This window comes from Vicia villosa, unplaced genomic scaffold, assembly GCF_029867415.1.
Source record: "Vicia villosa cultivar HV-30 ecotype Madison, WI unplaced genomic scaffold, Vvil1.0 ctg.002580F_1_1, whole genome shotgun sequence".
Taxonomy (NCBI): Eukaryota; Viridiplantae; Streptophyta; class Magnoliopsida; order Fabales; family Fabaceae; genus Vicia; species Vicia villosa.
In genome coordinates, this window is record NW_026705975.1 from 158,311 (window position 1) to 230,399 (window position 72,089).

Here is a 72,089-nt window from a genome sequence, read left to right on the forward strand (position 1 = left end):
TTCATTAGTCTCAATATCTTTTGTTTAAAGGAAACATTTCTCTAACCTAATGCAGAGTTGATAACTAAATTGTTAATGCAATGACAAAGTCATTGAAGATTAAATTTTTAAGGAAAAGAGGAAGATGCTCAATATATTTAACTTGGAGGCTTTCAGTCATGGAGAGAACAATAATTGTTTAATTATAATTTTAATCTCTCTATTTTAACTTTTTTTGAATTTTGGTTTTCCATTTTAAATTCAGAGTTTTTATGTCACTTCGTTTCAGTTTTTTTAATATTTTAGTTTTCTTTTCAATTTTAGGTCAAATTTTGGTGACATGGCAATTCTGCAATGTGTCGCTGCCACATTTGCAATAATTATTTCCACATCATTTTTTATTATTTTTACGTGATAATTTATAATTAATTTTATTTTAATAATAATATAAATTATTATATTTATAAAAAATTTAATTATATTTTTCAGAATATATAATTTGAAGAATTGTTGAATTATAATCTAAAAACCAATTTTTTTGCAACACACATGCCATCAGAACTATTGAGACTTTTATTACAAATTTGATGACCTTAATAGTTTTCAATGGTTGAGCAAAATTAATACTAAAGTTTCACTATGTATAATTCATCACCATTACAATTTGTTTGTTAAAGCCTTAAATATTGGGTGGTTATTAATTTAGGCAGCATGTCAGTTATTATGCAAAAAGTGTATCATCAATCTCACAATTAGATTATAAAAGAGTGAAGATCTATATTGGTCCCTCGTAAATATTACACAAGTTAAATTAGTCCCTCACAAAAAAATTGACCCAACTTAATCTCTTACAAAATTTAACCGGATTATATTAGTCCTTCTACTAATATTTTTCTCAAATCGGTTTTTTTCTACTTCTAAACCGGTACTTTTCATACTTTTAAACCGTGACTGGATTGACACGTTGGATTTTTTTTATTTTTTATTTTTAAATATTAAATTTTATTTTATTTTTAATTTAATTTTTAAACAGTTATCAATGAATAATATCAAAAAAGCCAAAATTGTTTCTTATAAAGTAATTTTTAAACAAGTAATTTTCATGATTTCTACTAATATTATTAATTCTATACATAAATTTTTAGCTGTGAGGTCTCAAATCCAAGTCCGTTCAGGTTAAATGATTTTCACTTTACAACTAAACAAATCAATTTCTATCGTTAATAAAGTGACTATCGTTTACAACTAGAAAAATCAATTTCTATTGTTAGTAAAGTGATTATTATTTACAACCAGACAAATCAATTTCTATTTTTAATAAAGTGACTATTATTTACAACTAGACAAATCAATTTCTATCGTTAGTAAAGTGACTATCATTTACAACTAGATAAATCAATTTCTATTATTAATAAAGTGATTATCATTTACAACTAAACAAATTAATTTCTACGATTAGTAAAATGACTATCAATAACAACTAGACAAATCAATTTCTATTGTTAGTAAAATGACTATCATTTACAAATAGATAAATCAATTTCTATTGTATTAAATTGAGTGTCATTTAATATGAAGGGACTTAGGTTTGAGACCATATTGATACAATTTTTGTATTTTTTTAATTTAAATTTAGAATTGTTTAAGATTAACCACATGGGCCTGAGTTCAACTCATTATAAAAAACAATTTGGTTTTTTTATATTATTAATTTAAAATTGTTTAAAAATGAAGTTAAAAATAAAAATCAATTTAGTATTTAAAAAATGAAAAATAAATAAAATTCAACGTGGCAGTCCAGTCACGATTTAAAATTAGGAAAAAACCGGTTTAAAAAAATATGAATAGAATGACTAATATGACCCGGTTAAATTTTATAAGGGATTAAATTGGGTCTATTTTTTTTGTCAAAAAAAAAAAAAAAATTGGGTCTATTTTATTGTGAAGGACTAATTTGACTCGTGTAATATTTGTGAGGGACCAAAATGGATCTTCACTCTTATAAAAATAAGAGAAATGCTAACTAGTGCCCTTAGAACAATGGTTAAATATTTTAAAATGGTAAATTTATTTCGATAATTTAATATTAAGTTTTTTATAAAATATTTTCTTTTTTTGAAATATTTAACCATTACCCTGAGGACACTGGTTAGCAAGACCCTAAAAATAATTAAGCTAAAGTTTGAAAAAAAAATTGATTGAGTCGCAGGTTATATATTTCGATTGCTAGAAATTTCCAAATAACCTTTAGTGGCTCTGATGGTTTGTAATTCACCCCATAATGCCAAGGGTATATATAATTAAAATATATATTAAAAAATTATTGTAATTTAATTTTATGTATTCTAAAAAAAAAATTTAAAATTTATTGTAATTTACTTTTTATAAATATAATAATTTATATCATTATTATAATAAAATTAATTATAAATTATCAAGTAAAAATGTCATGCAAATAATTATTGCATGTCAAGTCATGTCATTAAAATTGAAAGGGACTAAAATTGAAAAAAAAAAATCTAAATAGACAGATTTATAGCCTGAATTTTAAATTGAGACAACTAAAACTCAAAAAAATAAAAAAAATAGAAGGATGAAAATTGCAAATAAGCCAATTAATTTATTGTTACACTAAAGAGTTTGCAAACATGAGTATTGATGGAGGAACAAGCTATTATCAAGATTGTAATTTACAAGTAAAACAATTTTCATCTAACCAACATTGTTTTCCTTGTCAATTACCACTTGACAATACCTTCTTCCTACATCAATGTCATTCTCCTCAAGTTTCCAGAGTTATATAAAATTACTTCCTAGAAGACTCCTACAATTTTTTTTATACTAGCTTATTTCTCATCATAAATTGACAAGTTAACCTGAATGGTGGCAAGGTTCCTTAAATAATGTCAGTATAATTAGGATCACTTAGTGCTAGTGGTGTTGAGTCTATCATGGGTGTGTCATGGTGGTGGGTGAAAAAGAGGTTATGATACTACATGTAGTGTAGTTTGAGTTGCGTTGTGCAATGAAGGATAGATTACTATACCTTAACTTCTTAGAAGGTGCCTGCCTACTTTTGAGTTGTGCAATGAAGAGATTATGAGACTACATGTAGTGTAGTATGATGGAGTGAAAGTCTTGATATCTACAAAAGATGAAAAACATATCATTACACAAACTCCTAAAGAAACAAGAGAAAGTAGAATACAAGAAATGAAAGAAAGCAAATATAAAAAACATGTTCACAATTCAATTGGAATGTCTTAACATCAAAGCAAAGAAATGAGGTTGAGAGAAAGAACCAGTGAGAATGTGAGGGAGGTTGTGCATGGTGGTACCATTTTCTCTCTGATTTTACACTCCCCTCTTCTTTTTTCTACTTCTTCATTACTTTGCTTCTTGCTTTGATTTTATTATTGATAGTTATATTAAAAAATTAGGTTAAGGTATAAAATTGCAGAGGACAGTGTTTGCACTGCAGCATGTGATATGATAGGGTTTGAAGCCAAGAATGGAAAAATGAAAAAGTAAAGAAAAAAGAAAATTTGGAATATTACTCAAAATAATAAATAGTCGTTGGGGTTAGTGGGGTATGGGAAGAGGCAATAGGAAGAATTGGGATTCTCTAACGTTCACGTGGGAATGTTAGAGTGACTTTCACTCACTTTCAATCTTGCAATAAGTTACACCGTCCCAATGCTGTCACGTAGTCATTTTTTTCAACCAAAAAATAACTAGCAACACAAGCACAGAAACGTCCGCATCTTGCCATCTCCAGTCAGTTTCTGCCATCAAATTAAAGACATTTCATGTTTGTTAACTCAAAAGAAAGAACCATAGAAGAAAAAGAAATGGAAATAGGGAAAAAAATGTTTGGTTAATTTGCTGCTCTTATGCATGTGGTAATTACTGGATTGTTGTTGCTTGTTCTTCTTTAAAATTCAGTTGATTTTGTTTTCAATTGTGTTTCATTCAAAACTGAGATATTCTTATTTGGTATTCAATTGTAAATTAAGTCTTGCTTCCATTCTTATTTGCTATTTATTTGTAAATTAGATTTTGCTTGCGTTTTGTCAAGTTGATGTCTAACGGCGATCAAGAGTGGTTGCACAGCGACGGAGATTGACAATGACCGGCGAGGGAACAAAGAAGGAAGATGATTATAGAAACAAGCTACCATGGTTTTTTCGACAGAAAATTTCTATGGGTTTTCTTCGTCAATTTTCCAATATTTTGAATTTTGGTTGATAAAAACAACCACCTGGTAGCATTTAGACAGTATGATTTATCCCACAGTTGAAAATAGTTGAAAGTTACTTTAACGTTCCCGCGTGAACTTTAGAGAATCCCAATCCTACTAAGTGGTTTTGTACTAGTAGCAGATGTAGTGGTTTTGTTTTTAGCATTATTTTTGTCGTGTTGTTTAAGTGAAGCTATTGTTGTTGCTTTATGTGCTAAAGGTAGGGGTGGCAAAAAGGTCCCGACCCGTGGGAAAAGTCCGTTTTACCCGCATTTTTTCGCGGGGCGGGGGGAGGTTTTAGGCCCGCTCCCTTTAGTGTGCCCGCCCCGCCCCGTGTTTTTGCGGGCATGAGCTTTTTCATACAATTTTACTATTTTTAAGCCTAAAAGGTTCGATGCCCGCGGGCTTTCTCCGCCCCGCCCTCACTTATTTGCGGGGCGGGGCAAGATTTTAGACCCGCACTCTCTAATATGCCCGCTCCACCCCGCACCGTTTTTTCGCGGGCTTTTGCGGAGCGGGCCTAAACGGGACGGGCATGCCCGTTTGCCACCCCTAGCTAAAGGTGGCCTCTCTTATACTTTAATTTTCCTATGTCATGAGGGTGTAATATTTGGATTAAATCCTAAGATCTTCGGTAATGTTGCTTATGTTTCATTTAGTGTATAGTTTGTAATTTTATACTATTTTGTTATATGTGATTCTTATGTTTAAGATTTGATTTTAAATTATGAATTTGTGAATTTATTAATTAGGTGCTAGTTATATTTTATAGAGAGTGAATCATTCGATATGACAAGTTTTATACCTATATAATTTTGTTATAACAATTGATCTATTCAACCGAGTTATCCGATTTAATTCGATTTAGTCACGCGGTTCGACCAATGACACAGTGATTCGACCAATAACGCAGTGATTAGACCAATCAATCAGTGACTTCGTATCTTCACTGATTTGATGCACAGTTCGATATTTAAAAAATACTTGATATTTTAATGTATTTTTATGGAATTTTTAAAAAAAAAAAAATTCGTATGTTCTCTGAAAAATAAAATATTCTATTTCTCAGTAATTAATTAACTAATATTTGAAAATTTGATTTTGTATTTGTTTAAATATATTTTTTATCCTTTTAAATAGACCACCTTTTATTTTTAATTCATAGATAAAATCAATTAATTTTTAATTTAAGATTTCCTTTAAATTGCAATGTATATATTTTTTGTTTTAATTTATTTAAAATTTCTTTTAAATTTTAGTTCTTTTTAATTGTTCAATACTAATTTTCGTTAAATTTTAATTGTTTAATTTATATTATTTTATTTGTAATTTTAAAAAGAATATTAAATTGATGAATTAAATATTAAATATTTAAATTAATTGATTGTGAATAATCTAAATTGATTAATTTTAATTAATTGATTATGAATAATCTAATTTAGTTATGTTATTTTTAATTTAAATATTTAAAATTTAATTAAGATATTTAATATTCATTTTAAAATTACAAAGAAATTTAAATTAATTAATATAAATTACATAATTAAATTTTCAAAATAGAATTAAAATTAGCATTGAAAAATTTGTATGAACTAAGATTTAAATGAAGTTTTTAAATGAGTTAAAAAAAACTATATAGACTGCAATTTAAATGAAATGTTAAATTAAAAATAAAAGTTAATGTATATAAAACGGTAAAAAAATATATTTAAACAAAAATATAAAATTGAATTATCAAATACTGTGAAAAATTTATTTGATTTCATAATAATTAATTAATATTTTTATCAATTATTTAAATATTTAATATATTTATTGAAATAATCTATTTGATGAATTCAATGCGATTAATTGGCCGCACAAATGGCTAGTACATTTTACGTTGTCGAGGATCCAAATTGCTATCAGAATAGTAGCTATAAGCAATCATAATTGGTTTGCAAAAATAAAAGAAAATTAAATTACAACATAAAGAAGTTAGTTTAAAAGGTTGTTGAAACAACCACTGGCTGAGTTATCAATGAGTTAGTTACACTTCCTGCAACTCAGACTTCCTATAAATTGCAACTAAACATTGTAACCAACTTTTTTATTTTCTGATTTGTTTCAAATAATAAATTTTCACTTAATCTAAAACAAAGACTCTAGTCCTATTCAGCAAAAGGTTATTACCAAAACTCTTTTACCAAACTTCTCTCTATGGCAAATGAAATGACTTAGTTATTTCTATTCATAAGAAGTTTGAAATGTACTTAGTGTAACTAACTTAGTGAAAGTTCAGCAGAAAGTTGTTACAAAAGTATTAGATTAAGCTATTTTGACCATAATAATTCTAGTTTTGTGACTGGAGTTTTGGTAGTTGTCTTTTATGTGAGCGTTTATAATTTTTTGAGTTAAAAAATTGTAATTGAATGTTTGCAATTTTTCAGTGTAAAAGTTTTTGTCAAGAGGGAATTTGCAATTTTTCATCCAAATATTATAATTTAGGATTTGAAATTTTTAAAGCAAATAAGAGATTGATGTCACATCCAAAAGTTGGTTAGATATAAGTCACTTTCCCCATATTGAGTTGTTTAGTATTTAGTCCTAGCTACCGACTATTATGTATGTAAAGAGAGCCATTAAACTTAAACTAGGATGTTGCCCTAAGAAGTAATAGATATAAAAAATATGAAACATCTAAGATTAATTGTAAGATCGAAAAGAAAGTGGATTTGGAAAAATTCTCCTATCCCAAGAGTAGAATAAAAATTATTGTGGCAAAGTAGAACAAAATTTTGTAAATATATTTCAGGATTAAATATATTTTTGGTTCTTATAAAATATTAAATTTTGTTTTTAGTTTCTATAAAAACAAATGACATCTTTTGATCAAACAAATTTATTATGCACGTAGTTTTAATCTTTACTGTTAAATCAATGTTTATTTTTGAATTATCATTTTACAGATATGTTTAGAACATTTTAAAAAGTTTTTTGTAGAAAAAAATTCAAAACTTAAAAATTCATATTTAATGCTTCTATTTTAAAAAATTGTTAAGTTTAGTAAATAATTATTTTATAGTGTTCTAAACATGTATAAAAAAGATTGTTTAAAAATTTAAAAATTAAAGATAATTAAACAGTTTTCAAAATTTTAAAAAATAATATAAACTAAAATTGCATGCATAAAAACTTTAGAAAGACAAATTATTAAAGAAAAATTTATAAGAACTAAAAATACAGAGTCGTATATTTATAGGGTCGCATTTTTACCAAGTTTCAACGTCAATTATTACCGGAATAACTAAATATTTTATACAAACTTACTCTATACCTAAGTAAAATGTAATTTTGTGTTGTTTGTAAAACCCTGAATATAGTACCATTCCACTCAAAATAACTCAATTTATCTTACAACAAAACAGTATTAATATTTTAGGTTCACATATTAGGCATTTTGACCCAAGGAAGAAAAAAAATTAGATTATGAGACTACATGTACTTATGCAATGAAGGGTAGGTTACTATACTCTCCTCTTAGAAGATCCTGATAAAAAATAAAAAAACAACAACACTAGCTAACCCTTAAATAAAGAAACAAGACAAAGTGGAATATGAGAAATGAAAGAAAACAAATATAAAAAAACATGTTCACAATTCAAATGGAATCTCTTAGCATCAAATCAAAGAAATGAGGTTGAGGAACAATATAAATTTATTATTTTTCTATCATTCATGAATATTTGACAAGTTCTTTGAGAACTATATAATAAACTGTTATTTAGCTATCCTTCGGAGATGCTTAGTAATTTTTTCAAGAATTATATAATAAACTATTATTTTGCTATCTTCAAGGATGCTTCATAAGTTAATAATATATAATATCATATCAAAATTCAAAATGAATAAGGTAAATAAAGCATAAAAGAAAAGATCAATATTATCCCTAATAGTTAGAACTTCAATATTTTTTCTTTTTAAGTTTGGTAGAGTTTCGTGCTAATAATGTGTTATGAAATTAATAAGAAATAATATAATAGAAAACTTGAGTTGAAGGAGAGAGAGAAGAGAGAGATAATATTGTATTATTCTCATTATCAGTATAGATTTCAAATAATAATATGAGTCATATTTATAGGACATATGTAATAAAGAGAAAATCAATATGAAATCTCCTAATTGATGGACATTCATAAACATGTCATTTATAACAACTATTATTGAGAATTTTGGTGTGTAGAAGGTCATTGGTTCCAATTCATTTGCAAGATACTTATACCTTTAATTATTTTTGAAGGTCGTGTTTTATAATCTTGGGCCACCGTATGTGTACGGCTGACCCCTGAGAAGAAATATAAATAATCCATCTACAAAAAAATTAGCATAAAAGAAATTGAACCAAATATGCACAAATCACATGTGATACTCATCAAACACGCGTACAAACGCAAAATCTTATAATAAAAAGTATTGTGCGGGTCTTTGCAATCTAAAGTAACGACGAATAAATCGGTCGTCAATTCGGACCCATAGGGGATCTTGTGTGCCATTGGTGGGATCGGTTAGAGTTAACCTCTCATTTGTTTGTAACTTGTAGTTTGACTTCCTGTGTCAGATATGTGATTTTTAGGTGGTTAGGGGTGTATTTGGATCTTCCTATGGATCTTAGACTGCTTTTTCAGTTTTTCATTTTCTTAGATTCTAAGACTAAGTTTAGGGGTAGGTTTACTAAGATTTGGCATTCAGTGGTGTGGATTATTTTGTCTATTTGTAATGATAAGCTTTTCTTCGGTTCGCCAATAAATGTGAAATAAGTGGAAGATATAATTATTTTTTCGCTTGGAGTTGCTTTTTTAACAGATCCTCTATAAGCTCTATCTTTTTCACTGATTTACTTCAGAATCCTACCATGTGTATGAATCAATTGCAGATCAAGACTCATGATCTCAGTACTATAAATAATACATTCTATGACAAATTTTATACCTCAACAAATGAATAATCGATGTGTAAATCATAAGAGCACCATTTTATTTTATTCTTAAAAAATACTACATATTCCTTCGGTTGAGCTAGCAACCGAAGGGAAAAGTATTCAGGAGACACGCCTTCGAATTTCAGTAACTGCATTTTAGCAACAAAAATAAATATTTTTTTTATGACCTATTACCTCGGTTAAGCTGGCAACCAAGGGGAAAAGTATTTAGGGGACACGCTTTTGAACTACATTTTAGCATATTTTATTTTGTTTTTATTTTGTTTATGGTTTATTATCTCAATTGAGCTAGCAACTGAGGAGAAAAGTATTCAGGGACACGCTTTCGAATCCCAACAATTGCTAATTCTTTTATATATTTTTTTATGATCTATTACCTCGATACTCTAGTTTTATTAAGCATTTGCTAGATATCGATGTAATAGGAACCTTATTTTCAAGATTGACTTTTTTTTAGAATTCTTTTGAGAATTCTTCCTAACACCCTTTAGTTTATACCCTTCATAAACTTTCATATTAACAAATATACTCTTTACATTATTTTATCATAAAAAATTTAACTTTTAATTAAAAAATTCTCTCTATAAAAACCTGGAAGAGTCAACATATCTGGTAGTTCATTAAAAAAACAGGTACAAAAAATTCTTTAGAACATTTTTTATGTGTTTTTACTGGACTTTTAAAATTCTGGTACATTGTTTAACTGAAGTTTCTCGAAATTTCCATAAACTACTTAGTTTTTATTAAAATAACCTGTATTTCCTTGCAGTTTTTCTAGATTTTTTCAAAAAAAAAGGGGAAAAATCCTATGCACTTTTACCGAATTTATTGAAACATGCAGAAAATCACTTGAAAATTCATCAGAGTTTTTTTAAAAGTCCAGAACATTTTGAAGCTTTACCGGTTTTTTATTTTAAAAAAATCTGGAAATACCTTTGTCTTAAAGCGTAATATTATCGGAGATTTTGAAATATCCGAAATATTATTTAATATCGGTTATTTTTAAAAATCCAGTATACGAAAAGTTTAGATATACCTAAAAATCTAGTAGTTCAAAATGCTCCAATTGTGCGATCATGTTTCTGATGGTTCCAATGTTGACTTTACTCCATTTTTTACCACTAATGCGGTATGTATTACATAAATATTTACTTTGTACATAATTGTACATTTCTTATTTATGATATCTCATACATTGATAATTTTTTTGGTATGTTATATATGTCAAATATTCCCCTCTCGGGCTAACATTTTGGTATTGGCTCAATCTGTTGGTAAGCAACATAGTATTATTGTTGTTCCTTTTCATTCTGATACTGCGAATGGAATCGGCTGGAAGGTCATAGTCAGGTATGGGTTTCACAATCATATGCTAGGTAAGGACTTAAATGGAAATGATGTACTAGGTTGTTTAAAAGATCATGAAAGAAAGTTTGTGAATGACATGATCAAATACAACTTGGCTCCCAGATACATATTTGTTGCTTTGAAAATTATAGATCCAGAAAACCTAACGAGCATTACCCAGGTCTAGAAGGCTAGGTCTACATGAAATGCAAGCAAGAGAGGTTTATTGACTAAAATGCAACAACTGGTGAGTTTTGAAATTTCTGGTACAGGCATAACACATGCTAACACAATTGTCTCACATGATGTTAAGACTGATGTTATGACATCTAGAAACATACCAGATTCATCAAACAGACATAATTAAAATTGTAGCATGATAAATAACACATATAAATGTTAACCTAGTTCTGACCAACAACACCTAATCTGGGGGCTACCAAGCTAGGACGGAAATCCACTATCAACAATATTAGTTAAAAGCTAAACAGTCCCAGTTTACAACTTCACACCTAATCTCTACCTAGTGCAACTTCTGCCTAGAAGTCGACATCTAGACCTAGGAAATCGCCATCTCACAACATAAATCACCTCAATGATATCTAACAACCCCATTCCCAGGGACTGTATCAAGAACAATCCAATTTAAAATATCACACTTCCAATACAAAAAACTCAAATCTTTTTCATAAAAGCTTTAAGAGTGAAAACAAAACTCAACTCATTATCTAAAGGCTTTTGAATGAGAACACACAGCTTGACAAACAGTCAAGCAACATACATTCTACCATACAGTATTAAAAGATATGTGGGAGACTTGAAACACAAGAGACTCTCGAAACCTAAGCTTCCTAACCTTCCCCTAATTTTACAATTGTGAAAGACTTGGTTACATTATGCCTAGGGATCTCTTTATTATAGTCTTCAATAGTCCATGGGTTTCGAAACATTTTACTTGATCCACAAGCTGAGAGTTGCAACAAATCTGCAGAGAAATCTTTTTTGATCTTGAAAACAAATATTGTTTCAATCTTCTAATTTTAGAAACTTTAATTCTGGTGGATATTTGATTCCTTTGTTCCGAATTAAATCTTCTTCACCTGGGTAAATCGCTGAGATATATCCAAAGGAAATATCACAGAATAAATTTAAAACAAATCAAATTTATTAAGATTACAAACAACCAATGTTGATCTTCTGATACAGAATGTCACGACATCACTCAGGACATCTGGTTTTTCCTATAAGCTCATACTCGGTTGTAATAAGAGATTAAGATGTTATGACATCTTTCTTAACATCTTTCAAGCATCATGTTTTAGCAAAATTCTGCCAACCCCAAAATCAATGAGCTAACAATCTCTCCATTTGGAAAATTTTAGCTAAAACAACCAAATACCAAACTGCACAAATATATGACAATTCAAACGTAGTTATACATACACAAGCTACGTGCTAAACATGTAAAATTTGTACATGAGAAAGAAGATAAGAGATACTCCCCCTAACACAATGTACATGAGGAAGAAGGTGAGATATACTCCCCCTCAGACACAGTTCCAATTTACCATCTTGAACTCTTTATGTGAAGGATCGCATAACTCAGAGCACAAGATACAACCACACTCATAACTCAGACCACAATACACAAACAGGATGGTAGAACATCCTGCACAACATTGTGCAGACACAACCAACCAAAATGCATAAGAATTGATTCAAGAAAAACAACAAAAGAACTAACTCAATAACTAGGTGCTTGACCCAACTGACTCAAACAAAAATAAACAAAAGGCTCACCCAAACAGGACTGACAAAAACAGAAAATGAGAAAAGAAGAAAGATGGAAACAGAAAAATAGACTTGACCCAAAGAGACAAAAACTAACGAGGAAAATAAAAGAATCTAAAACAAACAAACTCCCTTTTTTTTGTATTTTTTTTCTTTTTTTTATAGATAGCATATACCAGCTATTCAAGTCTCCCTCCTAAGTCAATGAAATTAACCCAGTCTTCATCATAATTTGAGTCTGAATCATGTAGATGAACATGATTCTTCTTTAGGGATTTCATCTCTGTCACAAATGCTTTCCCTGTCTTGGATGCTCTAGTAGATGTTCCAACATTTGTTGCATTGTTGAAACCAGTCTTCTTTGAATCACTGCCCTTGGTTGCGACTCTGTTGTATTAAGAGGAAATAAATATCACGCTAACACTCATTCGCAAAACTAATTAAATGGGTTTCATTGAGTACAACATATGTGAAGGGTACTGATACCTTCCCCTTGCATAACCGACTCCCAAACCCGCTCTTGGTTGCGATAACCATATTTTTATTCTTTAAGGGTTTTATTGATATTTTCCCTTTCCTTTTGGAATAAATAAAGTTCAGTGCGACTCTATTGTATTTCAAGCGTGCGATACGCTTGGGTTTTTTCTGCGTCACGACAATATGGATTTCTTGAAGAAAAATTATACATGGGGAGGTTTTTCAACTTCTTAAAGGGAAAAGGGTCCTCGATTGTAAGCGGGTGTTCAAGAATAAACCAACCATTACAAAAAAAGAAGTGGAAGAGTTCAAGGGTCTTCTTGAAGCAAAGGGGTACTCACCGTAGAATGGTATTTACTATGATGATATTTTCTCCCTGGCCGTCAGACATACCTCTACCAGGGTCGTGTTAGCCTTGGTAGCCAGACGAGACATGCATTTAGTGCAGATGGATGTGAAGACAACATTTCTTCTCAGTAATCTAAATGAGCAAATTTACATGGAGAAATTAGGGGGGTTCAATGACACTAAACATGACATATTAGTTTGTAAATTGAAGATGTCTTTGTAAAATTTAAAGAAGTCTCTAAGACAATGGTACAAGCACTTTGATTCATACACGCTTCAGATTGGCTAAAAAGGTGTGAGTATGACTCTTGTGTTTATATTATGAGTCATGATGATTACTCTTTTATTTTCTAGTTATTATATGTTGATTCCTGCTAATCATTTTCATGACGTAAATTAATTGAAAATCATATTAGAAAAGGAGTTTGACATGAAAGACTTAGGTACTAGTAAGAATATTCTTTGTATGGAAATTCTTATGGATATGAGTGCTAAAAATTATGTTGAAAGGGAGTTACACAAGATTTAAATTAGTAATTTAAATGTTGTGAAAACTCTATTGGCAAATCACTTTAAGCTCTCATTGAATCAATGTCCAAAGATACAGACAGAAGCTGAGTATATGCCAAAGGTTCCTTATGTCAATGTTGTTGGTTGTTTAATGTATTCTATGGTATGTACTAGAACATATTTTAACAAGTTGTAAGTCAAATTTATAAATGTATGTCCAAACTAGACAAGCCTCATTGTGAAGCGGTCAAGTGGATTTTCAGGTACTTGAAAGGTACAACGAGTTATGGTATCAAGTTAGCAGTGAACAGATGATCCTTATTTTGTTGGATATGCTGATTTAGACTATGTTGGTAATATGAATGATAGAAAGTCTGCAATATGGTGTGTTTTTAAGTTAGCAGAAGGACCTATTTGTTGAAAATCATCGGTTTAATCCATGGTGGCCATGTCAAGAACTGAAATTGTCAAATAAGCCTTATAGCTTACAAGATTGATGAGAGAATTTGGTGTTGAGTAAGGTGGAGTTTAGTTGCATTATGATAGTCAGAGTGTCATTTATTTAGCAAATAATTAGGTGTATCATGCTAGGACCAAACATATTGATGTGAGATTTCACAATATTTCAAAGTAACTTGCATTTGGAAAGAGATTACTTGAAAAGGTTCATACTTCAGAAAATAAGGTTAATATGTTGAGAAGTCAGCCATTAGTGACAAGTTCAAGCGTTGCTTAGATTTGTTACATGTTTCTCATTGTTAAGCATGTGGTGTACCTCTCAATTTCCAGATGTGATCGTCATAAAAAAAGTCTTCATAGGGGTTTGATATTTGTCAAGTTGGAGATTGTTTAGTATGGCTTATATTAAGACAAAGAGGGACACAATATGTAAAACTCCAAATGTTTCTTAGGCCAAAATGTTTATTATAGGTAGGCGAATGAGGTGTAGGGGCTACCTCCTTTCGCGGTATAGTTCAGGGGTATTACTATAAATTAAGTATTATTATTATTATTATTATTATTATTATTATTATTATTATTATTATTATATATTATTGTAGCATTGTAACTCTAATGAATCACAAAAATATTAAAAATATATATATAATTGCTCTAAAGTCGCAGAAGTAGACATCATTTGTCGAACTATATTAGTAAAGATCAATCATATTCATTACTTTTCATTTTCGTTTCTCTTTAATCCTATATACTCATTATTATTATTATTTGAAATCTTGGTGTACACCCTAAAATTCTTAAAGATGATTTGCAAGTCGGATGGGGAACATATGTTGAAGGTGGGATCACATGTGTAACACCCTGATTTTTAACAACAAGAGTGAATTAAAAAAATGGACTATTTCCACAACTAAATCAGTTAATGGTTTTCCTTATGAGAAATAGTGTCCCTTTTTTTATTAAGCATTATAGTGAATTTTATATTTAGATTGGTTTTAAGAATTCAAACTATATTTTATAAAGGGAAATTAGTTAAACTAGATTAAAACTTAATAAACATACTAAGCATATACTCGACATAGCGTCATAAGATATAAGTACGAATAGTGGTTAGGAAATATAAACCATAAAGCGATAGAATAAAAGTCCCCGGCAGACACTCACGCAGGAGAACTGCCCCAGGGAGAAAATTTCGGACCACTCATATAGAAACCCGCCATCTAGTACTAAATGATACTACCGTCTAGTCCCTAACTACGCTGATCTGAATCTAACGACATCCATAATACCCTCCTGCCCCAACTCCACATAATCCCCCACAGGCGCTCGACAAGGTATGATCAGAGCCATCCTCGTCATATCCACTAACGTAGTCATGCTTTGAGGGATCATAATCGTCATCATCCTCTGCTCCATCTATATCATCCTCAAATGATGGCGCGTGTGTCGAATCAAGATGAGGTAACTCTCCTACGGGAAAAATGTCACGAGGAATCATCGAGGGTAGCCCTAACGAAATCTCTAAGTATAAGGGAGGCATAGGTATATCGTGAAAGAATGGCCCCTCCCATGACTGGGGTATATGAGGGTCCAAGTGGGGATGAAGGGGGAATCAACCATCCGAAGCGGTCAATCACTCCAGAGAGGAAGCTAGTAATGACCAAGGAAGCTGGAATCTGGAAGCTCATGGTCCTGCGGGAGTAGGTGGTCTTCGGATCCTGACCTACGATGGTAGTAGTCTCTAACACGTTCTCGAAGAACATGAGTCGTCCTGAGGCCGGGTCAAATCCCCAGGACGTGTCTGTCCATGCTTCAGGGAAAGTAAGTTCTGTCGTCCTCGACGGCGGCATCTCGTCGTATCCTGGGAGTGACATGATCTATTGGCATATTGCCCACACAAACCACTGAAAGAGTGATCAATCCGAAAATAACAAATATACAAGAGCGGAGCAACAAGCATAAACAGAGGATACATTATACATGGCTAGATATCTCGTTCTAACACATGTATATACACATTTATAACAATAATACATATAGCATAATTAAGACCCATTCCTAATGCAATGTCTATATGTCGATGCATATGATTCTGGAATATCAATCCCTTCGCAAAGGGTCGTGGTATCGCTTTAAGATTTCGCACCACTAAGGTGATAGGTATCTACCCATCAATCAAACTCAATGATCCACATCGGGATAAGGTGGTTCCTTCTCGGACACACACCACGTGCCACCTCTTTGGTGTGCACCTCATGACTCCTCTCCGGTAGCCACGTAACCATGAAATGTATGTGCATAAAATTCCCCATCTATTCAACATATGGGTAACATCCCCATATGTAATAACTTACCTCATGCATCAAAATTTCGTACAAATATATTTATATAACATTTATCCACCTTCACAAGTATTCACCTTCAAAATAAACACGTAAGCATATATATATATATATATATATATATATATATATATATATATATATATATATATATATATATATATATATACACAAAATATATTTTTATTTTTGAGAGAAATATATAAAATAGAGAGATGCCCTTACAGTCACAGTAGTTGTGAGAGTTGATCTTTTGTTGTTCGGTTGATTGTGCACCTTTATCCAAAACGAAATAAATTAGAATGAACTCGTTCATTATAAACTCCGTAGTCTATCAGTTTATTATTTTATCTAATTGTTTATTTAATTATTATTATAATTATGGTCTAATTTATAACATGTAATATTTATCCATTAGATTTTAGACTATAAATACTAAAAAAATTTAAGTGAATACTGTTAGTAGTGTTATATGTAGAACTAGAATTACTTTTTTTTTTTACGAGTGTCTTTTCCCAAAAATTTATATTAAACAAGCACTAGCTATAAAAGCTTACTTACTTAGGTGAGACTATGTGATGTTCTGGTATAAAAACTATATTTCATCTCTTGTCATAATTTAACTTTTATAAATCAACTTTAAGATAATTAAGAACTAACATCTATTTTGGGCATTCATAATTATTTTTTTTAAAAGTCATACCGAAAGTTCTAAGAATATTACATAAATTTGCAATGAAACTTTAAATAGCATGGTTCTTAAGTGTTTTTTTTTTAACAGAAATGATATTATATCATAACATATAAATATATCTATTTTTTTTCTAGACAAGGTAAATAAATTTTCTCTAAAGATTTATTCTTACAAAAAATAAATCCGCAATTTAATATATCTCTAAGTTTAAAAGCTTTTTAATTAAAACTATTTTTAACATGTAGAGAAATCCTAAAATATTAAAATGTATGGCTTCAACACTAACCAACAATTTCTAGCTGCTCAAGAATTTCCCTAACCATATAAAAATATAATTTTATGATCCCAAAATATATTTATGGAGTGCATTGAATAATAGGTTAGAGTTTATTTGAGTTTATTTAAGAACATATAAACACTATATGTTTGGAAAATTTAACAATGAAAAAATCTATTAAGTACCAAGTATAACAAGTATGTGTTTTCTAGATAGTGTTGGACTTGAATAATAAAAAATATTTGAGAAAACCAGGATATAGTTATTTTGAGAGAGAGATAGTTTACCTTGTCAATTTGAGTGTGGTTGTGTGCTCCGTAAATATGCGGTATGTCTTGTGTTCCATGTGATTCTTTATATAATAATTTACTACACTAGTATAGTATAGGTTCTACAGTATAGATATACATGCTAATATTTTCCAGTACTGCACTTAACACTTGCCGACCTAATTTCATAATTACTAGTCACTTCTCAATTAATACCATCGTCATGAATATTCACACAAATCTTCTTCGGTAATATTTTGTCTTATCAGTGTAGTTTCTGGTGTTATGTGATGCTGATAAAAATGCCCGAATTAATTTTTGCTGATAATAAAACCTTCTTTCCGGTTATTCTATACTGCGATATATATAAAAAAAATCGGTCGAAAACCAAAATTTTAATTAATTTTGTGTTTCCTTTGATAAAATTTTTGTTATGAACGGAGATTGTTTTAAAATTCTAAGCGGGTAAAACTACCGTTTATTGGAGAGACTGGAAATTAGTTCAAAGGGAGTAAATATATATATGTTTTTTTTTAATTTTATAATTCTATTGTAAATAATTTTGTTATTCTCTTATTAAAATTTCGTAACCAAAAGAAGTTGTTTCAAAAATTAAGGCGGCTAATTTTATCGAACGCTAAAGAGACTGAAATTGAGATTTTTAGAAAATTTTATCGTGAATCACTAATGAAATAAAGTCCTAAAATATTTTTAGCATAACTTGAATTTATTTATATCTGATCATATATATAAGAGGTGTGAATATGCTAAAATCTTATAATATCTATTTATTTTAAAATTACGGGTCTTACAACATGCAAGGGGATGGCATGTAGGATTGGGACTAGGATGTGTGGTCGGATACAGGGAAGAATGAACCTACTCGGAGCCAGGACGTGAAGTCGGGCGAAGGAAAGAATACCCTAGGCTCTGGGCCGATGAGCAAAGTCGAAGGGAACAAGACATGTGTCTAATCGGAGGGCCGAAGTGCCAAGTCGGCACGACGGTTACGGTAGTCCAAAAGATGCATGGAGGTTACAAAAATTAAATATGGAAGCGTTATACCCCCATGATTGCGACGATGGACGTTAGGAAAGCTCTTTTAATACTGTATCTAAAGGATTGTTGCCCAATGAATACAGGAGGGGAGGGTTGAGTAAAAAGGCGAATCTCCCATAGAGGAAAGGACGAACATTACATAGAGCATACAAACACACACAATAGCTTCGAAAGCATATAACAGCTGCAGCCTAACCTCGTTTGTTTCAAGAAGGCTATCAAAAGGAGTTTGACAGAAACACTTGGTATCCGACTTTGCGACCGACTAATCCAAGAGGATCAATCACACCATCCACTAAAGAGATACCGTTTAAAGCCAGAGCAAAGCTCTATATGCACTTAGCATAATTCAAACTTAAGATCTTGAGAGGAGTACACTTTCAATACACAAGCCTCCACCACTTGTCCAATCCTTAAGAGTTTTATATACTCATTATTATTATTATTATTATTATTATTATTATTATTATTATTATTATTATTATTATTATTATTATTATTATTATTATTATTATTAAAATACTTGAAAACTAAACATATTATTTTCACAATAACACTTAATGTGCACAATGTATAAAATGAAAAATAAATTTGATCTATGAGTAAAAGATCCAGGCCGTTATTATATATAAAGTTGATTAAATATGTTTCAATTTGAACATTTCTACTCAAATATGAAGAAAAGATATTAATTACACAATTCCAATAATAATATTTCATACATTAGATTCTCTAACCATATTTTAAGCTATAAGTTAACTTTTTCTTTATATTAAAGCCATGTGATAGTATAAGATAATTTTAGAATAATTTACAAAAGGACAAAAGCCACATGATAAAAAAAGTTCCTTCATGAAGGGAGAAGATATTTTGCTTTTCCCATCACCATACATTACACAATCATACAAATATAGTAATATCTATTGCACACACACTCTATCCAAAAAGAAAAGACAAGCAGAAACACAGACAGCAGTCTATTTAATCAAATGACTATGCAATAAACCAACCAACCACCACTGACACCCAATCTTCAAACTCAACCCATCCCTGAAACTCTTCAACCTTTTTCTCTATCACTCACTCTTATGAACTGAACTAGAAAAAGAAGAAAAAAAATGGTTAATAACTTTGCAACACTACTTCACAATATCAAATCCAAAAAGTCAAACAAATTGTTGACCAATCTTTATTTTATCACCTTTGCATCTTTTCTATGCACCTTCTTTTACCTCTTTGGTCTATGGCATCATTATCCTTCCACCACCGTTATCTCCGCCACAGGTTACTCCACCACCACCGCCACCTCCGCCACCGGAGCTTCAACATGCTTCCAGCACGACAACAGTAACACCACCGAAGCCAAATCATCATTATCACCATCACCGCCACCATCATCATTCATCAAGCTAGACTTCACTGCCAGTCACAACCTCCCTGATCCACCACCAACGACAGCGCGTGTATCTCACCTCCCTCCCTGTGATACCTCTCTCTACGAATACACTCCCTGCGAGGATCAGAAACGGTCCTTGAGTTTTCCTAGAAAAAAGCTTATCTACCGGGAGAGACACTGTCCCTTACCGGAGGAGATTCTCCGGTGTAGGATACCAGCGCCGTTTGGTTACCGGTTACCGTTGCGGTGGCCGGAGAGCCGTGACTCGGCTTGGTATGCTAACGTGCCGCATAAGGAGTTGACTGTGGAGAAAAAGAAACAGAATTGGGTCCGGTTCGAAGGGAACCGGTTCAAGTTCCCGGGTGGCGGAACCATGTTTCCACGTGGCGCGAGCGCGTACATTGATGATGTGGGGAAGCTTATCAATCTCAAAGATGGGTCTATCAGAACCGCTATTGATACCGGTTGTGGGGTACGTATCTTAACTCTTGAACTGTGTTCTGGTTTTCTGTTTCTTGTTTTTCTGAACCGGTTTTTTATACGAATTGGTTTTGTTGAACCGTGTGGTACAAAATGTTTTGGGTTAACTTCGAAGTTGATCTAATTGACTCAGATTTCTCAGTTTCTGTTTTTGTTTTACCTTTTTAACTCTAATAGAAATTGTTGTAGATACCTAGTTAATTTTATTTTTTATTTTAAGATAAATTTTTTAAATGTAGGTTTCTTAACCTATACCACACCTTAACATTACTATTATAATAATATATTATAATAATTTGTGTGGTCTAACAGTGAAATACTTGGGTCCTGAGAGTGTGTTTCTCTTAAGGTTTGGGGTTCGAAACCCGCTAATTTAAAGAAAATACTAAATAGTATGAACGAAATTCGACGACAATGTGACAATAAATAAATTATACCATACACGAATCTAAGTGTATTCCACCAAAACGAAATTCTATAATTTCCAAAAATTAAGCTAAATCAGCTTTAGCTTTCATGTTTTTTCTTTTGTTTTGTTATTAAAAGTTATCTTGCTACATCACTCATCTCTTTTAAATTAGAGATACGTTACTCTTCCGGTCCCATTTATAAAAAAAAATTATCTTTTTAAATATATTAAATAAATAATATATGTAACAACGACAAAAACACAAAAGTTGTTTTGAGATATTATAGCGGCTTGATTCGGTGAAATACAAGTCAAGTTGGTTTATGGTACAACTTATTAAAGGTTAAAAGTTATTGCCACATGTGTCGTCATATTTTGTATTGTACTATTTAGCATTTCTCAATTTAAAATTGGACTTATTGTTTTGCATATTTCTCTTTGGAATGTCAAATATTTCTATGAATCTATGTGCTCTTTATTGGATCCATTAACATCTTGTATAAAAAATTGTTCTCACATCTATTAACATCACGGGAACGACACAAGGGCACGAGAATTTGTACATACCACGTGCTTCATCCAATCCAACGAAAAATATTACACAAACATTAATGCTTTTTAATTGAGGCTCATTATTTTGAATGACAAGTTGCAATTTATTGCTATATCAGGTTGCAAGTTGGGGAGCGTATCTTCTGTCACGTGACATATTGACAGTGTCATTTGCACCAAGAGATACTCATGAAGGGCAGGTTCAGTTTGCTCTTGAAAGAGGTGTTCCTGCATTGATTGGAATTCTTGCTTCAAACAGACTTCCTTATCCTTCAAGAGCCTTTGATATGGCTCATTGCTCAAGGTGCCTCATTCCTTGGGGCCAGCATGGTACATTACTTCCGTAACTTTAATATAATACGAAACAAGAAACCATGTTCGCGTTTTTAAGCATCTAGTTTTTGTTTTGGCGATGTTGATTGGCAGATGGAATATACTTGACCGAGGTTGATAGAGTACTGCGTCCGGGTGGATATTGGATTCTGTCGGGGCCGCCGATAAACTGGGAGAGACACTGGAAAGGATGGGAAAGGACTAAGGAGAGTCTCAACGATGAACAAGATTCAATTGAGAATGTGGCAAAAAGTTTGTGCTGGAAAAAACTGGTACAAAAGGGCGACCTTGCTATATGGCAGAAGCCGACAAATCATATGCATTGCAAAATTAAAAGGAAAATCTTCAAGACTAGACCTTTCTGTGATGAGGCACAGAATCCAGACATGGCTTGGTAATAAGACTTTTCTTTTCTTAGTTTTGTTATTCATGTAGTAAAATCATTGGTAGGACAATTAGTTAAATTAACATGTTTGGCTGATAGTTACGAGATTCTGTAACTTTCTGAACAAGGCATCGAGAAAAAGTTGAGTTATATACTCACTCTTACTTCCAAAAAGAGTCCAGTAGCGTTAGAATAACAATCCTAATTCAAAAGAAACCCGATACAAAAAGTACCGACTACATATCTAATATAACTTGAAAATGTGTTTATCGCAGGTACACAAAACTAGATACCTGTTTGACCCCACTGCCAGAGGTAGAAAACATAAAAGAAGTTGCTGGTGGTGAATTATCAAAGTGGCCAAAGAGACTAACTTCAATTCCGCCACGGATTAGCAGTGAAAGTTTGAAAGGAATAACATCAGAGATATTCGAAGAAAACACCGAGTTATGGAAAAAGAGAGTGTCACACTACAAGACACTGGACCCTCAGCTAGCAGAACATGGAAGATATAGAAATATTCTTGATATGAATTCTCACATGGGAGGCTTTGCAGCTGCACTAGTTGATGATCCTGTGTGGGTCATGAACATTGTTCCTGTTGAGTCTGAAATCAACACCCTTGGTGTCATATATGAACGTGGACTCATTGGAACCTATCAAAATTGGTATGTATATTCATAACTTTTTATATAGTCATGGACCTAACACTAACAATAGCTGCTTTATGGAGAGAAAAAGTAGTTCAATTATTGTAGCATTATCTGTTACACAAAAAGTTTCTATCATTATTTTTGTCTACTACTGTTTCACAGATTCTATTGTCTAATATAGTATTCAAAGCACGTGGTAGTTAAAAGTGATTACTTACTACTTTTGTCTTCTGGTAGGTGTGAAGCCATGTCCACTTATCCTCGAACTTATGACTTCATACATGGTGATTCAGTTTTTAGCCTCTATCAGAACAGGTAATGATAGGAATCAATTAGATGAACTTATCTTATAAAATAAGCATTTGCATAAGTATTTTGGAAAGCTTATGAAAAAAGCATACTACATATTTATCAAATTAATGTATCACAGATGTAGTATGGAGAACATTCTTCTGGAGATGGACCGGATTTTGCGGCCACAAGGTGGTGTCATTTTGCGCGATGATGTAGATGTGTTGACGAAGGTGAAGAGCATTGCAGATGAAATGCAGTGGGATGCAAGAATTACAGATCATGAAGACGGACCTTATGAAAGAGAAAAGATACTAGTAGCAGTCAAGCAATACTGGACAGCTCCACAAGCAGAGCAATAACTAGTATGCTCATATTCATGTCAAAATTTTCAATAGGAATTCAATTCTTTCATAGCTCGAATTTTGCTAACGGTGCTTATAAGTGATATTTGTTCATTAAATTATGGCTCCTTAACATTCTGAGGCTTATCGGTCATTTTTAAAAGTTCCCATAAGCTAAAAGCTACTGGAAACTGGGTTCTAATCACTCCAAATTGTGATCAATCGTGCACAAAGAAATAAATTACAAATAAAGCTCAATTAAACGGTAAAGTATGTTTGACAAACAGGCAATTCTTTCAAACTCTAATAATTGACAAGTAGCAAGATCTGTACAGACAAGGACGACAACAGCCATGTTGTGTTCAACAAATATCATCTGTCTCAAAGATGTTGTTTGTCCCTCAAAAAGCCAAGTGCACACCCTGATAATTTTCTGGGTTCTAATTAAGGACCATCGGATACGTAATAGAAAATATGAACACTAAATCAACTCCAGAAATAAAGCCTCATTCTTGTTGTTAAGGCCTACTTCATTCAAAGTAGCTGAACTATCATTAATACTATATGCACGCCGCGGGTATGACTTTACCTGTTCAAATAGACAAACGGCGATTTTTGATCAAATATGCATTTCAGTCAAATAGAGATCATGGGCTAGTCAAATATAATCAATGACCAAGATGATAGTCTCCAAGATACCAAAACCATATACAATTGTATGAAAAACAAAGACTTGACAACAGATTATGCCACTGATGGACAACAACAACTTTTGCAACGCCATGACATAGTAAAATAACATAAAGGTTTAATCCATAAATCAATTGGATAGGACAAGAAACACTCACAACTCTATAGGTTCCAGGCTTCACTGCTCCATAAATGTCTATGAAATCGAAAAGAAGCTACAAGATAGCAAAATAACAAATTGTTAGCAATAATGGCTACTTAACTTTATAGGCATGCCATCATAAATTAATGGACATACAGAAAAAAATTGTTTTGATTTCCCTTCCTGTTTCAGCCTCATATCTCACAGCTGAAGAAAGCATTAGTTGGTCAAGATAATGAAGAACCAACTGAGAAATCATCTTAAAGTCTTTACCTGAAGCTTGTCAGTTTTGAAGAAACGTCGTTCACAACGACCACCGTCCGGCATTCGCACAACAATAGTAATTGCTTTTTCATCACCTAATGGAGGTTCATTTGCAAGCATAATACTTTTTGTATCAAGTATTTTCTCCATTTCCTGCAAAGAAGGTGAACGTGAACACAATTCAGTAATATTCTAAAACCAATTGGAAAGAAATTTTCAGTCAAAGCAATATAAGAAAAAGCCATAAGAATCGTATCTCATAGAAAGAACACGGGCTGGAGGCAAATTTTGTCGTACCGAAACTTTTATAAACTCAAATTTAAATTTTTATTGTTACGTTCTCTTATAACACAAGTGTTTGTAACACGATTACCAAGTGAAACGTGCATGTTCAGAATACAGTGACCATTTTTTGAGAGTAGCTAATCTTAACCATTCATCTTGTATAGCTCAACTAACAGCGGGGAAAGTTAAGTTATAAACTCAGCAAATGTATTACCGTTCTTTCCGGCATCTTTTTGTGTGATTCTTCTTCCTTTGAAGAATGTGTTTCAGCTTTTTTGAGTGAATTCAATTCTTTTTGTCTATCAACTAGTAGTGACGCTAAATAGTCATCATCCTGCATAAAAATGTTGACACGTTATGCTATGCTTTCATGGACATTGATCATACAGTTACTGCAGGCTAGAATCTAAACCTGTTGTTTTCTTAGCAACTGAGTCTCGGATAATAATTGAGCTGTTGAACTGGATGAACACAGCCTCTTGGGATCTGTGTGTTTTTCTGAATTATGTTGCAGATCAGGTAAAGATGAAAATTTTTGAGAACTATGATCGAGAACTTCACTAAAAAATGCAGTTTCTATCAGCAATGCTTCCTTGAGCTCGTCAGAAGAAATATCACCCCACTACATTGGAAAATAAGGACAGAAGTGATTAACACACATGGGTCTTGAGTGTGTATATGAAAAATTGTATCAAGTTTATGAAATACCCACCTCTGGTCTGATTCTACTGGTGTTGGTTTTCTCTCCCTCGGCTGAAAGTTGTTTCACGCGAAGCTCGCGCATTGCTTCCTCTTGCTCTGCAGTCTAAATTTGACGCACTTGGAAGAATCAGAAAGAAACATGAGGACAGTACAATAAATTGAGTTATAGGATAAGAATAATAAGAAAATTATAAAACCTGCAAGGACAAGGAAATGACATTAGCCAAATCATCATCTTCTGGTTGAAAATTACTTCGAGGAAGCCCGTTGTCGGGCAAATCCTGAAATAATATTTTTTTTCCAAAGAGGTGAAAACCTTAGAAAACAAAATAAAAGTAAAATAAAAATATATATAGTTAAGTTTTATGCTATGTTACATTAGGAGCATTCCGCAAAGAGCGCTCTATGCTCTCCTTCTTCGAGGCTTCTATTGCAGCTTGAATCATTGCCTCCTCCGCATCTTGATCACGAACATTTGAAGCAGTTGACTGCGCTAAAGGGTAGTCATGCTGATAATCATTTGTTCGATAATACCCCTGACCATGAGATGATGAATTTCCACTCCTGTATGCACCTTCATAGCTCAATCCTTGTTGATAAGGCGACACAGGTGAACTATTGATCCCTGAGGGAATTCCCATCACCTCTCCTTGAGGAGAACCACGTGGTGATGCACTGCTCGAAAGCGTAGTAGAACCCAACCCATTACATACATCTCTGAGTTCTCTCCTATAGTTTGAGTCAAACAGTAGTGAAGGTCTAAATCTTCTTGCAGCGTTCAACAGAGGCGTAATTCCACTTGACCCGGCACGGTTTTGGTTGTTTTGATTATTTGCTTCAGAGTAATTATAGTGTGGGGTTGCAGTAGCAGCAGGATTTTGCTCTTGACTAGATAATAAAAAGGAAAAAAACTCATCTTATGTCTAGTAAGATTCCAACTAACAAAGACATTAACAATGAAAGGATATGAAAGGAAATAAAAGAAATTCTTTGTATGAACCACATTGCCATACATGAGCCTGTTTCCTTCGATAAAATGTGAATTCACAGCTTCATTTAGATTGCCTCCATATTCCTGCAGACAAAAATTTGAAAAGAAAAAAAAAAACTCCATAAGTTCCCTTCTTTCAATCTTCTTCAAACTCAATAAACACTACACCAACAACCAAATATTGTACATGTAATGCAATATTCGATAAATATTTCATAGTTATTTGGCCCCCTCAAGACCATGTTTCGCCACCACACATCATCCTCGTCTCTAACATGTCCACCATGCTTATTTTATTTTCGTATTGGTTCTTTACTGTTCAACACTCCATTTCATACAACATTGTCAATATTGTAGTTGTATGGTCAAATTTTCTCTTTAACTTGAGCGGTATTTTTGTATCATATAAAATATTTGAAACCTTCCTCCATTTAAGCCACTCATCTTGATTACGATGGTTTACTTCTCCTTCTATTTCACTGTCGTTTTGTACTTTACAACAACAATTAAGTTTATCTCATTAAGAGGGTCGGTTACATGGGTTACATGGGCCAACTTCCGTCATAATATTCTATAAATGAACATGCTTCTATCCAAATTGTTAATCTCAAGGTCTTTTTTATAACTTCTCTTATAGTTTTTCAAGGTCTTCCTCCTCTTCTAGTTTTGTGACTCCTCTCCATCTGCTACTCTCCTTACCGCATAATCTATTGGTTTTTTCTCTACATTCCTAAACCACGTAAGTCGATTTTATACGTTAAACCCAAAATATTTAAACCATGGAAAAGAAAAGAGTTGTGTTAAGTCTACAGGAATAAACAAATGCAACAATTATAATGTTATGGATCGGTCAAAGGCCCAAATAAAGAAAGTTCATCAGCTACTCTGAAACAAGGCCCAATAACTATTCTACCCAACTGTATACCTATATGCAAGTTACACTCACACTTTCTATACTTCACTCTATTCATTTTTAGATTCACTCAATAACTTTGACATTGAAGTGCTAACCTTGCATATATAAATTTGTGTTCAACCGCAACGGAAATTTGCAACACCGAACCATAAATCCATCAATTCAATTCACCCATAATTCTTATTCCTATCCGGAACATATAGTAAGGACTAAATTAGTAAATTCTTATTCTTAATAGTTTATTTTATTGCCTGTAAAATTTATTTAAAAGATTAAAATAAAAACAATCAAATGGAAAAATGCAAGGACTAAATATAAAATTAAAGAGACTACAAATAAAATTATAAATATTTGTGATGAATAAAAATAATAAGTTACTCTTTTTTCCTAAATTATAAATCTCTTTCAAATGCTACATTCATATTTAAATAAAAGACTTGAATTTTTTTTGTTTCTTTTCATAAAATCTCTCTTAATTTTTAATTGTAATAATTATTTTTATTATTTTTAATTATACTATATCTATTTTTGTAAATTGTTATCAATATTCTAATATAAAAAATTGAAAAATTAATACAAATTGTAAGCAAATTTAATTGCATGACTACTTTTTTTCAATTTATGTGATTTATTCAATGAAATATTATATTTATAGCAAAAATTGTCTATAAATTTAGTAGTAACACAATTCCAAATTACTAGTTACTCCCTCCCTAAATTAAGTGTTTCAGCTAAGATACTTATTTTTCTCGTATTATTTGTCTCTTTAAATATAAAATTAGTAAGAGCATTTTAACAATACAGCTAATAATTTCTTACAAACTACTCCTAGTCAAATGCAACACTCAATTTTTCAAACAATTTCAATGTGAAAAAATAAATTGTAATGATAAATGAAACTAGAAAAAGTAAGGTAGCAACGGTTTTAGTCTAAGATCAGATCAGAAAATTGGAGAGCATGAATGTGAATTGGAAGGTAAGAAGATGAGATATGAGATTACCTCTAATTTCTGAACGGCGACGAACTCAGATGCGCCGGTGATTCTCATGAAGGTTGCGACTGCTTCCGGTGTTGGCGTCGTCATTGCGCTGAAAATGTGGAATTCTTGGAAGCTTATTTGTGTGGAGGAAAGGAGAAAGGATGGTATGTGTGTCACAAGCACGCGTAGGAGAGTGAAAGTGTATAGTATTATCGATGTGCGCGCCACCTTTATTCAATTTATATTTAATTTTTCATAGGTACGGTTCATTTTTGTCGGACTCGTGTTGACAAAAAAGGCATCCCACCGTATAATGGGTGAACTTGGTTCTTGTATTACATTTTATCTAATAAAACTAGTAACTAACCCGTGCGTGTGTACGGGTTCTGGTATGTGACGCGCATTTGTTTCAGATATATATTTTTTAATAGAAAAATGTCTGATACCCGTTAAAAAATAATAATTGAATGTATAGAAATATGTCTGGTACCCGTGAAAAAATAATAATTGAATGTATAGAAAAGTGTCTGGTACCCGTAAAAAAATAATAATTGAATGTATAGAAAAATGTCTGGTACCCGTAAAAAAAAGTAATTGAATGTAAAGAAAAATGTCTGGTACCCGTAAAAAAAAATAATTGAATGTGTAGAAAAATGTCTGGTACCCGTGAAAAAATAATAATTAAATGTAAAGAAAAATGTCTGGTACCCGTGAAAAAATAATAATTAAATGTATAGAAAATTTTCTGGTACCCGTGAAAAATAATAATTGAATGTATAGAAAAATATTTGGTACGCGTGAAAAAAAATTTTAATCAATAACTTTATGTTCCCATTAATGTTCAATATTTTGATCAATAGTTTGAGAGTCTCATTAATATTCAATATTTTCAACAGTCGCTTCACGTTCCCATTATAATTATTTTAATTTGGTTTTATAAAAAATAAAAATTATCATCTTAGTAAAATATCATTTTTCAACATCGAAATTTTAAATTTAATAAAACAATGATCTAATATTTGTATGTGAGAGTCATTTAATTATTCGACTGTGCAGAAAACACATTGCTGATAACATTACATGCCTATAATTTAAGAAACGCGTGAGATGTTATGTATGAATTTGTTTGAAAATGCTAACCCGGTATATATATATATATATATATATATATATATATATATATATATATATATATATATATATATATATATATATATATATATATATTGGTTTGTATGTTTCAATATAATGTATTAGATGAAGACCCATAGAATTATCTTATCTTTAAAATAGTGAAAACACACATATGTAATAAATAAAATGTTTTTGTGATATCTTTTAAGTTGGAAATGCGACTATAAATATAATGTTTGCATTAATAAATATATATTTATAAAAAGGAATTTAATATAATTACAAATATATTATTTGAAAATATGAATAAAAATTGGAAATGCATGCCAGAGTTGTGTTATTAAATGACAGTGATTGCAATTAGTCAGCACGTCAACAACTTGACTTGCAACTAAGAATCTAAGATATAATTAAATACATAAAAGTTTGAAAATTGTGAATAAAGTAAAAGTTATATTAAAATAGAGAAAATAAGAATTTAGAACTATTAAAGTTTGTGAAAAGTGATTTCAATTATTTTTCAATAAACTTACAAAAAACACAGGATTCAATACTGATATATCAATACTGATATATGAATACAGGATTCAATTATTTTTCAATAAACTTATCAAAAAATACAGGATTCAATACTGATATATGAATACAGGATTCAATTATTTTTCAATAAACTTACCAAAAATAAACTTTATATCAGTATTGTTATATCAGGATTCGATTAATATAATTTTACGGCATTGTTATCACAACTTTGCAAGTTTATATTTTCTGGAGTACTTGAATCATGGTGTAACAGACTGTTATATCAGCAGAATTTATAAAATTAGATTAATAACAAAAACATACTATGTCAAATATTTTTCAAAGTCGAATGGCGTAAAAATGAAAGGAAAACCTCAAATATACAAACAACAACAGATAAATTGAATCCAAATTGAAAACAATATCAGAGCAACATCATATAAACGGAGTGAGTCGAATAGAAACGAATTGAAAGTTACGGACACCGCATTATCGACATTGTTGCTGAAGCTTTGTCCTTACTTGCTGAGTAATGGACAGTTAGAGGTGTTTAGGGGCCAACTTGCTCAACTTTACGACCACTTCTAGCATAACTCCATTAACCTTGAGTACCTTCGAATCAAGAAAGAAAGGAAAAAAAAGACCCTCTACTGCAGAAGTGCTGCCTTCAAAAGGAATTGGATTTAACTGATCTGACATTAGATATGGTTTTCTAAGTGAGACAGTAGATTAACTGTAAAGACCATAAAATTATAAGGCACTTCCGATATGCCATACCAATAGGATCAGAAGAATCCACTATAACTGCATCATAAGATCCTTCTGCAGCTGACTTCAAAAATGCAACTCCTAGAACATTGAGAGACAAAGCATCATTAGAAATGTTATCCCATACCAGAAAAGTGTTTAAGAAACATCTAGGAATGTGGAGGGTAATTGATCATACCATCACCGATATTAAGTGTCACATGTGGATCCGCAAAACCTACTGCTATATCAGGGAAAAATTCTTTGGAGACATCAACAACCATCTTGTCAATTTCGCAAATGTCCATCTTTTCGACTGAAGAGTGGCGTACAACTTCCCGCAGGACTCCCCCGTCTCCTCCACCAATAACCAAAACCTAACAAAAAATTAGTAAGAAAACCATAACATAGTTATGACGTTAGTTATCACACTTTACCGATCGAACTAATTGCGTATTTTCATTTGAGCATAAACCATAACATAGTTATGACGTTGACTGCAACATAGCCAATGTAACCTCATAAGATAATGAGACCCGTGACCCCATCAGAACAAAGTTGAACAAATAGAACAATTGAATAGGCCAAGATATATGTATGTGAATTTCCCTTCGACGCTGCAACATTGAATAAGCCACTTCTCAGTCTCCATCGACGTTGCAACATATCTTTGAATTGAGTCCAATCTAACAACTGTTGAATATGTGCAGTTACCTACAGGAGATGATATAACAGAAAATTTGCAACTTATCTATCATTATAAATCTAAAAAATAGAAATAAAGATCTATAACAATTACCAAGATTGATATCGATGAGCAATGTGATGCATGCCGATGGACACGTTGCCGCAAACATAGAACGCAAGAGTAAAAGGAGGAGCACGATACCTCGTCAATCTCCGGAGAAAATCACATCTACAACGGTAATTAATAACAATAATAATAACCTTGATGCATAAAAAAACAGAGTAAGTATCGAAAGGACGTTAAGCACATTATGCGGCTAACACAGAAAGAATATGTCAATGATGTATTATTGATTGTGAAATAATGGATACCGTTCCAATCAGTCATACCTGAACTGATATCCTGCGTCTGTTCCAGAATCAGATTACATGACAGAACATTCTCCCACTCTAACAAATAGGTTTAGCAGAGTTGTAGCATTTGAGTAGTGCCAAATCATGACCCTGCAGTTCTTCGGCCAACGCGAGCTACAAAACCAGCTTTGATTGGAGTAACTGATCTTCCCGATCCACACTGCAAGCAATACACCAGTTATTAACAACATAGAATTCAGTTATTAACGACCAATCAGCCCGTATATCCAAAACAATAGTCCAAACCAAACTTCTTAGATAAGTGCATCAGACGAACCTTCCTAAAAAATTATTTAGCAAAATTCGTTACAAAGAAAAACAATCAAACATAAAGCAAACTATAAGAAAATAGAAGGATTCAAACTTCAAACCTAATAGAAATGGCACCACAGAGCCTATCCCAGAAACCTATTAAATCAGAGTCCGAGAGAAGCATCGAGCTGCCTATCCCGTCCAATAATGAGGATTTAGAAAGTATAACACAGATTTCCTCACACCCATAGCATTTGCGATTATATTATCAAAGTACAGGGCCAGACAAACCACAAAAAGAATGTGGCCAGAAGTGACTCTACTCAAATCATCACCTGCATATAACAAAAAGGTGTCTCCAAAACATATAAAAATCAAAACTTTATCAACGAAATACATCGAATACCATAGTTTGAGAAAAAATCAAATAAATTTCAACAAAAATCACAAAATCAAACCACAAAATCACAAACAAAAAATATGCCGACCCTGCATTCATAAAAAAAAACCTAAACAATTTATTCATCATTTTCCTTAAAATCAAAACCCTTCAGAATCGTGAGAGAGGAAGAGAGATCAAGAATAAAAATCAGAAATACCTCACCCGAGATTCAGATTTGCAGCTTTCGTCATCATCTTCATAGATCTTCAACCAACTCAACTCATTCATCCAAATTCGTTCAACACCGTTCATCACGAACCCAACAACATCGATCAACATCACCATCATCGTGTTCATCATTGTCCAACCTTCACCTACAAAACACCATTTTTTTTGTTCTTTAAAAATCAAATTCTTACTATCAAATAACTATCACATGAGATCCGTAAACTCACATCTTTGGTTTTGTATACCCTTTTCCAACTCCGCCAAAGCCACAGACAAACAATGTTCAGATCTAAAATATAAAAAGTGAAGCTTTTCTTACCAAACTGCCGCAAATCTCCCCCTTTTTTTGCTTGAGCCAACACCATTAAACCTGAAATAACAAAAAAAAAACTAAATCTAAATCTAAATCACTAAATCACCAAATCTAAGAAGAAGATCTGTTATGTAAAATCAAATATTTGTGAGTAATAACAAAGGTTGACGACGAAGAGCAAATACCGTCGAAATCCGCTTTGTCTGAAAGTAGAAACCACCACATCAAAATTGTCGAAAACAGTTTGAAGAAGAAGCATAATGATAGGATGGATGAGGAGAGAAAAATGAGGCAAATTTTGTGATTAAGGGAATTAGGGTTTGTTGTAGAAAGAGAGATGAAGAAAGAGAAGAGAGAGATAACAAAGATGTAGAGAGAGATAGAAAAGAGAAATGAGATGGTGGAAGAAAGATGGGTTAGTGGAAGAAAGCATAGAAAGAGTAGAAAGAGCAAGGAAATGCAAAGACTGCATCCACGTGGCGCAACAGATTTGCAAAGGGGCATTCTGGTACTTTCTAGAATATCAAACTTTCTTATATTGTAGATATGTGTTTTTTAACCATATTATTATTATTATTATTATTATTATTATTATTATTATTATTATTATTATTTTGGATAATCTAAAATGAACCAAATATATTGGAGAAATGAATAGAAAAAAACGAAGCGGAATGATGAAATGAAGTGAAATCAAAGATTTCATATTATCAATATATTATTATTATTATATGCATTGTTTTGAATTACCAAATCCATATATGATAACTTTATAATCTATAGAAAATACATTATAGGTGTTATAAAATAACTTTCTAATCTATTGCTTATATCCCATAATATTTTTTTCAATAATTAAAAGGTATTTTTTATTTATTTAACAATTATTATTATTCTTATATACATTGTTTTTAATGACCAAATTCATACACGTTAAACTTATAATTTTAAATAATATATTTGTATATATATTTTATTGTTGTATCTTATTTAACTTACTACATGTTTAAATTTATTACAGATATTCATCCAATTAATATGTGTATTGTTTAAATATATACGAAATAACTTCATAAGACATATTTTATCCACTTAATATTAAACTCAAACGGCCCCGTGCGATAGCACGGGTATCCCGCTAGTTATCTTTTGAAAATTTTATGACACAATAAAACAAATTATTTAATTCGCTCAAATCAAATGTGAAGAAATATAGTGGTAAGTAAAGAAACAGAATAGAGTGCATAGCAATTAATTTTATTATATTTTAAATGATTTGAACAATGAAATATCATTCCATTTCATTTTATAACACTCCATCCAATTTCATTTATACAAGCTTTGTTTAAGATTTTGAAAAATAGGAAGAATCAAGTGAAAATAATAGAAAAGTTTTGACTAGAAGTGTTATAGAGAGTTTTTTTTTCATGACACCAAAAAATTTCTAATAAAGGAAAACTTACGATTTGTATTAGAGGGATATTTTGGAACGCTTAAACAAATTGTCCAAATAAAATTTTTGGTGTTATAGTATTTCAAAAATAAAAAATACATTAATGATAAACACTATTTTATTATTCTAAACAAAAAAATTCAAAAAATGTTTAAAAATTGTCTACATTTAAAATAAATAAAAAAATCTTTTTTCGAAGTCCTCATTTTCACTCCTCTCTAAACTCCCAAACAAAAGCTAAGTGTTAATCTTCGCACACTTACAAGTTTTAATAACTTTTATAGATGATGAATTAAATTAATTTGACTATTAGATTGCAAGATATAATTAAGCTTGACACATAGTATCAATGGGGGATCGTTGAGATATATATATAGTATCGGGCCTACCAAACTGTCATTAAAACCAACTCAATGTGAAGGCTCGATCCAAAACTACACTCATTCAAGCCAACTAACAGGTGTATGCTCACTAGGTTGCACTCTCTTATTTCAACTTTTGAATTCCATCCAATGGCCCACACACGGGGCGTTGTGTTCACTGGGGGCAATTACAATCGTCGTTCTAATATCGTGACCTTGCACTGTATTAATGTATAACTCATTACACATTTGCAAATTTATCCTCACTGACTTCACTAACTTGGACATTAGAATGATAACATTACAAGTAAACCCCTCACTTCGTCCATTGGAGATCTATACTAATATGTCGAAGACCTTCCATTTTGGACTTCACCAATCTACTATTGATTTTTTGTTCCACTTCAAAATAGTGGCGCCATTTGTGGGAACTGTCTCTTGATTCTCACGAAATTCCACATCAAACTTATATATTTTTCTTCGTAATATCATAGCAACTATTTATGTTAACCGATTAGGCCATCGTTAACTTCTACAACCGTGAACAATTTTATCTCCCAAGGAGACTCGATTAACCGTTCATCGCAATGGCGTCCATACGTCTGACATCGTCACGCTGGTCCTCGCCCTTGAGTTTGAAGAGCCACACCATCCCCCGAGATAGGTGGCTCGTTCATGTTCACTTCTCTAATTGTTGCTTCTCTCTATATCTCGACCACTCAACTGGTTGGACATGGAATTATTCCAATTGTTTCATCATCAACATTAAGGAAAATCATCGAAGCAACCTCTGCCCCAATGTAATTGTCATAAGCAGAAATGTCTCAAAATTTACAACGCCTCCAAACCACACTCGGGATGCAAGACGCAAACGAACTTATAATAATCATCTATTATTGAACATATGACTTCATATACAAGAGAGGATGAATTATGGAGGTTTGAAAATCAATGATTTAAAATAAAATCATTTAAAAAATAAAAGTTTAAAAACATTTTATCAAAACATTTGAATAAGTATGCAATGGAAATTCAAAGTAAGGAAAATTATAGAAAATAAGGGAGATAAGGTAAGAGAAATAACATTGAAAAATTATATTGGTTCGGCCAAAAAGGTCTAAGCATGTCCCTAATAATTGATCTTGAGAGTATCCATTATGCGTATTAGCTTTTAGAAGGTTATGCCCAGAACTCCCTTATACAAGGAAATGAAGTTTCAGGTTAACTTCTAACTAATCAACGAAGAAGGGATGAAGTTGTAGTCTTCAAACCAAACAAAGATTTTGCACAGGCTGATCTCGAACCAAGACGGAGTTTTGAGTTGGCTATCCTTCAAACTGAAGAAGAGTTTTATATTGGCTAACCATAAACCGATCTGAGATTTATACTTGGATGGACTCGAACCTACTAAGTTTTTTATATCTGGCTGAACTAAGAAACAAAGTGAGATTATAAACTAGGCTAATCTCGAATTTATAAAGTTTTTAACCGGGCTGAGGTCAAGAACCGTTGTAGAGATTTTTACTGGTTAATCTTCAGGAATAAACAAGAGTTTTTTCTTCAACAGCGAAGCTCACTAACCAAACAGTGATTACTCAAGAGAAAAATATACTTTTGATAAATTTATAATTTTACCCTTACCTTGAACAATATTTACCCAAGAACACTCTCAAAGTACTATGGATAAAATATGTGAGAAAAGTATGAAAGATTTAGAAAGTTTATGAGAGAAATGAAAAGTGATATTTTTTTTACATTTTTGGAATGTGAAAAGGTGATAGAGAAGCTCTATATTTATAGGTCAATACATTGTGTAAATATGGGTATAATCTATTGGCTAAATTAATTACCTAATAAATTATACTAATTAATTAGGAAATGCAGATAATCGATTGTTTTAACTGAAAATGGAATGTTTATATAAAGGATTGTTGCCAATCACTAAGAAACTCATAATCGATTATAGACTCAATTATCCATCATCTAAGCGATTAGGCCATAGATCCCGTCAGGTGAAAAGGTAGAGCATCTAGAAAAAGTTACTAAGAAAAGTGATGCAAGTAGAATTCTCTAGTGTGAAATGAACCAAAAAGCCAAAATAATAAGTAAGCTAGTCAATTCCCCCTACTAAAACTAAAAATTAAATCATGGACCATATAATAAAGTAATAAAAATAGAATTTAAGCTAATTATCTTGAATGAAGACTTCTAGCATGACAGACAGCATCATGAGTTACACAGACACACAACACACACGCACACACACATGCGCACACACACACACACACACACACACACACACACACACACACACACACACTAACATGACTAAATTATAACAAGAACTAGCTTGTGCCAATTTTTGGATGTGTTCCTTTGAGAAAAATCTCGAGTCACATGAAATGTGCTGCTAAAGTAATAAATGAAGGGACACATTATTTTTCTGATATATGTTTCATCACTTGAGAACATGTAATGATTCAAGTATGGGAGTGTGATAACTCACTATTTTTGAGATATTCAAGCCCTTAACACTTGAATTTATTTTGCTACTAAGCAAGTTTGTTAGGTTAAGTTAAATCTATTTTGCTATTTTAAGTAATTTTGTGAAGAGAATAATAAGTGTTCTCTTTTGTGGACTTTTTGTTGTTATTACTTGTGTATGTCTGCTTTGTGATAAGTTCTGACACGATAGAACAACGAAATCACTTTAACCTCAATTTTCAACAAAGTATTAAATGCAAAGAAGGTTACAATGATCAAAGATTCATGGCAATAGAGAAAATGTGGCAACAAAGTGAGGACTAGAGTGAAAATGAGTTAGAAACTTGACTGGATAAGATCAAGCACTGCAAGACAAAGTTATGCAAAAGATGTACTGCACATAATGACACCCTTTATGTCTGGTAGCACAATAGACCTGTCATAGGTTGTGTTATCCCTTAATGCTTAAAATTGTACTAGCTAGAGCTGATTCAAATGAAATGAGAAAGAATATGTTGTGATTAGGGGGCCAAAACCAAGAAATATCCACAAGACCCATGATCCAATGACAAGACAAAACCCTAAAAGCTAGGGGGTATAAAAGGAACCTCTTGTACAAAATGGAGAGAGGTTTAGAAGTTGGAAACTTGAGAAATTACTCTGAAAAATTATTTTACTGAAGAACAAAAAGACCGAACAGTAGTGAATAGTTCCTTACTCTCTCCCTCCATTGAAGAAGCGTTGAGGTTCTAGGTGTGACACAACTCGCCTTCTGTTGATTGAAAGATTGCAAAGAGTAAAGTGACATACTTAGGTTTACATTTTTTCATTTGTGTTTAGAAATGTTGAATGTAAGAACTTGTGTTGTTGTATTTCTTTTGCTCATCACGAGCTAAAACTCTCTGTGTTGAGCAATGTGAAGTTTAATGAAAATTTGTATTTTGTGTTAATATGGAGTGGTTTGTAGTGATGCATTTTATTATGTGAAATAATGTTATACATTTTTTTATTTGATTATTCACCTTATAAATAGGCAATAGTTGGTTAAGGGTTGAAAGATTCATTAACTAAGAGACTTCATAAGTAAGTTTAGTTGAAAATAGTAGAATAGACATATTCACTATATTAGTCACATTAAAGATAAAGGACTATAACCATATGGGAAATTAGAAGATGCAGAAAGACATGCTTTAATATTATTGTGAGACTTCAAGAGTTGTTCCCTTGACTTATTGCAGATATCGTGATGTTGTAGACATACACCACTAGATCACCTTCTGCCTCATTTGTCACGACATATCTCATTAGACAAACTCAAAATATGAACTTCATTATATGTACCATTACCCAACATACCTCTTACTATTTATTTAACTTCTTTATATTCACTTATATTTTGTTGTATTTCAACTTGAATCAGTAACAATTTAATAGTATTACTATCATTTTGCTCATGGCTACAAGATTTTAATGAAAGAATAAACTTAAATCATCACAATCTCTATGGGATCGATATGCTTACTTTTACATCATTTATTACTATTTAACTATGTATACGTCCACATAACACAAGTTCACACAACAATAAGATGCGACTGAGGGTTGGCCCTTAGATCATTTCTAAAAGATCATGCATGAATATTTCGTAAAAAGAATTTTATATTATGGAGGAAAAGATAAAATCACATACTTTCTCCGTGGCACCCTTTATTAACTATTGGGCTTTATCTACTGGGCTGGCCCAACCGACACATAAATTGATCCAGTAGTTTATAGGAAATACAATAATTGATTGAATTTTAGTTTGTTTTAATTAAACTAATTAAATTAATTTATTTAAATGAATAAATTCAAAAAATTAACTTATAAATTAGTCTAATAATAATACATAAACTAGTAGAAAGACATGTGCGTCCGCACGGATCCATCAATTTTAATTGGTATATAATTTTTCTAAATGCACTTATAAATATGAAATGATAAATTTAATTGAATAATACACAATAATATTTTTTTTATCAAAGTAATACACAATGATATGTTAAAACAGTCATAAATAATTGACCTTTGTAAATTTGTAATAAATTAGATATGTGAAAAACTAAAAAGAGTCCTAAATAATTGACCTTTTTAAATTTGAATTTTTTTTGAAAAAGAAGTAACATAGAAACTAATAGATTATGAAATGACTAATAGAAAATGAAAAATATTGATTTAATAGTTCAATTCTAATGACTAATTCAATTAAAATAGTTTAACTTATAGTTTTTTTTTTTTTTAGAGAAAAAGATTTATGACAACTGGCTCAATTCTATTGTAAAGTGAATTTTTTATAGTATTTTCAAATACTAGAGTATGTAAGTTTATAAATCATGAGAATTAGTCAATGAAAGAATTTTAGCAGTCAAGTAATTTTGAACAATGTCAATAAATAAAGCTGAATTAACGAATCAACTTATAGTTTTGTTATAATATATAGTTCACTTTAAATAGTGTGAATTGTATCTCAGTTAAGCTAGCATATTAAATATAATAGAAAATAAATTATGATATCATATATTATTTTTATTGTTCATATTTCATATCCTTGGTATATTCTTATTGAAAATGATTTACAAGAAATGATAGTCTTTTCTTGTGAACTCACATGAATGAAGATAGTATATTCATCTTTAATTTGTATGCACAATCCATAAAGCTTCGCCATGGATCAAAGAAGGCTCTAGATAATCATCTTAAAGCATTTTATGCGTTATATTGACATCTGAGTAAGCTAGCGAGAATCATAAAAAAAAACTCTCTGGCTTGTTTAAAGGACAACGTAGATTATACAAACTTCAATTGATATTTTTTTCCTGTTTGTATGTTACCATTTGATGCCAAACAAAAAATGATACCCGATGTCTCTACATCTTCTTTTTTACATTGCATAAAATTCAATAAAAATATCACATAAATCAAAATCGTTAGAGAGCATATATTATTGCAAGGAAGAGAGAAAAATAATAGATTTAATTAATTAGATATATACAAATTATAGTTGTTCCATACTCGGAATATTTATAAAGACATGACCTATAGCATGGAATATGCATATGGCCAAGCACTATGCCTTACCCAACAAACATGTAACTTAGCCAAGAACTGCATATAAACAGAAATCAGGTACTTAATCGATAGCCGAGTTATGAGCTGTTACTAGAGCATCTAGAGGTCGAAAGTCGGGATGGCAAGCCATTGTGGACGATGGTTACGAATTTTACAAGCCATTATGGGCGGTTACGAATGTTACCGTACTTATTGACAATTATAGACGTTACAAAAGCCTTAATGACCATTAGACCAATGACTTGCCTATATAAAGAGTCCTTGGAGAATGGAAAATGGGACCTGACTCGTCCCTTGATAGACATAGAAATGGGCTCCCACAAGAGGGATAAGCCAGACACCCTCTTGGGTCAATACCTATCACTATGGTTTTACCCAAATCCCCAAAGTCAGTCTCAATAACATCTGTTCCACAAGATTTCCCCATCTCTGAGTACAAGCTCCACATATCTGGTTTTTTACAGAAGAACAATAGCATATTTTTATATTAAAGAATAATCAACAATAATAAGAACGTTGCACCTTTTAGGATATGAGAGATTAGCGTCGGAGAGAATTAGTATGAGAGAATTACTACCCTTATTAACATCTAAGATTTCAGGGTATTTTTAATCACATAATGAGATAACGCTTAAATTAATAATCGATTGAGGGTATGGACCTCTCATTGAGCTTAACTGAATGGTCCAAACCATTATGGTCCAATCAGACACAAAATCCAATCAAATAATTCATATATAATTAGTGTTTAAGAAACAATTGACCATAATATAATATATTAATGATTAATTATATTAATGCATATTTAATTAATTAAATAATTAATCCAACGTAAAAGGATAAGATAACTGAACACAAGCATCCATATCAACAACAATTGAACAACAAATTTAGAATAGCTTTTTTTGCCTTTTGTCGATAAATGAGGCGAATGGCAAAAAAAACATTAGAAGAGTACCGAAATAGACCAAAGCATAAGAAGGCGCACAAAATACCCCGTGGTATATAGAAACACTTAACTGTACAATACCATAGGACTACTTCAAATGGGGAAACTGTAACAAAACCAACTCACTTACATCGTCATTCCTGACCACTCTTACATCAACTTCAAGGAGTAAAAGTTTGGGAACATGCAAGTGCATACATTTTTGCACAATTCGCCCATATACATCAGCTGTTGTTTTGGATGATTTGCACACTCGCACATAATAGTTGTTGTGGCTTAATCTTTGTGGATAAGAATAAAAAATCATGTAGCGGTGGTTCAATTTATCTATTGATTGTTTCACATCATCCATTTGAGCATTCAACGTGAACTTTCATGACAAAAACCATTGTATTAGCAATAGAAAATTAGGTGGATACTACCTAAACTTAAATTATAAGTATTAAAATAGAAGTAAAGTGGTAGAAATAGTCATCCAATGATCTTAATTCCTTACACATAAGCATACAAAACTTGAAACATCTTGCATTGGTTTTCTGAGACACAATAATAGTAGTGCAATTTCAAGTAGTTTCTATGGCACAAACATTGCCAATTGCAACTACATTGCAGTAGTAGAAATAGAGATTATTTTGAAACTAATTATAAGCTGACAGCAGACTTCATAACACGGTAAACATACACGTTTTTAATGCACTACAAAAAGACTCTACTATCTCGTCTTCATACAAAACATATAAACATATAAAGACGAGCATTATTTTAAGGAATTTTAACTTAGTCAAATCTTAATAAAAAACGTATAAACATATATGTTTATGAATCAAAGAGATGAACACAAAGTCTATAATGCTCTCAATTTAATGAGCATTACTTGAAAAATACACAACTATTTTGAAACAATAGAAAATATCAAACATAAACCAATTGTCATAAATAATGGCTCTTACACATTAGTGTGTCATGCTAATGCAGACTATGATTTATCATCATTAAAATACTCAATCAAAATAGTATGTTAATTGCATTGTACTTGAAAGCATTGAAACAAATAAACTATATTATAATGTGTAACTTGAGTATACACAAATGTGTGTAGGAGAAAAATAGTTGTACCTTGTAACGAAACAGACCTTAAACTGTGCAAAAAGTATCAGCAGATTGTCATAATTGATAAAGGTAGCAAGTGGAGTTTAATGATGAGTTGACCCTTGACTACAGAATTTTCAAAAATGTTGCAAGCTATCAATTTTTTTGCCCAATTTCAAATTCAATACAGGATGGAAAAGATGTATTTTTCCGTGTTGGAGAAAATTTAGGAAAATGACACTTTAGATATATTAGAAAATGTGTTGATATCCGAGGATATCAAATAAGAAAAACAACATTTAACATAGTTGAGTGTGAAACCGAAAAATGTGTTGTTAGTATCCAAATTCAATATATGACCAAATATAAAATAAAACAATGGCAAATAACATCACAAATACATTAGTTACAAATCAAAGTTAAAATTTAAAACTCAATAGAAGACAAATACACCATTTCAGTAAAACCAGTTAGAAAACACAGAATAATGTATAGTTAATAGGAGATTAAATGATAAGTCGAGTTAAAAAAACTTCAACAAAAGAAAAATAAGAAACATCAAATCCAATTTTCATGAACACAAAGTATAAACATTTTTACGAAATCCTTCGAAAATTAGTGTTAACTGGTTTGATTTGGGTGAGAAACATTGAAAGTTATTGCACTAAAAAGTATTTGGGTTAAACAAACCATAAAATAACAGAAGACAAATACACCATTTCAGTAAAACTAATTCTAAAGCACACAATGTTATATAGTTAATAGGAGATCAGATGATAACTTGAACAAAAAAACTTCAATAGAAGAAAAATAAGAAACATCAGAAACATGACAACTAGAAAACAACAAACATCCCCGTAGTATCTTTCAAATCTAAGCAGAAGACAAATAACATGGGACATACAAGCATCACAAACATGAACTTCAACTGCAACAGAGCAAAAAAAGTAACATAAACAATCCTGAAATTGCCATGTTTAGAAGAAAGGTAACATAAACATGAACTACAAACATGGACTTCAACTGCAACAAATACGAAAATTATAATAAAATATTTGGGTTCTACAAATAATAGAAAAAAGGCGAAGAGTCAGAACCTTGAAATGAATGATGCTTGAAATGAGTTTGAAGCTTCGACTCAGGAGGTTAGAGAGAAACAGAGACGGGGTGTGAAGAAGGAGTGGGGTTAAAGAGAAAAAGAGAGAAAAATGGAAAGAGTGAGTGAAGAGGGAGTGAGGTTAGAGAGAAAGAGAGAGAAGGGTGTTTTATGAAAGGGGGTGGAATGCAAAGTAAAAAGAAAGATGAAGTGTTTTAGTGGAGGAGAAAAAAAATACTTGAGACATGTGGTAATTAGAATGTGACACATGTGGCACAAAGAAAGTTGTGAGTGTTTTAATTTCAACATTTGTTGTTTACTAATTAGTACTTGTTGTAGTGTAATTTTTTTTGAGGCGAAAGAGCAATTTTGATAGAGTATGCAATTTATTTGTTATTCTTAGATTATATTATAAACTTGAAAAAGAGGGAAAAAGGTATACACTGACATCTTTACATCGTCAATCAATCATAAACGTGTATTCCGCCGAATCATACTTTTAATTTTAAAATATTAATAAAATATGATTGAATGTTATAATTATATTAGATGATGGTATAAAATAAAGGGAAAAGCTAACATGTGCCCCAAGGGCACAAGATAATTAGATATTTATAGAAAAAATTTCTTGGAACGCGTGCATTCAATGTATCGGAATTTTAAATATGTCTTTATTGCATTTAATTACATTTAGTTTTTTCTAATTATAGTATCCTTAACATGTGCCCTAAGTAGCATGACCCTAAAACAAATTTACAATAACAAAGTACTACCTTTAAATCTCCTTAAAAAAATGGTTGTACCCAACAAACACCAAAAATATATTAAGACCTCTTATCATGTCTGGTTTATTTTGACGTAGGTCCTTATACCGACAGTAGTGTTCACGGAAGTACTAATACAAAGGACAAGCATTAAGCAATTGGATCTCCGAATATAGTGATTCTCACATCCGAGCCCACATAGTAACTCAGTGAGTCACACCACACCCAAACAAACTCTCCAACCCAAACCCTAATCTCAATCCCTCAATGGACGGAGACGACGAGACCTCCGGAACAATGATCGACGAAATCTACGCGAACGGCGGCGAAGAAAGCGACCAGCGTAGCCGGAGAGCAATCATGAGCGGCGATCAACTCGACGTCGAAGCGTACGCGGCTCTGTACTCAGGGAGGACGAAGATCATGCGGTTGTTGTTCATCGCTAGCAAAAGCAAGAACCCTACGGTGCAGCTTGACACGCTTCGTATGGCGTATGATGAGATTAAGAAGGGGGAGAATACACAGTTGTTTAGGGAAGTTGTGCAGAAGATTAATGGGAGGTTGGGTCCGAACTATGAGATGGATTTGAGTTGGTGTGAAGGGGTTGATCGAAAGGCTGAGCAGAAGAAAGAGAGGCTCGAGAATGAGCTTAATGCTTATAGGGTATTTTTCTCTTTTCACGCTTTTAGCTTTTTATTATTATTTAAGCTATGTTTTGTTGGACCAGATACTTTTGATTTTTGTATTGTTATTGGTTGGAATTTGTGCATCATTTGTGTTCTGTTGATGCTTCTAGTTTTGACTGATTGTATTACATTCAGAAACCTTGTGGGCTTGCTGTAGGTTTTGCTTTTTGATTGGATAGAGCATCAGTACATTATGGTTTCCTTGCTTTTTTATAGATAGTAGAGTAGTCAATAGCAGCCAATAGCGCTATCCCGCTATAGCAGAGCAGTTCCCGCGCTGGAGCGGTTTCTGGCTTGCCATCCTTTCCCCTCTAAAAAACTTAAATGACCCCTTAAATATACAATGCTTTAATGGTAATTTTGGATTTTTCAATCAAATTTGAGTTGAGATTCAATCTTAACCTTCCTTCTTAGTTGTTTATGCACCTTAAGAGTCATGTGTGCTTTGATTTATGAATATTTTATGAGTTGAGTTATTTGTTTAATTTCACATTAAATATATGTTTGTAATTATTATATGTAATTTGTCTAAAAAATGATCAAATAGAGCGGTCATCCCACTATACGCCAGTGTAAGCAGTATCGCGAGTTGAATCGCAAAATCGTGAGTTAACGTCTCAATGGCTTGCCGACGTGCTGAACCGGCAGTAAGCTCGGTAGGTGAAATTTGGTAAACTCACCCGAGTTCTAAATGTGACTCGTTTCACTTTTGCAGAAAGGCACTTCAGTTTTAAGGTTTTTTTTATAGAAAAAACCCTAATTTTCTAGAACGAGCCTGGATTGGGTCGGGAACGATCAAACTTTCTCTTTTTCAAGGAAAATTTGTTGTATCATGGAATGGAATAACTCAACCGTTACCAAATTATTGCAACATAAATTCTCTTTGTCCCATTATTTCTTCCTTGTTAACATTCGAGCTGTTTCTTCCTCATTAACAAATTATTTAAACCATGGTTATTAAGATTTAGATTAAGATCGTAAGATCTTAAGATCTTACGAGTTTCACTGACCTGTATGCTGCGGCGCGCAGCCAAGATTGTCGGAGAAGGCGGCGCGGTCGGAGCGCAGTGTAAGAGCGTAACATCGTGGAAGCGGAGATCTATTGCGACCCACTTAGACTTGCTTCGACGCACTTCAATCTGCTTCGACCCGGTTCGACCTGACTCGGTCCAGCTTGAAAGTGACGTGTTTTAGCCGTTTTGGCCGTTTTTAGCTTTTAATATCAGTATCGGTTCCTTTCTCCTAGGGTTTTCAATATGGAAAATATCAACTCATTTAATGACAGAATTACACCATTTATTCTATTCAATTCCTTCTAATAAATGTTACGATTTCTTCTCATCTCTCATCAATCTTACAATTTCTTCTCATCTTTATTCTATGCCATTCTACGGATTCTACCCCACTTTTTTTCAATGTCTTCAATTTCAGTTCGCGCATCTTCATCTGCACCATCAAAAGTTCAAAAAAATGCTTCTGGAAGCAGAACTGATATTGCTTGGAAGCATGTTTATGTGTTGGATGTTTTATGTTAAATTTTGGAATTTTGGATGTAGTTTATGTTTATGTTAAATCTTGGAATCTTGGAAGTTTATGTTAATGTTATTTTTTTTAGTTATTTGTATAGTTTTGTTGATTTGGTGGGATCTTACGATTCACGCTCTTTTCATACCCCAACGATCTTGAGTGAAATCCCAATTTTGACAACCATGATTTAAACAAAATTACTTCCTCTTTTCTCTTTCACATTCAAGCTTCTTCTTTCTCTTCCACATTCAAGCTTTCTCTTTCGTTGAATTCCCTTTCAGTCAACAAGACATCGCCGTCGACGCGACTCGCTGCAGTAGTAGTGCTAAATTACATGTAAAAATATATTTTTCCACCAGTAGTAGGATCTTACGATCCGTGCTACGGTCCTCGAGTTATGATTTTTGAATCCTTTGCCGATTTTGCGTAAACTCTCGAGTTTTTAAACATTGCTATTCACTATTCCTTTTTCGGGTCGTCCGCTCTGCACCGTTATCAGGGTAGGACTACTCTTCGTGGCAGTTAGTGGGTTATGAATGTAGCAGAGAGATATTTTGATGGTGTTGTATTGATGAAAAGGTTTGTTCAGATAGTTGCGTGTACCATGTTCTGTGAATTCGTGAGGGTAGATGGTTGGGATTAGTAATTGTGTGCCCTCAGGCTGGAAATTCTGCTTAATCTTATAATTGGTTTCTGTTCTAGTACTTCGAGGAAACATATCAATCATTCAAGAGTATATTGTATCGTCAAGTTATTTCTATTTGATATTGTTGTGAATTCTGAAGTAGTTTCTGAGTGGAGCTTTACCTTATATAGGTGTTTGACATATGAAAGTGTTACTTTCCTTAATTGGCATTATGAAGTAGCTAGATGGATTCCACCCAAACCCAGTTATATAAGTGTTACTGTCCTACATACATGTTTAACCTTTTAAGATTGTATGTGAGATTTGTTCAATAAATGTATAAGGTGTGTTGAAGCAAAGAAAAAACTATTTCTTATAAAACACTTGACTGAATTGTCTGACACATGTTGTATGAGTGTCATTCGAGCGTCGGACACCGATGTGTGTCGAACACCGCGACACACCTTCTCCTAGAGGTGTCCGTGCTTCATAGCTCATTTTATATGATATTTTAATATGACTGTATGACTTGCTTTCTCTTTTTCCTTTTCCAAGTCCAACTACCTTAATTAAACTACAGTTGCTGTTTATACTCGCCGTCTAGTTCAGGATTTCATTAATTTTTTTCAGACAAACTTGATTAAAGAAAGCATACGAATGGGATACAACGATTTTGGAGATTTTTACTATTCTCATGGTCAACTAGGAGATGCTTTTAAAAGTTATGTCCGTACCCGGGATTATTGCACTACATCAAAGCATATAGTTCATATGTGTTTGAGTACGATTCTCGTCAGCATTGAGATGGGGCAATTTTCTCATGTCTCAAGCTATGTCAGCAAGGCAGAGCAGGGAACAGATGCTCTTGACCCGATAATAATTTCCAAGCTACGATGTGCCGCAGGATTGGCAAATCTAGAGGCCAAAAAGTATAAGCTTGCTGCTCGAAAGGTCTTTTCCCTTTCTCTCTTTTTGACTCTAATTAATACTAGATCACTCAAGGACTACTGCATGATCTATGTAACTCTGATCTGGAGTTTCAGGATATTCATTTATAATTATTTGATGCATGACAGCCTATTCCATTTTCTTTGGCAATCATATTTCCATGGTTTAATGCAGTTTCTAGAAACAGGCCCAGAACTGAGTAGTCACTATAATGACGTAATTGCATCTCAAGATGTTGCAACATATGGGGGACTTTGTGCACTTGCGACATTTGATAGGGCGGAGTTAAAGGCAAGTTCTACATTATATTTTCTTGATAATCCTTCTTATAAATAACTATTCAGAGACATTGGTGACACTGTCTTAATGATTTTATTCCTTATATTTTGCAGAGTAAAGTTATAGATAATTCCAACTTCCGGAATTTCTTAGAGTTAGTACCTGAAGTACGGGAACTGATTAATGACTTTTACTCGAGGTAAGTGGGTGCAAGTGCTCTTTGTTTTCTCTGCTATTTTCTTATGTTTTCTATTAGTAAAAGTATAATTGGGGTAGTTGTATGCTGTACAGTACATGTAATAAATAATTATGGTGATTAGTCATTAGGATAACTATAGGTACGTGGTATATTTATTATACACTTCTATCACATAGTTTAGACATACAGTTTTATCTCATATCTCTCTTTTCTTGTCTTAATTCACATGGTCTATGTGACATTGCTCACTACAGATCACTTTTTTTTCATGCTTAACTAAATTAAAGGTAAATTTACGAGTCTTGATTAGGCTGAGTTGCACTGGGCATTTCATCATGTGTGGTACTAAGCTGCTTGACTGAAAAATGACCAAAGTTTAAAAGAATAGATTGGAATATTTACGTAAGAGAATATAGCCGTGAATTCATTAGACATTGATAGTTAGACTTGATTGATATTTATGGGGTTAGTTTATTTTGTCCTTTCTATTTGTCAGAAAATTAAAACATTTTAAAAACGGATTTTGATTTTGATTATATAAATAATGGGTAATAGCGGTCTTGTTACATCTTTTATCTTGCTCAAATTGTTTGTATAACACTTTGTTTGATTTCCCTGTCTCTGGCAGTAAATAAATATAGTTTTTCGTTGTCTTTGCAGCCACTATGCTTCCTGTCTGGAATACCTCGGGAATCTCAAAGCAAATCTGTCTCTTGATATACATTTGCACGACCATGTCGAGACACTTTATGATCTAATTCGTCACAAAGCCCTAATCCAGTATACACACCCATTTGTGTCTGTTGATTTGAATATGATGGCTAATGCATTCAAGACAACTGTTGTCGGACTTGAGAAAGAACTCGAAGCATTGATTACTGATAATCAGATACAGGTTTGGTTTGAGTTACTATGCCTTGTTTCATGTTTGTGGTTCATAGCTCAACCAGCCTGAATTTTAGAAAATTATACAAATATTAGTATTGCATTGCATATACATGTCCAAATAAATTTGGCATATGATTTTAAAATTTTCAATGTATAAAGAAAAATCTGTCTTGGACTTGAACAGCTCATGATTTATGGAACCTTTTGGATCTGTGCAGGCTAGAATTGATTCACACAACAAAATATTGTATGCACGTCACGCAGATCAAAGGAATGCCACCTTTCAAAGGGTTCTAGAAACTGGAAGAGAATTTGATCGTGATGTTCGCTCCATGTTGCTGAGATCAAATCTAATTAAGCATGACTACAATGCTAGGGCATCAAGGAAACTTTGATCATGAATTGAAGACAATGGGACCGAGGTTGCTGTTTTACATATTCACAGAAAATAGTCAACTACAATAGAGCAAGTTTGAACGATGATTTCCCTTCCTTGCGGTGGGTTGAATCAAGGCTGCAGCAAATAGTAATTGTACAACATTTAACTATATATTATGGTTGTTTTTTGTATATACTCTTTCATAGTTCAAATTAATCTGTCACTAAATCTCCATTTCTTATATGATGATGAAGATAGGTACCAGAAAAATGAAATAAAGACGGCATAATTTATATTGATATGATGAATAGTTCAGGCCTGTAAGAGTGATATCAGGTCATGGGTTCTGAAATCAAGAAGGCGGAGAACTAGTAGAACATCAATGGTCTGTTAGATAGGAGCATGTGATCCTCTTCCAAATTGAATTGAAATCCAGTTTACCTATACAATCTTTTCATGTTTGTTTGTATTGGATTAGAAAAAAATATGCATTGGAGTGACCTTTCCAATTCTCTGTTGAAATTAATCTCAACAAAATCAGAGGTTATTAGCAGTGTTTTAAAAACCGGACTGGCCGATTGGACCGGGAACCGGACAGGTAACCGGCCTAGTCCAATAGTTGGATCGGGAATGTCATCAAATCGGTGTGAACCGGTCAAAACCGGTTTAAACCGCTAAAATCGATGGTTTCTCAGAACCGGCGGTTTAAATGCATTTTTTATTATTATTTTTTTTAATTTTAAAAAATTAAAGCGTTTTAATTATTTTTAATGAAAAATTAAAATAAAAAATAAAATAAAAAAAAAATAAAAAATTTGTAGATGCAGTTGATTTTGTTACCAGTGATGATATTGAAGAAGAAGATCTCAATATTTAAACAGTTTTTCCTTTTTTAAATTAAATTTAGTAAACAATGTGTGATAATTATGTTTAAAATTTGAATTTAAATTATGAATGTGAGAATTTATTTTTAATATGATATTTTTATAAAATTTAAGTGCTAGTTATATTTGTAGAGATTGAATCATCCGGTTCGACAAGTTTTATACATGTATAATTTTGTTATAACGACCGGTCTATTCAATCGAGTTATCCGGTTTAATCCGATTCAGACATACGGTTCGACCAATGACTAAATACCCTCACCGGTTTGATGACCGGTTCGGTTTTTAAAACACTAGTTATTAGTCAGTTGGACGATCGACTAAATTATTGTCAATTGACTGTTGAGGTTGACATTAAATAACTAATTGCTGAGTTGATATTCTAAACGAAACTAAGGTATCTTTCAGGTTTAGAGCCTGGTTAATGTCTATTACCAAGATTTTCAGTAAATGGATAAAATTAAAAAAAAAATAGTGACTAAGGCAATGTTTTAAAAACCGGATGCCTTATCGGTCGAATTATTGGGTCAATGGTCGAATTATTGGGTCAATGGTCGTATTGTATGATTAAATCGGATTAAAATCAGATTATTCGGATCTCTAAGAAAATCACGACATTTTCAAATTTTAAATAACATAATTTTACATGTTTATTCTTTAAATTCAAATTCTAAACATAGTTATTAGACACAATACAATAGTTCAAAATATAAATTTAAATAAATTTTATACAAAATTGATTTAAAAAAATTTTATTTTGGAAAATAAGTTTTTAATAAAATGTATTTATATTTTAATTTTATTTTTAAAAAAATATTAATACGGCGTCGTTTTGTCTTAAAAAAAAGACAAATATTTAACCTGCCAAATTTTTAAAACGTCAATTCAAAGATTTTTATCGGTTTGACTGATTCTTACAAGTTCAATAGTTTATTTGATTCAACAATCAGATCAAACCGGTGATCTCTTTAATTCCGAGTTCAACTGATTTTGTCTGATTTTTGAAACACTCGATAAAGTTGTCAATGTCATTAGTAAAATCCACACAACTTTCATGTCTACCAAATCCGTTAATGGCATGTAGCTAGAACTGCACATATCCTGTCTATATTAAGAATCAATTAAATGCAACACAGGTATCAAATCAGTTGATCTGCTTAGAGGTTACCTACCAGAATGGATTGCATGTAGTTAGAACTACATGTATTCATGCAGTTGTTACACCTATGTTTGTTCAATTAAAGATCAGACCATTTAGATTTTAAATAAAATATTTCAAATTAACATTTAATTGAATTTCGGATTGTCAGATGTTAATTGAACAACCAAACTAAGGCAATATTAGAGTGGGATTACAAATATTAATTTGGCTGTATTGATTTTAATAATTTTTTATTACTTCTAATTAGTGTAGTGATAGCTTAGTAAAAGCTACTATCATAATAAAATTTAAATAGCACACTTGTTATGATTTTTAGTGGGTTGGTTCAGATTCACGTAACTCCACCCATTAATTAATATTCAAATTTGATTCAAAATGTCAACAAAAAACACAAACATGTCTCAATGAATGAAGCGATACCCAATTATATATATATATATATATATATATATATATATATATATATATATATATATATATATATATATATATATATATATATATATATATATATATATATATATATATATATATATATATATATAATCAACGAATAATATTAACGCGAGAACAAAGAGTTCCCGAACCTTTTACACGATAACACGGGGCCAACCCGCCAAAAAGAAAGGAGAAATTATAAACCAATTTAATTACGACATAAATAGTAAATGATCTTTACTAAATTCGTAAAAGCTAGAATTTGGATATGTAATATCACCTATGTAATTCTATTTCCAAACCAAAAATTTAATACTCCAAACCATGTCATTGACATTCCACTCGTCGTTTCGGAAGCAAACCCCATTCCGAATAAGCCATATGGTCCAAGTTGTTGCAAGCCAAATGACTCCTCTTTTTCTCTCCCTTAAATTCTTCCCTTTACAAAAAGAGTACCAATCCCAAAATACGAAAGGCACTCCAATTTTGTATATTTTGAACTATAAAAAAATATAGGGTAATGCTAACTTGTGCCTTAGGAGCACAAGTTAAGAACTAAATGAAGAAATAATATTTTGGAAATTGTGCACTAATTTTAATAAAAATATAAAATTACTTTTTTTATTGCTTTTTTCAAAACAAAGTTTCTATAAGTGGGTTTTTTAACTTGTGCCTTTGGGGCACAAGTTAGCATTACCCAAAAATATATAGTATTTTATTTTTTATGGTTGATTACACCCTATATCTTACTCACAAAATGGTTTGAAAGAAAATCCAAGAGGGGCGACCTGGTGTTGAGACATGTCGTCGGGTCCATCCAACAAAAAAAAAAGCTACAATTCAATTGAGAATGACCACATTATATATATATATATATATATATATATATAAGAAATTACTTTATGGTGTGGATCTATGTGTTTGCATGTATTATCATAATGATTCAAGATGGTAAAGTTTATAAATAACAAAGCTGCAAGTCAACTAAGTAATTGTTTAGTTCTGATGATGACAACACCTAATATCAAACGATATCCAGTGAAGTGAATTTCTCTTGAAGATAAATCAAGCGGCCGAAGAAGCTAAAGATGGTTGAATAAGCTATCTTTCTGAATCATACTATCCTCTTGAAGATATTCTTGAAGTTCAAGTCAACACTGTGGTCAAACGACATTCAGGTAAAGACTTTTGTTTCAAGGGTCACCAGTGGTTTAACATCTCAACTCTCAGATGATGGTAATGGACATAAAAATATCTCAAGCGTCATTAAGAAGATTCAAAGTTTATGAATGAGCCTAAAGTCAAAGATAATGATGTCAAGACTTCAAGCTTCAGAGTTATGAAAGAGGAAGTGTGAAATCTTGAAAAAATCACACACACACACACAAAAAAAACATTCGAGAAGCCTAAGACTTTTCCCAATTGAATAATTGATTAGATCAATAACCTAATCAATTATTTTGGCTAAGTTAAGTCTAAAATCGTCTGGGACAATCTCTTTATGATTAGTGACAACTAAATATCAAAATACTTCATTTGTGGCTTGAACAATCAATTACGGGAGAGGTCAATAATCAATTAGCCTAATCGATTATGACATTGATTTATCCCACGAATTATTTTCAAATTGCTACCACGCCTTGACTTACAAGTTTAGAGCTTCTCTATCACTTTTTCACATCCAGAAGACGAGCTTTGATCTCACTTTCATTTCTATCACCATTTTCTTTAAATCTCTCATTTATCTCACATATATTTAACAATAGTGTTTCGAGAGTATTCTTGAGTCTAAGTGACGATCTTTATTTTGGGGTGATGGTTTATTTTTAAATTTACTAAGAATGTATCATCTCTTAAGTAAATATTTCTTCCGTAGCAAGTTATTGTTTGGTTGCGAGCTAAATGAGTTAAAAACTCTTGTTTGGTTTGTGGATTGTCTTAGGAAGTCTCTATTTAGTTTGTGAGTTTCACCTTTAAGAAAAAGCTAACTTTTGATTAGTGAAGATCAACCATTAAAATTTCCGCAACAGTTCTTGAGCTCAGCCTGATTAAAATCTCTATTGATTTGAGATTAGTCCGCCTAAAATCTCACTTGATTACTAAGTCCAGCCTTATAAAAGCTTAGTTGGTTCGAGATTAGGCAGTATAAAATCTCAACTTGGTTTGTGGCTAGCATGTGCAAAACCCGATTCAATTTAGAGGATAGTCAACTCAAAATTCCATTTTGGTTAGAGATCAGCCCGTGGAATATTTATGTTTGGTTTGGAAAATAACCACTCAAAGCCTTGTTCATTGTTTGGTTATAATTTAACATTAAAACTTCATTTTCATGTATAAGGAGGTTAATGGGCATATCCTTCTAAAAGCTCTCAAGTTTATTAGATATTCTCAAGAATAAGTCTTGAGGACATGAGTAGGTCAATTAAGGCCAAACCTGTATAAATCTCTGGTTTATATCTCTATCCCTTTATCTCTTTACATTATTGTCTTTCCTTTGGTTTTCCGCTTTTCATTTATTCGTTTGTTTTCAAAATGTTTTTACAATCTGATTTTACCAATGATTTTATTTTAAATCAATGTTTTTCAAACCTCCACAATTTACACCCATCTTGTGTACGGAGTCACATGTCCAACACATCGAGCCTACAAGCCCAAGGAGTTAGATGGACGACTCATTTCCAAAAACATGGAATTCAGTCAATCAAAGATATTATTTTAGTTGATTGTTATAAGAGCGAGCCGCCTATCATGATTTTCTTTGAAAAAACTTTTATCATTTGCAACAGGTTATTTTGGCTTTCCTAACAATATGAATGCTAGACTTCCACTAGAAGATTCTTACGCATTCACTACTACGAAAAATACATATAACAACGATTACGAAAGACCTATAATAACGGTTGAACAACCGTTGTTAGGTAGGATGTGGTTGTAAGTGAGTTATTTACAATTACGGTCTATTGCCCGTGGTAGTAAACTGGATAACGCGCTACATACAACCACAATTATATTAAACAACCATTGTTGTATGTCTTTTAATAAAATAAAAAATGTAGCAGTAGCAAAAACAACAAGAACAACAAAAACAATAAGAAGAAGAAGAACAACAATAATAACAAGAAGAAGAAGAAGAACACAATAATAACAATGACAAGAATAACAACAAAACAACAATAAGAGCAATAATAATAACAACAAGAAAAATAAGAAGAAGAAGAAGAAGAAGAAGAAGAACTAACATTGCTAACTTGAATCCATACTTTCCTTGTCTCATTCAAGTTGGAGAAGGGATGATGGAGTTCTGAAATTTTTTAATGAAAGAAATGATGTTTTCGAGTTTTGTTTATAGAAGAAATGATATTTTCGAGCTTGGTTTAGTGGAGAAAAAGTGTCATAAATGAAAGATGGCGTTTGGAAGTAGAAGATGAAGTTCGTCTAAGTTTTAGGTTTCACGCGGATCACTAGTGGTGGTGGTGTCTTGAGCGTTGATACTCACTAAATGGACGACACCGATTTGTTTAAGGAAGATGAATAAACTCAATAAACACACTTATATTTCCCCATGACCCTGAGTAACTTTTTACCATGATTGAAAGTTCCAACCGTTGTGAAAAGTGACTTAAAAATAGATAAAAAACAAAACTATAAGTGCTAGGATTCGGACCCATGACCCTGAGTGCTTTTCACCACAGTTGGAACTTTCAAATGTAGTAGTAAAGTGGATAGTGTGTTACATACAACAACAGTTGTATTAAACAACCGTTGTTGTATGTCTTTTAATAAAATATAAAAAATGCAGCAGTAGAACAACAACAATAAGATTCGAACTCAGGATTATGCGTCACCTTTTACCACTATTGGAACCTCCATGCGTAGTGAAAAGTGGCTTAAAAATGAAAATAAAAATAAAACACCTAATTGAATAGATTCCACCACGATGGATCTGTTGGCCGTGGTAATGTGGGCGTTGTTGTATATCTTTTTTGTAATAGTAATTAAAAGGACAATATGAATGTTGGACTTCCACTACTATCTTTGCCATCTTAAAAAGGGAAATATTAATGTTGTATTTCTATTGGAAGATCCTTGTCGTTTTAAAAAAAACAATATGAATGTTTGACTTTCACTGGAGAATCGTTGCCTATTTAAAAATGACAATATGAATGCTATACTTTCACTGACAGATCCTTGCTGCCTTCGAAAAGGCAATATGAATGCTGGACTTCCGCTAGAAGATCCTTGCTTCCTTAAAAAGGAAAATATGAATGATGAACTTCCACTAGAAGATCCTTACCGCCTTAAAAAGGACTTCGACTGAAAGATCCTTTCCGTCTTAAAAAAGATCTATAAGGGGCGAGGTGGAGATAAAAGACCTTAGTTGAGTCCACCTATCCGGTCACCTAAATTTTAGTTCGAGTGTCAGTTTACTAGATGTGTCGCTCCTTTCTATTGAACATTTTACCTCTCTTTGGAAATAGTTGTCTGATATGAAAAAATGATGTGTCTCTGTTCCGTAACGATAAGGATGAAATGATTTGACCATTTTCTAAAAAATAAACAGTCGGCTCATTTATATTATTTTATGTTTTAATTTCAATTCTAGTTTACCAAATTAAACTATATTTATTATTATTATTATTTTTTTAATTTTAATTCTCGTTTACCAAATTAAACTATATTTACTATTTTTAATAAAAATGGTTAATGATTGACATTAGAGTTTAGTGTTTACATTCCCTACATTCTTTGAAGCACTTACCTTAGATCCGGTCGTACAGTCTCTACCTTCAAACAAAAATCTTCCTTTCCACACAGTCAGTGGAAAATCTTCAACACCGTCACAACATTTTCAACAAACTCTCTACTTCTTACTATTTTACTTCCAAATCAATCTCTATCTTCCAAACTCTTTCACACAATTTCACACACTAATTTCATCAGATCCATCTTTTTTTCTTCAAATGGGTCACGTAAACCTCCCAGCTTCAAAGCGAACCAGCAACATCAACCTCATCTACAACCCCCGTCAATGGCGTCTTCTAGACCTCATATCCGCCCTCTTCTTCGGCTTAGTCTTCCTCTTCTTCATCCTCGTCTTCACGCCGCTTGGTGACTCTCTTGCAGCTTCCGGGAGGCAGACGCTGTTACTGTCCGGGTCTGATCCGCAGCAGCGGATAAGGCTCGTGGCGGCGATTGAGGCGGGACAGCCTCGGGTTGTTGAAGCGTGTCCTGCTGAGGCTGTGGATCATATGCCGTGTGAGGATCCGAGGCTTAATAGTCAGTTAAGTAGGGAGATGAATTATTATAGAGAGAGACATTGTCCGATGCTGGAGAGTACGCCTCTTTGCCTTGTTCCGCCGCCTAAGGGGTACAAGGTTTCGGTGCAGTGGCCGGAGAGTTTGCATAAGGTATGAACTATGCAGCATAGACACCGACACCTTAGACACTAATAATAGTTTAAGGGAATGTTTGGATGCATCTTTGGTATATGTTTGAGTTTTAAGGTTTTAAAACAATTGAAAAAATTGCCATGATACATGATCACATAGTATTTCAATTACCTTAAGAAAAATAATCACTCATCCAAACATACCTTAAGAAAACAAAATGGAAGCGATAGAGTGTAATCAAGATGTGTTGTGCTAAACACTAGTCAGACACACGTCTTCGATATGATATGTGAGTGTTAAATAGGATATGTATGATGAGAATGTTTTGGATGTTCAAGAATGTTGGTAAATTAACGAGTTCTTTTGTTTGTTTCTTTGGATTTTGGTGCTTCATGCTTGTTTTTTTGGCATAGGGAGCTAACTAGTATGTTTAGTGTTATAGATGCTCAATATGGTTTTAGAAGATATGAGCTTGATTTTTCATATGTTTTAGTTTGGTATGGAGATATCTGTTTGGGAGTTTTCTAGTGTGTGGTTAGCTTGTTCGGATCTAGTTTTTGTTTTTTTAGATTAAATGCAATGTCGTTTTATAGGTAATTGGTGATCTGATTGAATGCTTTGTTCAAATTATTTGGCTACCAAGTGTTGGGGTAACTCTGGCCGTATGACATTTGGTTCAATGGATAACATAAATTGTATATCCAAAACAGGGTATGGTATGTTTCGTGAAAGGCCTTTTTGTTGGATGATATGTTTGAATTTGTCATTAAAGGATGCTTCCAGCTGTTTGACTGTAGTTTGACTAGCTATTAGACTGTAGTGTGACTGGTGTTTCAAATAGCGGCACCATGGCGGTTTTTGGGCTCGCTTCAATGGTAAATATCGGCTGATATTGTGAGTTTCTCCGCCATAATCGTTATAACAGTGCCGCAAAGCGGTTGATATGGCGAGATTTTGGCTCTGCCATGGATATCAACCACCATTTGCCATCAACTACACTGAGTGTGACTGTGAAGTGAGAAAAGGGCAATAGAGATAGAAGAATAAGGAAAAGTTAGCGAGAAAAGAAGAGACAATAGTTTAGCAAAGTAACGTTTGCCTGATATCCTGAAAAACGTTCCGTGTTTTCATTTGTTATTTATTGTTATTTTAATTTTTTAGTTTCAAAAACTTCATTTTGCCTTTTGTTTTTAGAGAGTTGCGTTGTAAATGTTGTACTTAATGTTTGAACGATTTTACTATTTTGCATAGAAATCATGATAAAGAGAATAAAAGTGAAATTAAAGTTACATTTTATTTGGTAATTTGATTAGGTAAATAAAGTAATTTCTTAAAAGCAAATAATACCCAAATTATCAATACAGGCCTCTGAATAGCTAGTACCTTTAACGGATCGTGAGTAACTGAAGATCCTCTGATAACATTCTTTCTTTATACACCCTGCGTGCTTGTTTCTCATATACATTTGACGATACACTTCAACATCGTGTCATAAAATAGTTTATAATGTTTTTAGATGTTTGTTTTTACTGATCTATCTGTCGGTCTAAAACCTCTAATATATTATTTGTAGATATGGCACAGCAACATGCCGCACAACAAGATTGCTGACAGGAAAGGTCACCAGGGATGGATGAAACTTGAAGGTCCACACTTTATATTCCCGGGAGGCGGCACAATGTTTCCCGATGGAGCAGAGCAGTATATTGAAAAACTCGGTCAATACATTCCAATGAATGGCGGTGTTCTGAGGACTGCTCTTGATATGGGATGTGGGGTAGGAGCCATTTCTTGTTTCTTTTATAGACCTTAGTAAATTTTTGGAATGTATTATTGTTTAACGTGCTACCGCCAATATTTCTCACGTTTTACAGGTTGCCAGTTTTGGAGGATTTTTACTATCGCAAAACATTGTAACAATGTCTTTTGCTCCAAGGGATTCACATAAATCACAAATACAATTTGCTCTTGAAAGAGGAATACCAGCTTTTGTTGCCATGCTTGGTACTCGTAGACTTCCATTTCCCGCATTTGGCTTCGACTTAGTCCATTGCTCTCGATGTTTAATTCCTTTTACAGCTTACAGTAAGTTCTTCGTTGCACCTCACCTTTCGATATGTTGCAAACTTCTTAATATACGTTGCTTCTCTAATTCATAAACTGTGTCTCGCAGATGCTACTTATTTCCTTGAAGTTGATAGATTACTCCGCCCTGGTGGATATCTGGTCGTATCTGGTCCACCTGTCCAGTGGCCTAAACAAGATAAAGAGTGGTCTGACCTCCAGGGTGTGGCAAGAGCGTTGTGTTATGAACTGATTGCCGTAGATGGCAACACTGTCATATGGAAGAAGCCAGCAGGGGATCTGTGTCTTCCAAACCAAAACGAATTCGGCCTTGAGTTATGTGATGAATCAGATGATCCCAATTCTGCTTGGTAATTCTATTACGCCATTGTTCGTTTGAGTTCATCTTTTCGCTTATTATTCTTGTTTCACATTTTCCATGTCCAACATTTTCAATGTTGCAGGTACTTCAAATTGAAGAAATGCGTCAGTAGGATATCTTCCGTGAAAGGAGAATATGCTGTTGGGAACATTCCCAAGTGGCCGGAGAGGCTAACTTCCTCGCCACCTAGGTCAACACTCCTGAAAAATGTCGCTGATGTATATGAAGCTGACACTAGGCGATGGGTGAGAAGGGTTGCACACTATAAGAATTCGCTAAACATAAAGTTGGGGACTGCGGCTGTACGGAATGTCATGGATATGAATGCATTCTTTGGAGGTTTTGCAGCAGCACTAAAGTCTGATCCTGTGTGGGTAATGAATGTAGTTCCGTCTCGCAAGCCATCCACCCTTGATATGATCTTTGACAGGGGTCTTATTGGAGTCTATCATGACTGGTGGGTTTCCGCTGAAAATTTCAAGCATTTTTTTTTGTATTTATCTTTTGCCTTGATCAATAATGTTGTAGACACCTTTATTTTATTGCCGTCGAAAGCAGTATTGTGAGTCATGGATCGTGTAAAATAGCGATTTATTAAAATTCCACTATACTACTGTGCTATAGTAGTTTATAACAGATTATTGTTTTGGATCTAAGTTATTTCTTGACTGTTCTCAGGTGTGAACCTTTCTCGACATATCCGCGCTCCTATGACCTGATCCATGTGACCGGCATTGAATCGCTTATAAAGGATCCGGCCTCTGGCAAAAGCAGGTATTTTTAACGCTCAATAAAATTCTAATTTGATGTCACCGTATCGGTCTAAGACTTCTTAGGGAGATTATGATTTGATTGTAAAGACCAATTTGAAATTTCAGTGCTTATTTTCGAAATGTTGAATGGTTACTTTGTTTCACATAAACAAGAGCTCACCTAATTGCTTATTTTGACTTCATTGCAGATGTAACCTTGTTGATTTGATGGTCGAAATAGACCGAATGTTGCGGCCGGAAGGCACCGTTATCGTGAGGGATACCCCTGAGGTAATCGACAAAGTAGCTCGTGTCGCTCATGCCGTGAGGTGGAAACCTACTATATATGATAAAGAGCCTGAATCACATGGCAGAGAGAAAATCCTAGTTGCAACAAAGACCTTCTGGACTCTCTAATTCTCATCTCACTAACATAGCTGTGTAATTGAGATAAAATTTTCTTTGAGAATGATGGTTTTGAAGTTATCAAATATATGCATCAAAGGGATGTGGTTTCTCTTTTTGTTCATTGTGTGTATACAACAAGGAGAAAGTAAGGTTAGGATATGATAAAAATGTGAAGACTTTGTGAAGTTTTATATGAAAGGCATAAGCCTATGTTAGTTATATTTTGTCTTAAATATAAGGATAATTTGTAATTTTATAGTTACTTATAATCATTGAAAAACAATAATCACTGTCATTGTTCTACTTGATATGCGTAGTACTTTTTTTTATTAAGTTAGCAAGATATGATAAAATAAAATTAGGAAAAAAGATAAAATTTTCATTTATTCTTATAAAATGAAAAATAGAAATCTACTAAAACAAAGATTTATTTTTAAATCAAAATAAAAAATTGATATTAGAAAAATATAGAAATAGTATCACAAAGGAAATTTTATCATATAAAATACATTAAAAATAAAAATAAATCAATATGAAATGTATCAAATATGGTTTTCAATAAGGATAAAATTTGTAATTTTCAGATAATAAATAATATATCATTATATGGCTTATCTAAAATATAATAGAGTGATATATGATAGTAAGACCAAATTATAATATATTCATCCAAATTATTTGTTCATAACCATATGCTATTTTGCTCATAGTAGTTTGATATGGTGGAAAAAAAAGAATGAATGGGAAATTAGAATTTTAAATTCATTAAATGTAGGTAAATGGATTATTTTAACAACTCATGATTTTGTTTTTTTTGGTTGTTGTTAGAAAAGTATGTGTTAAAAATGATATAACAATTGAGTAAAAAGAATGAAAAGAATAGTATAAGAACTTATCGAAGATAATAGGGAAAATGCTGTTGTGTTTTATTTCTGCGCTCTAGGCTGATGTATATAGGAAGAATATAATAAATTACAAATAATTTCCTCCTCAGTGAAGGATTAAGGAAGATAAAGGAGAATAAATGAAAACAATAAAATAGAGATAAGATATTTTCCAACTCTCCTTTAAGTTGGTGCATAAATATCTATCATGCCAACTTATCTATCAAATGTTTAAAGGTAAGTCTTGCCAAACTTTTGGTCAGGTTATCCGCAGTTTGCTGACTTGAAGTCACAAAAGATAGACATATGATTCCCGCATCTAACTTTTCCTTTATGAAGTGTCGATCAATCTCAATATGCTTGGTTGTGTCATTTTGAACTGAGTTATGAACTATTCTAATAACAGCTTCAGTGTTAGAGTATAATTCCAATGGAAACTCAATTTTCATCTTAAATTTTTCTAAGACTCTAAGGATTCATAATCCTTCACTAATACCTTGAGACATAGTTCTAAACTCGGCTTATGCACTACTTCTTGCTACAACTCCTTGTTTCTTGCTCCTCCATGTCACAAGATTACCCTAAACACAGGTACAATATCCAAAGGTTGATCTTCTATCTGTGACTGAATCTTTCCAATCAACATCGGTGAAGATAGACACATTTCTTTCACTAGTCTTCTTAAAAATAAGCCTTTTCCGGGATTTTCCTTCAAATATCTCAATATCCTATAGTCTGCCTCAAGATGTTCCTCGAAAGAAGAATGCATAAACTGACTTACTACACTAACTGAGAAAACAATATCAGGTTGGGTGTGTGACAAATAAATCAGTTTCCCAACCAATCTATGATATCTTTCAGTATCAACAGTAACATTACCTTTTCCCCAAAGTTTAGCATTATGATCCATAAAAGTATCAGCAGCACGACATCTACTCATTCACATTTCTTTCAATATTTCTGCTGTGAAATCACAATACCATTCTTTGACCGAACAACCTTCATACCAAGAAAATATATCATGAATCCCAAGTCCTTGATTTCAAAGTCTAATGTTAATTTCTCTTTTACTCTTTCCATTTCAACTGTATTGTCTCCAGTAAGGACAATATCATCAACATAAACAATCAGGGCAGCAAATTACCCATTGTGGGAGAACTTTGTGAACAAGGTCTAGGGGACTGCTTTAATCCATACAAGACTTATTTAATTTGCATACATTTGATCCAAATTTGTTTTCAAATCTAGGAGGAATATCCATATATACTTCTTCTTCTAGATCGCCATCAAGAAAAACATTCTTAACATCTAACTGATGTAGAGGCCAATCCAAGTTAGCAGCAAAGGATAAAAGAATTCTGACAGCGTTCAATTTTGCAACAGGAGAAAATGTCTTAAGTAGTATACACCATATGTCTGAGTAAAGCCTTTAGCCATGATGATACTCTGTCATTGCATGTAATATGTCAAAGAAGCAAAGAGAAACAAGTAAACGATGAACAAATTTGAGGAATTATGGCCAAAGAATGATGCAAAAATGACTAAGTATGAAGAAGTAGGAACTTAGAGAAATTTGGGTGAAAATAGAGCAAATGCGAGCAAGTTTTTGAAAAAATCACGCTGGCCAATGCTAGCCATCGCGTGCCTGATAGAGCTGGAAATGTTGCATCACACGTACGATACTGTCCATAAAGCGCGCGATGTGCCCTTTTTTGGGGCGAATTCTGACGCGTTCTGGTATGAAATGAAGGCTTTAAAAGGGGAGTTTTGGCATCTTTTCAAGGGTTCTGCGATTTGTGACTACAAATAGCGAAATACAACACTGGAAGTGAGATTTGTAGCGCATTCGAATCTATTGGAGACCAGATCTTCAAGGAATTTCTTATGCAACCTTCTTCTTATTAACCGGTATTTTAATTGTATCAGTATGAGTAACTAAATACTCTTAAGTTAGGTTTTGTCTAATGAACTTATTTCGAACCTATTGGGACATATGTCAAATTTGATATTGCATGACTAATCTTAGTTATATTTCTATTTAATTACCTCTTTTACTTAACGCGCATTATTTGAGATACTCTGTTAATGTGATCATGAACTTATAGGGAATACTGACCCTTAGCTTACGCGTCTGAACTAGGGCCATTATTGTACTTACGCCAGTTGAATAGAGATATGAGACCTATAGTAGTGGCATTTAAATTAACACACTGTATCATTGCCTACTTTCACTTACGCTGGTTGAATAGGGATATGAGACCTCTAGTATAAATTAGTGATCTATACATTAAAGGATTGGGTATAGAGATCTTGTTAATTCGCTATGGAAATATAACGATGTTTCATTCATGTAATGCATTTGACATCAACAAGGGAGAAATAAGGGATTATAGGCAAAACTTGACCGCTTTCTCATAATTGTCAGAACAACTTTTATTTTCTCACATTCAAACTCAAAACCCCCTATTTGTTACTTTCTCAACATTACACAATGTTTGTCTGGTTAAATAGAAGTCCCTGTAGATACAATCTTAATTATTACTTTGACAGTATCAGTACACTTGCCGAGAAGTCATCAAGTTGTTGGCGCTGTTGCCGGGGACTGTTGATAATTTCAACAAGGCAACGCTTGTGCAAAGTTTTGTTTTGTTTAATTTTGTTAATTTATGTTTTTATTTTGATTTTTGTTACGCATTATTACTAAGGTATTTTGCTTGTGTATGCGCAGTTCAGGATCATAGTTGATACCATTGGATCTAGAACTGAAAGAACCACATGGGCAAACCGGAAAGATGCGAGGGAAGCCACACTAGCACCAGAGACTTAGTGGAGGAGAATTTACATTTTTCTTTGGATAGAGAAATCCACTAAGAAAAAACCATGGCACTTTAGGGTATAAAGTGTTGAAAGGAAAGTTAGAAGAACTGATCGAAATAAGAGAGAGAGAGAGAGAGAGAGAGAGAGCAATATCGACAAAATTATCTCCTTCAGACTTATCAATGAAAAAATTAGGATCTACAGATCCTGAAAATTTTGAAGTTTTTGTCATCGATAATATGACAGATACTGATTGGCGAAAGCCTATAATCAAATATCTAAAAAACCCAACAGGATCAACTGATTGAAAGATCAAATACAAGTCTCTAAGTTACGTTATCATAGGGAACAAATTGTTCAAGAGAACCTCTGAAGGCATCTTGCTCAAGTGTCTTAGCAAAAGCGAGGCATATTTAGCAAGATCTGATGTACATGGCAGATCATGTGGCGCTCATCAAATTGGCCACAAAATGAAGTGGTTGTTGTTTCCACAAGAGATGTATTGGCCTACAATGCTGAAAGATTGCATCGAATTTGCCAAATGTTGTCAAGAATATCAAGTGCATGCTGGGATTCAACATGTGTCTGCAAGTGAATTACATGCAATTTTAAAACCTTGGTCATTCAGAGGTTGGGCTTTGGATCTGGTTGGTGAGATTTGACCAACATCATCTAAAGGTCAGAAATATATCTTAGTAGGCAATGATTACTTTACTAAATAGATAGAAACATTACCTTCCTCACTCTCATAACTCTACATCTTTTGAATTTTCGAAACACCAACTTCTCCCCCTTTCTTTCTATTCGTTGAATTTTCCAAGTAATTTCTTGAATTCTCCTTAGAGAATAATGTTAATTTCTCCTCATTTGAGTTGAGAAATTATCAAGTATAATTTTTTTGGATTCTCTTTAGAGAATTATTCAAGTTTCTCCTTTTTGAGAAATTATTGTGATTGGTCAAATGACGTTATTGAATTCTCTTTAGAGAATTATTGAAATTTCTCTTGGTTTAAGAAATTACTACGACTGGTCGTTATACCAGATACTAAAGTTGTATGTATATCATATTTGAATGGTCTTAGTACCATCAGAGGGTGTATTTCTAGACCGGTTATCTATCATGCAAGTAGTAATCGTACAGTATAGAACTAGGTTGTTTTATCCTGGAGGCAGCGCGGTAGTTCGACTGCTTTGCATAATTTTGGGCAGTACCGTGAAACGTCTTAAAGAGATCGACCTAGTCCGCGACTCAACCCTGTAAAAACGTTAAAAACACCTAAATAGAGGGACCAAAATGCAATTAAGTCTAAAACAATTTTTGCATAATCACGCACCCACATCAATTCGCATACATACATTTTCACCAAAACAAAAACTCATTTTTACCTCTTTTCGCCCTTTAAATCTTGAACCGGCAGGTTGTTTCCCCGACACAACTACGAAACTGGGGCCAATACTCGAAGAAAGATGGAAATTATTGAGTAGAGGCAAGAAAAGATGAGAGGAAACATTGAAGAACTGGAGGGGAGTGTGAGTAAAATAATGGAGATACTGCAGGCATTAACAGTCGAAGAAACTCAACCCTAGAGAATAGTGATCTCAAAAATTAGTGGTATTACTGTAGACCCTATACCTTCCCAAAGGGTGAATACCTCTTAGCTAGAGTGGGGTTTATCGCTCAACTACTCTCCGCCATTTGAAAACACTCCAAGAGTAGGTTAGTCAACTCAACAAGTTGGGCAAATTCCAATGGCCATGAAACCACCGCCGATTATTCTCACTGTTGCTCAATACCCTTTTGACGATCCCCGTTTTGTGTACCACGCTGCTGACAATGATCAAGAGGAGGGTGATGAGATTTAAGAGGTAAAAGAAAAGTGCCAAACCCTTGAGAGGAGGTTGAGGGCCATCGAGGGTAACGACATCGTTGGATCTGCTGCCACGGATACATGCTTAGTATCTGACTTGATTATTCCTTCCAAGTTCAAGACTTCTGACTTTGAGAAATACAAGGGGCACACTTGTCCTAGCAGTCACCTGGTTATGTATTATCGCAAAATGGCTGCTCATACAAAGAACTATAAGCTGCTCATTCATTGTTTCCAAGATAGTTTGAGTGGGGCATCTTTGAAGTGGTATATGGGGATGGATAAGAGTCGTATTCAGAATTGGCAAGACTTAGCCGATGCATTCTTGAAACAATATACACTTTTATATTGTCTTCAAATAGTTGGACGCAAGGTGTACACTTTGTTGTTTGATCATTCGTCTTCTGCAAAAGATATTTTTCAAAATTAAGGGAAAAAGGGGCGAAGGGATGCACTTCCATCTTCTCCTCGAGTAAATGGATGTAAGATGTACACTTTGTTATTCAAATACTCGTCTTCATGCAAAATAAATCTCAAACTCATCAAACTAATATTTTCCGCCCGAGTACAACGTCAAACCCTTTTCATAAACGAAAGATGCTTCGTCCATTCCAAGATGATGCAAGCAAAGCTTCGTTCCTTCCACAAGAGGATGGTGAATATTTTCTGCTCGAATGCGACGAGGACATAAATATGTGAGAATCCATATCATGTTATTTATTCTTGATGCGATGCAAATGTTCACTCCTTCATATTTTGGGTAGCAAACAATGTTTTCTGTTCGAATGCAATCGAGTATCTCTCACTAAAATCAACTAATCAATAAACATTTTCTACCACAAACTACGAGGCTCTAATTTTCCCATTGCACCTGGGAATACGTAGACACAAGATTTTGAAATCGTATTGAGCATAATAATAAGAAAAACCCTAAAAAAACTCTTTCTTTCTCCTTGCATAATAAGTAGAAGAGGGCAAGTAAACATCACACTAACATTCTTTTGCAATACTAACTAAATAGGTCCCGTTGAGTACAAAGGATGTGAGGGGTGTTAATACATTCCCTTTGCATAACTGACTCCCAAATCATAATTTGATTGCAATGACCATATCATCGTTATTTAAGGGTTTTATCAATATTTTCATTTTCCTTTTGGAATAAATAAAGTTCGGTGGCGACCCTGTTGTATTTCGAGAGTTCCTTATGCTTGGGTATTTTTTGCTTTGTGATAGCTACTAGTGTGATTCCCGTAATGCTCATTGGGTTGCTGTAAAGAATATCCTTAAGTACTTGAGAATGACTAAGGACTCATTCTTGATATATGGAGGCCACTAAGAGCCTGTTGTAATTGGATACACCGATTCTATCTTGTAGACAAATAAGGATAACTTTAGACCAAAATCTGGTTTTGTGTTTTGCATAACCATAATGGGGACATTGTGAGTTGGAAAAGTTCAAAGCAAGATATACTTGCTGATTCTACAACTGAGGTCGAGCATATTGCTGCTTCAAATGATAAAAAGGAATTTTTTTGAATCAAGAAGTTCATTAGTGAACTTCAAATAGTCCATAGCATTGTGGACATCATTGATCTCTATTATCACTACTACGGAAACCCCTTTCACAACAGTTGGAAAAGGGATACAATCACGCGTGACATATTGTTACGAATTAGCGTGTGATTGTAAGTTCTTAGTTTCAACCACGGGCGTGTGAGCGTTGTGATAAACTATGTAACGCGCTATATATCACAATGGTTGACGTAACCAATCGTTGTCATAAATATAGTGTCATGGGTTCGATACACAACTACAAACAAAATTGAAGCGTATAAAAAATAACATTTCACCATGGTTATAAGTTCCAACCATTGTGGTATACGTAAGAGTTTATTATGAAATATGAGATTGCTTATTTTTCCCTGCCCCTCTAACCATACACAACCATTCAAATAGATTTTCGAGATAATAATCAGAAAAATTAAGTTATTCTTGAAAAAAAATTAAACGATCCAATGTTTTTTGAATTGTATGCCTCTTGTAAATTATGATTTTCTCTTTAGCCGATAGGATTTGATTTAGTCCCAAATTCTTCAAAGTAATGTTGACGAATGAATGCCAATCTGAGTCTTTCACACAAAATTTTATTTCCTCTTCGTTTCAATTTTTTTTCAAACGTCAAGATTTATGTGAAAGATGCAGACTGACATCTATTTATCAACAATGTTTTGAAGAATTTGTGGCATTGAATGAAATTCTATACGCTAAAGGGGAAATTATGATTTACAAGATGCATGCAATTAGAAAAAACATTGGATTGTCTAAGTTGATTTTCAAGAATAATTTATTTATTTTAATTATTATCTACAAAATCTATCTAATTGAATGCAAGTTCAATGAGGGGTTAGTGAAACAAGCAATCACATATGATATAACAAACTCACTAATAATATTTATCAACAAACACATCAATTAATTAACAAAGATAGGGAGAACTTAATAAATGACCATTTATTGAAGCTTTAAGTGATAAGTAAAGAACCATAACCATAGGCGAAGCTTGGGCCCGGCGAGGGTGGGCCATTGCCCAGGCTGACCCAATTTTTTTTTAGTTGGAGTGAAAAAAAAGAGTTAATATTAAATTAAAAAAAAAACAAAATAAGAAAAAAAGAGAAACTAAAACAACAAGAAGAAGAGACAGAAAGATAAAGTGAGCCACCACCGCCACCACCGCCGACACAGTATTTTAATCGACAGGCGACAGCTACCCACACCAGCACGGCAGCACCGCCACCTCCGCCGACGACCCCTGACCTTCACTGATTCGGTAACCTTCCTTCTCCAATCTCCATTAATGTTTTGATTTGCTAGTTTGAAAGATTCATAAAATCTTTTCCTTCCTTCTGTCAAAGAATCTGAATCAAGTCATCAAAGAATCTTCAAAATCTGTATTTTTATATTAAATTGGTAAACATCAACCTTAATAGCACTAATAGTAAAGTTAAGAAACAAAAACAAACAAAAGTGAAAAAAAACATAAAAGGAAAGTGCTTTTTTTCTTCTCTGTGTTATGTTATGTTTTTAGGGAAGAACACAAAAATAATGATAAAAGGAAAACACAGAATGAAGAAAAGGGTGTGAATGAAATTATGAAAAAGTCTTCAACTTAAAATAAGTGTTTCGTTGTTTTGTGTGAGGTGATAGGACAAAGAATAAAATTACATTTCTCTTCCTGTCCACACTAGTTATAGGTAGAATGAAATGGAAGTTATAGGTAGAATGAAATTACATTTGATAAGGAAATTACATAGTCAATGAAATGGAAGTTGTCTCAATTATTTCACTTAATTGGTACACTTGTGATAGTTTTATTGGGCTTATTGTAATTAATTGTTTGATTTTTTTTATTCAATGACAGAGATGAGGAGATTTTTGGTTGATAGAGAAAATACTGAGCATGTGAATGTTGAGCAAGCGGAAGCCGAATTACAATCACTACCTAATAATGTGATTGATGAGTTTAATCCAAATGAGATTGTGCGTGATCCAGGTCTTAGGAAACAAATTAATGAGTATGCTCCGGATATTCAAGACCAAGTGAGGAGGGCATATATATTGAAGGGACCAATGCAACCAGATTTGACAAGCTTTCCTCGTACTCTATTTAGAAGTGCTAAAAGAGCATTTAGTAAATCATAGTATAAGAATTATGCATGGTTAGAATATAGTGAGATAAAAGATGCAGCTTATTGTTTTTATGCATGGTTACAATAAATTTGCAGTATTTAAATTTTTGCCCAGGCTTTATAATTTTTCTGGCTTCGCCACTGACCATAACCACTTGCTAGCTGCACATGAAAAATCATTGATTAACAAAAAACACAAAACAACATCATCAACAACAAGAACATAAACAACATTTATCAACAACATACATACTTTTAATTGAAAAAATGATTGTCTCATAATGAAGTTGAAGTTTATCTACTTGTGTTACTATGAAAAAAAAACAAGGAGGATGAATAGCTTCACCCTCCTTGTATTTTTCTCATTAAATGTAAACTACAAACCATCTTGTGAACCACAACCATACTATGTGAATTTAAATCCTACAAACACCATGAAAAAAAAAACAGCATGTTAACATAAACTAGCATTTGCAATCCAACAAAATTTATCAACATGCATAACAATAACATAAAAATAACATACACGAAGAAGAGAGAATATGAAAAAAAAATTTGTCAACAACAACAAGCAACAAAAAACACGTGAAACCAAATTAAATAATATGAAAACCATGTCAACAAACATTTATCTACATTTATCAACAACATACAACAATAAAAAAACCATAAACTATCTGACAAGAAAAAAATCATATGAAAATCATGTGAAACATAACAACATACATGAAAACTATAGAATAAGGAAGAAGAATACCTTTATGGATAAAGAAAAAGATTGACAAATATACTATAGAATCAGAAAACTAATGACGAAGAAGAAGAGAAAAAATACGTTCTAGGGTTTTGCTGTGAAACATATGATGATACTGTCAAGAAGTGAGAGTTAATTCGCTTAGATATGGGTAAACAAGTTCACAACGGTTGACATTACCCAACCGTGGTGATAGGTATATATATATATATATATATATATATATATATATATATATATATATATATATATATATATATATATATATATATATATATATGTGTGTGTGTGTGTGTGTGTGTGTGTGTCTGTATGTCACAACGATTTAACAAAACAACCGTAGTGATACCCCTTTTATTTTTTTATTTATAAATAAATAAAAAAGAAAAGGTACGCCTTAACGTTAAAGGAATAAAATATTTGAGGGAGTTGAGATTCGAACCAATGAAAGCTTGATTGTATCACCATGCTGAGTTAATCAACCGTTATTATAAATAGAACC

General features: G+C 32.7%; 5 protein-coding genes and 1 long non-coding RNA gene across 7 annotated transcripts; 3 read left to right on the top strand and 3 right to left on the bottom strand.

The window, feature by feature from the left end:
- Positions 1-19,692: 19,692 nt before the first annotated feature.
- On the top strand, positions 19,693-23,732 carry LOC131639295 (probable methyltransferase PMT15). The gene is made up of 6 exons (XM_058909798.1): positions 19,693-20,638; positions 21,727-21,937; positions 22,034-22,334; positions 22,601-22,993; positions 23,216-23,293; positions 23,409-23,732. Exons 1-6 carry the CDS (start codon positions 19,889-19,891, stop codon positions 23,629-23,631), a joined length of 1,956 nt encoding a protein of 651 aa, XP_058765781.1. The 5' UTR covers positions 19,693-19,888; the 3' UTR covers positions 23,632-23,732.
- Positions 23,733-23,863: 131 nt separating this feature from the next.
- On the bottom strand, positions 23,864-28,788 carry LOC131639296 (plant UBX domain-containing protein 9-like). Of its 2 annotated transcripts, XM_058909799.1 has the most exons (10): positions 28,605-28,786; positions 26,710-26,771; positions 26,074-26,584; positions 25,894-25,977; positions 25,707-25,799; positions 25,407-25,616; positions 25,209-25,328; positions 24,719-24,862; positions 24,462-24,518; positions 23,864-24,202 (listed from the first exon to the last, which is right to left on the bottom strand). In XM_058909799.1, the coding sequence occupies exons 1-10, from the start codon at positions 28,686-28,688 to the stop codon at positions 24,095-24,097; spliced, it is 1,473 nt and encodes a 490-aa protein (XP_058765782.1). In that variant the 5' UTR covers positions 28,689-28,786; the 3' UTR covers positions 23,864-24,094. The 2 variants fall into 2 exon arrangements, with proteins under 2 accessions (XP_058765782.1, XP_058765783.1); XM_058909800.1 differs by lacking the exon at positions 25,894-25,977 and having other exon boundaries at positions 28,605-28,788.
- Positions 28,789-30,673: 1,885 nt separating this feature from the next.
- On the bottom strand, positions 30,674-31,519 carry LOC131639293 (spermidine synthase 1-like). The gene is made up of 3 exons (XM_058909797.1): positions 31,186-31,519; positions 31,017-31,088; positions 30,674-30,931 (listed from the first exon to the last, which is right to left on the bottom strand). Exons 1-3 carry the CDS (start codon positions 31,292-31,294, stop codon positions 30,780-30,782), a joined length of 333 nt encoding a protein of 110 aa, XP_058765780.1. The 5' UTR covers positions 31,295-31,519; the 3' UTR covers positions 30,674-30,779.
- Positions 31,520-32,532: 1,013 nt separating this feature from the next.
- LOC131639294 (uncharacterized) lies at positions 32,533-33,649 on the bottom strand. The gene is made up of 3 exons (XR_009294916.1): positions 33,448-33,649; positions 33,177-33,319; positions 32,533-33,095 (listed from the first exon to the last, which is right to left on the bottom strand). It is a non-coding gene; the product is annotated as an uncharacterized LOC131639294 (long non-coding RNA).
- Positions 33,650-44,652: 11,003 nt separating this feature from the next.
- Positions 44,653-50,397, top strand: LOC131639298 (COP9 signalosome complex subunit 1-like). Its single transcript, XM_058909802.1, has 6 exons — positions 44,653-45,230; positions 48,036-48,356; positions 48,528-48,644; positions 48,746-48,831; positions 49,492-49,726; positions 49,938-50,397. The coding sequence occupies exons 1-6, from the start codon at positions 44,835-44,837 to the stop codon at positions 50,112-50,114; spliced, it is 1,332 nt and encodes a 443-aa protein (XP_058765785.1). The 5' UTR covers positions 44,653-44,834; the 3' UTR covers positions 50,115-50,397.
- Positions 50,398-57,320: 6,923 nt separating this feature from the next.
- Positions 57,321-61,881, top strand: LOC131639285 (probable pectin methyltransferase QUA3). Its single transcript, XM_058909785.1, has 7 exons — positions 57,321-57,990; positions 59,546-59,749; positions 59,847-60,057; positions 60,146-60,407; positions 60,501-60,875; positions 61,097-61,192; positions 61,380-61,881. The coding sequence occupies exons 1-7, from the start codon at positions 57,544-57,546 to the stop codon at positions 61,585-61,587; spliced, it is 1,803 nt and encodes a 600-aa protein (XP_058765768.1). The 5' UTR covers positions 57,321-57,543; the 3' UTR covers positions 61,588-61,881.
- The last annotated feature ends 10,208 nt before the right edge of the window (positions 61,882-72,089 follow it).

Excerpts from the sequence above, each read along its gene's own strand:
- LOC131639295 (XM_058909798.1), top strand. The coding sequence starts at position 19,889 with ATGGTTAATAACTTTGCAACACTACTTCACAATATCAAATCCAAAAAG. Across the intron at positions 21,938-22,033 it reads CATTCCTTGGGGCCAGCATG|ATGGAATATACTTGACCGAG; the intron begins GTACATTACTTC and ends GTTGATTGGCAG. Across the intron at positions 22,335-22,600 it reads CAGAATCCAGACATGGCTTG|GTACACAAAACTAGATACCT; the intron begins GTAATAAGACTT and ends TGTTTATCGCAG.
- LOC131639296 (XM_058909799.1), bottom strand. The coding sequence starts at position 28,688 with ATGACGACGCCAACACCGGAAGCAGTCGCAACCTTCATGAGAATCACC. Across the intron at positions 25,329-25,406 it reads AGTTGCTAAGAAAACAACAG|GATGATGACTATTTAGCGTC; the intron begins GTTTAGATTCTA and ends ATTTTTATGCAG. Across the intron at positions 24,519-24,718 it reads TCAAAACTGACAAGCTTCAG|CTTCTTTTCGATTTCATAGA; the intron begins GTAAAGACTTTA and ends GCTATCTTGTAG.
- LOC131639285 (XM_058909785.1), top strand. The coding sequence starts at position 57,544 with ATGGGTCACGTAAACCTCCCAGCTTCAAAGCGAACCAGCAACATCAAC. Across the intron at positions 60,876-61,096 it reads ATTGGAGTCTATCATGACTG|GTGTGAACCTTTCTCGACAT; the intron begins GTGGGTTTCCGC and ends GACTGTTCTCAG. Across the intron at positions 61,193-61,379 it reads CCGGCCTCTGGCAAAAGCAG|ATGTAACCTTGTTGATTTGA; the intron begins GTATTTTTAACG and ends ACTTCATTGCAG.
- LOC131639293 (XM_058909797.1), bottom strand. The coding sequence starts at position 31,294 with ATGGACATTTGCGAAATTGACAAGATGGTTGTTGATGTCTCCAAAGAA. Across the intron at positions 31,089-31,185 it reads GACACTTAATATCGGTGATG|GAGTTGCATTTTTGAAGTCA; the intron begins GTATGATCAATT and ends TCAATGTTCTAG. Across the intron at positions 30,932-31,016 it reads GGATTCTTCTGATCCTATTG|ATCAGTTAAATCCAATTCCT; the intron begins GTATGGCATATC and ends ATCTAATGTCAG.
- LOC131639298 (XM_058909802.1), top strand. The coding sequence starts at position 44,835 with ATGGACGGAGACGACGAGACCTCCGGAACAATGATCGACGAAATCTAC. Across the intron at positions 45,231-48,035 it reads ATGAGCTTAATGCTTATAGG|ACAAACTTGATTAAAGAAAG; the intron begins GTATTTTTCTCT and ends AATTTTTTTCAG. Across the intron at positions 48,832-49,491 it reads ATTAATGACTTTTACTCGAG|CCACTATGCTTCCTGTCTGG; the intron begins GTAAGTGGGTGC and ends TTGTCTTTGCAG.